This window comes from Triticum urartu, chromosome 7A, assembly GCF_056163025.1.
Source record: "Triticum urartu cultivar PI428250 chromosome 7A, HENAU_Tu73, whole genome shotgun sequence".
Classification (NCBI taxonomy): Eukaryota; Viridiplantae; Streptophyta; class Magnoliopsida; order Poales; family Poaceae; genus Triticum; species Triticum urartu.
The window spans coordinates 638,495,492-638,567,580 of NC_141879.1; the positions used below are offsets into that span (position 1 = coordinate 638,495,492).

General features: G+C 45.0%; 1 protein-coding gene and 4 pseudogenes across 1 annotated transcript in view; 3 read left to right on the top strand and 2 right to left on the bottom strand.

Moving 5' to 3' along the window:
• The window catches only part of LOC125520772 (E3 ubiquitin-protein ligase BOI), a 1,370-nt gene extending 55 nt beyond the window's left edge, over positions 1 to 1,315 (top strand). Inside the window, exons 1-2 of the mRNA XM_048685787.2 lie at positions 1 to 488; positions 564 to 1,315. The exon at positions 1 to 488 is cut by the window's left edge and continues 55 nt beyond it. Coding sequence (XP_048541744.1) covers positions 87 to 488; positions 564 to 1,115 — 954 coding nt within the window. The 5' untranslated portion in view covers positions 1 to 86 and the 3' untranslated portion in view covers positions 1,116 to 1,315. The remainder of the gene's footprint in view (positions 489 to 563) is intronic.
• Positions 1,316 to 25,968: 24,653 nt separating this feature from the next.
• LOC147960936 (uncharacterized) lies at positions 25,969 to 26,992 on the top strand (annotated as a pseudogene).
• Positions 26,993 to 33,750: 6,758 nt separating this feature from the next.
• Positions 33,751 to 57,194, top strand: LOC147960937 (protein FAR1-RELATED SEQUENCE 5-like; annotated as a pseudogene).
• On the bottom strand, positions 38,503 to 38,587 carry LOC125526088 (small nucleolar RNA SNORD36; annotated as a pseudogene).
• Positions 38,687 to 38,771, bottom strand: LOC125526087 (small nucleolar RNA SNORD36; annotated as a pseudogene).
• Positions 57,195 to 72,089: the final 14,895 nt, after the last annotated feature.

Below are 72,089 nucleotides of genomic sequence, written 5' to 3' on the forward strand. Positions count from 1 at the left end.
CATCTGACTAACTCCGGCCGGGGACGCATCGCCTTGGCTTGGCTGTATATATAGGAGCGGACGACGCGCGCGCCCCATCAATCGCCATGGCCTCCGTGGACCTGCAACGCCTGCGCCACATGTTACTCACCACCGGCGCCGGCGGCGGTCACCACCAGCTCGCCTCCGCCGCTTCTATGCCGGCCAGTGGGCCTTGTTATGCCGCTGCGGTGCCGAGCCAGCGGGGGCACCAGCCGTACGCGGACCTCTTCGCGCTGCCGCTGCCGCCGCCGCCCACGACGACGGCGGCCGCGGAGCAGTATTCGGAGTTCTTGGCGATGGCTGCGGCTGATCTGGCGAAGAAGGGCGTCAGCCCCGACTGTGCTCAGGAAATGATCACCAAGAAGCGGAGGCGCGACGAGCAGTCGTCGATGCTTGGCGCGGCCGACGTTCTTGCGGCCCACGCGCAGCAGCAGATCACCGACGTCGACAGCGTCCTGCTCAAACATGTAAGTCCCATGATCAAATCGCCGCCACCGATCGATGCTTTGCGTTTCAGGCTTTAACCGTGGTCGATGATGCAGGCGAGAAAGATGTGGACTACTTTGGCGGAGCAGACGCAGAGCCAGACGAGGCTTATCGTCTCGGCCGTGGAGGCCAGGGCGGCGAAGCGGCTCAAGGCCAAGGACGAGGAGATTGAGCGGATCAGGAGCATGAACTGGGCGCTCGAGGAGCGCCTTCGGAACCTCTTCATGGAGGCTCAGATGTGGCGCGACGTCGCGCAATCCCACGAGGCCACGGCCAACGTGCTCCGCGGCGACCTTCAGCGGGCGCTCGACGTCCAGGCGGTCCATGGCGGTGGAAGCGGCCACGGTCAGGAAGACGACGCCGAGTCCTGCTGCTGGGGGGAGAACCAGGTACCCGTCTGCCCGGAGGAGGAGGTGGGCACGCCGGTAGTGGAGGAGCGTCACGCGACAGGAGCAGGAAGGTGCAAGGGGTGCCGCGAGGGCGCGGCCGTTGTGCTGCTGCTGCCGTGCCGGCACCTCTGCGTGTGCGCGCCGTGCGCGGCCGTGGCGCAGGCGTGCCCGGTGTGCGGAAGCGCCAAGAATGGCAGCGTCTGCGTCAACTTTTCGTGATGCGGGAGGAATAGTTTTAGAGTCGACGTTTTGTTTCCTTCTGAAACTTTACTAGCAGAGTCGACTTTAGTTTTGTTTCCTTCACCTTTTTTGTTGTTGTTGACGGGGCTGATAGGGCAATGGTTGGATGACATAGATATCAGAGGAGGATTTTCCCTTCTTGATGTCAAGAAAAAAGGGGGTTCCCTTCTTTTGTTCAATTTAGCTTTTTGCTCGAGCTGTTGCATCAATTGTTCAACAAGAACAAAAAAAATCGTAGTATTGCAGATATATGCTTCAAATTAAATACATAGGTTAGAAAATTGTGTTAAAAATAAGGTTAAAAAATTGTGTCCAAAGGTTTTGCGGCAACTTAGATGAGCGCGGTGGAAGATGGTGGAGACAGTGTAAACATACACATGAAGACATTAGAGACAATGAGATGACATCAACGACAATGGTGGGGTGGGAGGGAGGGGGCGAGAAATGAGGTCAGGAAGTGTGCCGCCTAGCGATGCATCTAAGAATTGATGGATGGCTAGGCTTAGGCTTTAGAGATCTACATAACAGGAAGCGGGTTGAAGATAGGAACCGATACAGATCCAACGGTCTAAAGATTGACTTGAATTTAAGGAAAACTTTCTTCGCTGACAAAAGGTTGGCCGGCTAAATTCGTAAAAACGATTATATAGAAGGTCATTATTTAATTGATTTAGATCCAACTATCCAAAGATTGATTTAAATTTATAGAAAATATGCTCAACTGGCAAAAGGTTGGTTGTCAAAATTCATTCGAACGGCTATATAGAAGGTCATTATTTAATTGATTCGGATCCAGCCGTCCAAAATTGATTTGAATTTATAGAAAATTTACTCGGCTGGCAAAAGGTTGGTTTCCTAAATTCATACAACCAAATATATAGAAGAACATTATTTAATTTCATTATGTGGTGGTGAAGAAGGTGTTTGCTCCTAGCGGTGCATGTGGCGAAAAACTCGCTAGGTTTAAAATTTATAGATCTAGCGAAAGAAAGATAGGAACCAAATTCAGATGTAATGCTCCAACATATTGATTGTAATTCACATAAATATAACACACAAATTCTAAATCCTCATTGTAAAGAAACAATATGAAATAATAATAATGATATCGTGTTACAGATAGTGATGAGTACATGTACATACACCCTCCGGGGGGTGAATCGCCCAGATGCAATGGTTCTAAGCGACACACATGAAGAGATGTGTCCGTTGCCATAGAGATGGGGAAGGGATGCATCTCTCCGAAGATAATAACACATGGGTAAATTTTCGTTTAATTAACATGCACTTCCTAACACCCCCGTAATACATACTTGTCCATGTATTTTCATCATTTTTAAAAAATGTTGCTCCAAAAACCCTATTGAAAAATATGAGAAGACATACATCTGGAAAACTCTTTCTAATCCTTCTGGAAAATTAAGGAGAAACTGACATATCATAATTCTTGTATTACTATTGCCTCATTAAAAACTTTCCATGAGAAATGAGAAATCATAAAGAAAAATAGTGCAATATTAATGATCCAAAGATCATGAACAAATTATAATTCTAGGATCACTCCCCCAAGACTTTTGCAAGTTCCAAAGTCGTCTCATATCAATTCCATTAATATATTTCTTAAATAAAGAACTTAGTAAGCACTTTGTAAACAAATCTGCGAGATGGTCACATGATTTTGTTTGCAAAAATATTTATCTCCCCATTTTTCTGCAACTCATGGGGCTAAAATAGTTTTGGAGCAATGTGCTTTTATTACTCTTTATATAACATGTTTCTATTTTGTAATACATGTAGCATTACCTTCATGGATAATGGTGGGTGATTCCAGTTAACCAATTTCACTTGAACTTTCAACAAAATTCATCATTCTACAATACCATACATAATCATGCGACTTCATACAAAGCAATGATTTCATAATGATTCGTGGACGTTGCCATCAAAGTTTATTTTGTCGACTTCCAAGATAAGGTTGTACCTCTATTCAAGAAGACTTAACTAGTCTGTGATCTGTCATTATGTGGATCAGATAGATATCTAGCATCACAATATCATACCATGGTATTGCCTTGTTTTTTCTGATATAACAAACCAAGATCTTTGGATCCTTGAAGACATCTGAAAATATTCTCTTGAGGAAAAAAGTTCACAAATTTGCAAAATTATTTAAGTATTTAAGGTTAATGTATTTGATATAAAAAAGTTCACGGTTTTGGACAAAGTTCAGAAAATTTTAAAAAGTCCAAGAAAAATGAGAATGAAATTGAAAGATGAAAAAGGTAATAAGAAAAATAAAATAATAAAACCAAAAAATGAAAAAGAAAAAAGAGTAAAAAGTCGTGAAAAAATGAGGAAAAAACATCTAAAAAGCCTGCACCGGAAAACAGAAAGATTGCCATCATTTTTTTAATACATAGAAAGATTGCCCCCTGAAAAAACCGGCGGAACCTACAAAAACGACAAAAAACTTACATGAGCCGGCCCGTTTTGTACCAAGTGCTGTAGATGGGGCGTGCGCCAGTTAACAAAATGTTCTATAAATGGCGCTTAAGGTCCCAAATAGGAATTGGGCATTTGGCAGTTCGCTAGGGTGGTGTGTCATCTAGAGATTCGTTCGCTCTGGCCTATAGGCTCAGCGAACTTTGTCTTTTGGGAAAAAACATGTCATAAAAAAAGACCCGAATTTCCATGATACGAATTCCATGCTACCTTATAAAACTTTAATTTCTCTAATTTATAAATTTTACAATCAGTATGATATGAAAGAAAAGAAGGGTCATGTGATCTAGAAAATAAAATAAAAGTGCCATGCTAAACATAAAAAATAGCCATCTTCTACATAAAAAAATTATCTAGATAAGCCCCAATTAGATTCTAGTATATTTTTATTTAAAAAACATAAAAAAATCACACCCAACAATTTTCATGGTCAAAAAGGAAAATGTTGACATGCCATATAAAATAAAAATGGCATCATATTAAAAATAAGAATGTCATGTTATTGACTATCAAAATGTCATGCTCGTAATAATAAAACTATCATCCTCTAATTAAAAAATGTCATGTTATTAATTATTAAAATTACATGCTCTTCATTAATAAAACTACCATCCTATAATTAATTAAAATGTCATGTTATTAATTATTAAAATGTCATGCTCTTAGTTAATAAAAATACCGTCCTCTTATTAATAAAATGTCATGTTATTAATTATTAAAATGTCATGCACTAGATAATTAAAATGCCATGTGATAATGTCGTGTTTGGGAGGACCAAAAAGAGTCATGGTTTTAAAATAAAACGAAATTGCCATGCTACCTATTATTAAATGCACATGGCAAGTTTAGAAAAAAAATCCCTTGAAAATTTGGGGATTTTGTTCTTTCAAAAATGAAAAAAATCAAGATTTTTAGAAAAAAATCAAATGAAAAACAAGTTTAAAAGAACCTTCACTGCATTGTTCACAAGACAACTACGGTTATATAATTCAAAAAAAAGGCAGCTTTGGTTGAAGTGTTGAGGACCCTGTCATTGCTTAAGAGGTTGTGGGTTCGGTCCCCACCCTCCGAGCGACGGATCCTATTCCCAGCATAAAGTGGGGGATAGAGATGAAACATCCACCCCTGGTGGGCGACATGCAAGCGCCCTTGTGGTATATGGGCCGGCACATTCAGGTTTTGCCTACACACCAGTTGTGGCTAGAACCTTCCTAGGATTGGTTTTTTCTTTCTTCTTCTATTTTTCCTTTTCCTTTTCTCTTTTTTCCTTTTCCTTCTTTTTATTTTACTGTTTTTATTTGAAAATTCTGAAACTTTTTTGAAGTTCAGGAACAATTTTTGAAATTGGAGAAGGATTTTTGAATTTTGAGAATATTTTAAATTTGTGAACCTTTTTGGAAATCAAGATTATTTGTAAAAAGTTCCTTTATTTAATAAGAAAGCAATTTGAAATTCATGAATTTTTTGGATTGCCGAATACTTTTGAAATTTTGGGAACAATTACTGAAATCCATGAACATTTTTTAATTCAGGAATAATTCTCGATTTATGAATTTTTTTTAAATCAGGACACATTTTTGTCAAATTCATTACTAATTAAAAATGCGATAAATTTTTTAAAATTCGTAGCATTTTCAAATTTGAAATTATTTTTAACATCAGAACAATTTTTTTGAAGTTCATGAAATTTTAAAAATCCATGAATGTTTTGATATTTGTGAAGTTTTATTAACTTTGAAACATTTTTTTAATTCAAAACTTTTTCTGAAATCCCCAACAATTTTAGAAGCAAAAAACAAACAAACAAAATTGAAAAAGAAAAAGAAACAGAAACAATGGAGCATCGCCGCGCATATGCGCCGGCTCAAAACTAGCGTGGGGAAGAAGGACAACGTGTTTCTTCTCTATTCTCCACGTATGTCCTGGAATATGAGGTCCTCGTCCGCGCCTCTCTGGTAGAAAGTTTTGTGGGGAACAATAGAAATAGGGGTGTTCGCCGCGGAGTTGGTCACAACAGAAACTAACTGGGACCTGACGTGGCATCAACCTCGTGCCGTGATTCAGGACGCTAGGGAGTGCCCAATATTTGACGTTCGCCAAATAGCGTTTCGGTATTTTTTTACTCATCTCATGTTGCCAAATTTGAACTAAAGTAGGTCATTCTAGTGCCGAGTAATGTCTGCCCTGCACGGCCTTCTATTACTCTATGTTTAAGCCAATATCACGGTTATGTAAATATTGATCTGCTATCAGTCAGAGTTTGGCTGGAGACATAGCCTAGGAAATACTTGTTAGGATGATCTCTCTCCCGTTCGAACCCAACGAATCGAACGGGTCCCTGACTCACGTCCTGATCGGGGGCGCCCAACCAAACTATGGTTGGTGGGCCCCTGTAACCCGCGCTATATACATAGAGGTGGGCCGGAGCACGCGATGCGAGGTTCATCGCTGCCACAAACCCCTTCAATACTCCCTACCGATCTATGGTTAGCGCGGTGCTCACGGGAAGCACACCACCGCTGCCATTTTCCTGTCATCGTCATTGTGACCATCTCACCATGATGGCCTCTGGCCCGAGTTCATCAACCGCTGGAGAAGGTAGGTTTACCGGATATGATCTAGGCTAGCGATCCACAAGTCTATCAATGGTATCAGACATGCTAGGATCTAGATTATTTTCGGTATAAAGGAAAAACAGAGAAAGAAAAGAACCCAAGAACCCTAAACCCAACTATTGGGGATATTACTACTGGACGTAAACCGGGCAGGAGTAGCCGGATTAGCTTTATAAAGATTAGAAGCCCATGAAGACATAAGAATGATGGCGCTTTATGAAGGCCCAAGGCCCAAAGGCGAGTTAAGGCATGTAGATGTAAAACCGACCTTATTATGTAATTTGCATTGTAAGTTAGGGAGTATAGAAACCGAACCGGACATGTTTACGATCCGGCTTCGAGACTCCGTAAACCGGCGGGCGTCAACCTGTGTATATAAAGGGACGACCCGGCCACGGTTTGAGGACAAGAGACAACAACTCAAGAGCCAGACAAAGCGGATTCGCTCCCTAGTCTTCGAAACCCTAGCAATACCAATCACAACTAGACGTAGGCTTTTACCTTCATCGAAGGGGCCGAACTAGTATAAACTCCCCGTATCCCCTTGTCCGGTTTAACCCCTTTAAGCTAACCCGTTGCGATGGCTCCACGACTAAGTCCTTTCATGAGGACATCTGCCGTGACAAACCCACGACAGTTGGCGCCCACCGTGGGGCTATCGCACGATGGTTTCAAGTTTTTAAAGGGAAGCTTTGATGGACTCAAGGGATATGCTGTGGGCCGGATGACGAAGAGTCATCGCGGCAAGCTCTACATCGACAACGCAGGATGGGGCCCCGAGGTCGATTCAATCGAATACGGGTACCGGGTCCCCTTTGGTGGAATTCACGCCTTCATCGGCAAGATTGGCAAACCGGGCCCTGAGCCGGACACCTGCACCGACATCATCGAGACGGCTCAGCGTGCAAGCCCTTCCCCGGTTCAGCCCGTGGCAAAGCATGTTTTCGTAGGCATCATCCATGGAGCAAAATATGAGGACAGACCGGCATCCGATGGAGAAACCGTTATCTGTTCCGACGACGAGTCTTCCGGAGAGACCGAATCGCTCTATCAGTTGCAGGATGGCTGGATTAGTGGAGGTTCCGAGGGCAACAGTATTCCGGATTCTCCTAATCTGCCAAACCGGGCCGCTATCTTCATGGCCGGTACACAGTCAGCGCCTCACTCATCAGCCGCCATAGCAATACTCCCCGGTTCAACAACGGCCACGCTAGCGGGGACAGGAAGCTCTGCGCCGCCTCCGGCTCAAGTCCTGGCTGACTTGTTCGACACTTTGGCAACATTGATGGCCGCAGAGGTGGATGCAGCAGCCCGGGATCAGCACAACGCGGAGATTGCAAAGGTGAAAGATCAGATAGCTCAGGCTAAAGCGGACCTAGCGGCAGAGAACGCTAGGATGGCTACAGAACGGGCCGAGTTGGAAACTCAGGCCTACCGGATTAGGCTGGATCAGAACGCTTCCGAAGAAGCCACGAGAAGAAGATACCGATCGCATCTCCCGTCGGGTTATGAGCCACGAAATCTCTTCAATACGCCAGGAGCAGGAACTAGTAACCAGCCAATATTAAACCGGACGGAGGCGCCAGGAACAGGAGCGCCGGTTCAGCCGCGCACGATGGACACGCTTCGACAGAACAACATTGTGCCACAGTATGTTCCAACACCTCCCGGGCATTACTCCAACCCGTTGGACAACATTGTGGCCGCCGCTTCACGATTGGCAGCCCTCCCGACCGACGGCGAATCACCAGTTGCAATTGAGGCACGACGGGCCAAAGATCTCCTTCAAACAGCTCTAAACCAGCAACAGGCATATTCGCACAGTCGTGAGAGGATTCATTCCACCCCCCGTCCAAGCCGGAGCTACAGCCGGCACGTTGAGGATGAACCGGCCGTATCAAGTAGCGCACGTCAGCATAATCCACCGCAAGCGCACAACCCGACAGGGGAAGGTGCTAATGCGCAGAATGTGGTAGACCATGGTCGCGCGCGTCGAGAGGCCGAGTTAGCAGCTCTGCACGGAGCCCGTCAACTTACTCCGGTTCACCCTACCGCTTCAGTAGAGCCAGGTGTGGTATTCAGTTCCTTAGGGGTGCCGTGTCTTACCCCCGCTTTGCGTAATGTGAGGCTGCCCAAGGATTTCAGAGGACCTCGTAAGGTACCCAATTATACCGCCGATCTGCAGCTAGAAGCATGGGTTGAAATCTATGAGATGGCAATGGAGATGTTAGATGTGGATGAAGCGGTATGTGCTAAATACTTCACCATGATGTTGGAAGGAACATCTCGCACTTGGTTAAAAAGCTTACCAACTAACTCTGTGGGATCATGGGCCGAATTGAAGCACCGGTTTATCCAAAACTTCAAAGATACTTGTAAGCAACCCATGTCGATTGTGGATCTGGCCGCTTGTGTCCAAAAGGATGGAGAGTCGACGACCCATTGGGTAAAGCGGGTTTCAACTATTTTGCATTCATCAGATCGTATCAATGCAGATACCGCAGTGCTAACGTTGGAGGGAAATTGCCGGTTTTCTTCCGCTCAAACAGAAGTTAGGAAGGCTCAAACGTCACTGCAATGATATGTCAACTCTTATGGCCGCTTTGGTTAAATACGCCGATTCAGATAAAACCAAAGACCCTGACTCAGAGGAGGACAAACCGGGGAAAGGGAAAAAGAACGGCAACGCCAAGGGTCAGCAGCATAATCCGACAGGCCATGGGAACAATGGAAAGCGCAAAGCCGACAACAGCTTGGAATTTGTTGCTAACACCAATGCTCAGGAGAATGGCCAGCGCCGTAAGGGCAAGCAGCCCCAGAGGGGCGGAGGTTCAGGCCCCAATTTGGAGCGCCTATTAAATCAACCCCATCCAAAGCATGGATCAAAGGAGAAGCCAGCATCGCATCTTTGGAAGGATTGTTATATCATGCGAGATTTCAAGAACTCCAATATGTTCCAGTACGATAATGGCCCGCTCGGCGGTTCAGGAGGTGGTTTCCACGGGCCGGGTTACGGAGGTGGCAGTTCCAGTTCAGGATTTCAGGGCAATCAAACCGGACACATCAATCAAGGGCACCAAGGCAACCAGGGAGGGTACAACCATCAGGGGAACCAGCAGCATCAGTAGTAGTCGGGCTATCAGAGCAATCCTAAGCAGTTAAATTGTGACGCCCCCGATTCAATCGTACACTAATCATACACGCAAACGTGTACGATCAAGATCAGGGACTCACGGGAAGATATCACAACACAACTCTACAAATAAATAAGTCATACAAGCATCATATTACAAGCCAGGGGCCTCAAGGGCTCGAATACAAGAGCTCGATCATAGACGAGTCAGCAGAAGCAACAATATCTGAGTACAGACATAAGCTAAACAAGTTTGCCTTAAGAAGGCTAGCACAAACTGGGATACAGATCGAAAGAGGCGCATGCCTCCTGCCTGGGATCCTCCTAAACTACTCCTGGTCGTCGTCAGCGGGCTGCACGTAGTAATAGGCACCTCCCGAGTAGTAGTAGTCGTCGTCGACGGTGGCGTCTGGCTCCTAGGCTCCAACGTCTGGTCGCAGCAATCGAGTATAGAAAGGGGGAAAAGAGGGAGCAAAGCAACCGTGAGTACTCATCCAAAGTACTCGCAAGCAAGGAGCTACGCTACATATGTATGCATTGGTATCAAATGGAAAAGGGTATCATATGTGGACTGAACTGCAGAAAGCCGGAATAAGAGGGGGATAGCTAGTCCTTTCAAATACTACGCTTCTGGTAACCTCCATCTTGCAGCAGGAGAAGAGAGTAGATGGAAAGTTCACCAAGTAGCTTCGTGTAGCATAATCCTAACCGATGATCCTCCCCTCGTCGCCCTGTGAGAGAGCGACCACCGGTTGTATCTGGCACTTGGAAGGGTGTGTTTTATTAAGTATCCGGTTCTAGTTGTCATAAGGTCAAGGTACAACTCCGGGTCGTCCTTTTACCGAAGATCACGGCTATTCGAATAGATTAACTTCCCTGCAGGGGTGCACCACATTTCCCAACATGCTCGATCCCTTTGTCCGGACACACTTTTCTGGGTCATGCCCGGCCTCGGAAGATCAACACATCGCAGCCCTACCTAGGCACAACAGAGAGGTCAGCACGCCGGTCTAAATCCTATGCGCGCAAGGGTCTGGGCCCATCGCCCATTGCACACCTGCATGTTGCATGGGCGGCCGGAGAGCAGACCTAGCAACCTCCATTACAAAGGAAGTTGCGTTACGCGGTCCAACCCGGCGCGCGCCGCTCAGTCGCTAACATCACGAAGGCTTCGGCTGATACCACGACGTCGAGTGCCCATAACTGTCCCCGTGTAGATGGTTAGTGTGTATAGGCCAGTGGCCAGACTCAGATCAAATACCAAGATCTCGTTAAACGTGTTATCTTGAATTAACCGTGAACGCCGACCAGGGCCAGGCCCACCTCTCTCCTAGGTGGTCTCAACCTGCCCTTGTCGCTTCGCCACAAAGATCCACACAGAGGGCCGTTGGGACAAAGGTCCTTTCAGCCCCCAATCCGTGAATCACTCGCGGGTGCTCCACAAGCCGACCCGTCTTTAGTCACCACATGTATCATGTATAAAGTATATAGTATATAGTATATACCCGTGATCACCTCCCGAGTGATCACGGCCCGATAGTATAGCATGGCAGACGGACAAGAATGTATGGCCACTGACGATAAACTAGCATCCAATACTAAGCATTAGGATTGCAGGTAAAGGTAACAACAGTAGTAGCAAGGACAGGCTAAGCATCAGGATAGGACTAACGGAAAGCAGTAACATGCTACACTACTCTCATGCAAGCAGTATATAGGAGAGTAGGTGATATCTGGTGATCAGGGGGGCTTGCCTGGTTGCTCTGGCAAGAGAGAGGGGTCGTCAACACCGTAGTCGTACTGGGTAGCAGCGGCGTCGGTCTCGGTGTCTAGCGAGAGAAGAGGGGGAAGAAACAATAAATATTAAGCAAACAGATGCATAGCGATGCATGACACGACAAGTAGCAGTGCTAGGGGTGCCCTAACGCGGTATTAGGTGGTACGGGTGAAGGGGGAAACATCCGGGAAAAGATCTCCGGTGTTTCGCGTTTTCTGCCAGATGAATCGGAGGGGGAAAATAGCGTGTTCGCTATGCTAGGGATGCGTGGCGGACAAACGGGTTGCGAATCCAGATTCGACTCGTCGTTCTGAGCAACTTTCATGTATAAAACTTTTTCATCCGAGTTACGGATTATTTTCTATGGTTTTACAAAGATTTAAAAGAATTGCTAAATTTCTGGATTTAATTAATAAATTGAACTAAATAGTAAAATGGCTATGGGTACCCAAAAGTATACCCAGCCAGAGTGTGCATGAGGCTGATAGGTGGGGTCCATGGGGTCTAGTCAGTAGTTGACCAGTCAACTGTTGACTGGTCAATAGGGTCAAAGAGTGCCCACATGTCATAGACTGGGTCAATCCAGTCAACAGTTTGACTGGTCAAACTGGACAGGGGGCCCATATGTAAGTGTCAGAGGGGTAAAACATTTAGTCTAAACTAATTTAAACGAGTGGGTCCTCATGTCAATGTAGGAAACTAAATTAAAGGCTTAATTAACAGGAAGATTAGTACTAATTAATTTTGGGCTAATAAATCAGCCGGTCAACACAGGGGTTTCCTCGCGCGCACGTAGAGGCGGGACGGCGGCCACAACACTCCGCCGGCAGTCAGCGGCGACCGAAGCGGGCAGGCCGGGGAGCGGCTGGGCGGCAGCGGGCGAGCAGGGGATGCGGCGGGGTACGTCGCGGGGGGCTGAGCGGGGCACGGGCAAGGCGCGGCGCACAGAGGTACGCGGGCAGCGCGATACAGGGCTTGCCCGAGGCCCTGGCAGGCTTGGGGTGCGACGGGAGAGGCTGGAGGCGGTAGGTGGCGGCAGCCAGGCAGAGCAGTAGCGGCGGGGGGGGGGGGGGAGAGGGCGGGTGCGGCACCGGCGGCTGTTGGTGGGCGCGGCCGCGAGCGAGGCAGGATGGCGCAATGGGAGGGCACGGGCGTGCGGCGCGTAAGGCGGCAGTAGCAGGCAGAGTAGCAAGGGCAGCGGGCAGCAGCCGCAACAGCAAGAAGCAGCGACAGCACGAGGCTGCGCGGGCGCGGTAAGGAGCGGCGGCCAGAGCGGAGTGGTGTGCAGCAACGAAACCACGCGCAGGCATTCTTGATTCCAAGGGCATAGGTGAGGTCCGAAGCGACGCCCTGAGCTCACTGGTGAGCTCAGCAGGTCCAGGGGTGGACCATAGCGTCGACCAAAAGCTCGGCCGCGACGGCAGAGCTCGGCCGGGATACGGTGGTGTCTAGCGATGGCTAGAGACGAGGAGCAAGGACAGGAGGAGAGAGGGGAGTAGAGGAGGCAACGATCTCTTTGAGTAGTCAAGGCGTGGACGAAGCACGGTGAATCAACGGCGACGGCGGTGGTGGCCGAAGTTGAGGAAGATGGACGAAGGCAACGACGTGCGGCCGACCTCGCTCGATCCAGGGACGTAGTAGAAGAAGACGGACACGACGGAGCTTCGGGACATCCTAGTGGGGCTCGGGGAGCATGGTGGCTGCGGGATCGACGATGGCGCTCGGGTGTGTGCGGAAAAGCAAGCAACGGCGCGAGGGAGAAAGAAATGGCGGATAGGGTTTGACCGGGGAAGAGGGGGGCTTGGGGGTGCCCTTGTAGCCATCGGGGAGGCGGGGGATGGGCGCCACGCACGGCATGGCCGGCAGATGGGCGCCACGATCCCCTCTCTCCCTGTAGCAGGTTGAAGAAGAGGGGAGGTGGGCTAGGCTAGTCATTAGGCTAGTTGGCCCAAAGTGCCCAGTAGAATAGGCCCCCTTTTTTTCTTTTTTTTTCTTTTTCTATTCTGCCGAACAATTGTCTCCATTTGCATTTAATTAAAATAGCAAACAATTTTTGTTTGAGTTGAAACTTGGCACATAATTAGTAGGCATTGTTTTCAACCTAATTAGTAGGCATTGTTTGAGTTGAAACTTGGCACATAATTAGTAGGCATTGTTTTCAACTAGCACACCAGGTCTTAAATTATGTTGAATAGTAAAAAACATTTGTTTAAAAGAATTGGCTCAATTAATATTGGCTCAATTAATAGTCGTGGGTTCACCTTTTGTTAGGTTAAGGGCATTTCAAATAACCAATTTGATGGTGAATACTTTAAGACAGCTTGTTAGTGAATATTTGTAACACTAGGAACATTTTTATTTTGTCGTTTGAAAACATATATTTTTTACTTTATTTTAAATTGAGTTTGACTGGAATTTTGATTAAGTGACATTTGGCTTAGCAAAAAGGTGATGACATGGCACCATTAGGGTGAGGTTACTGTAGCTTAATTATCCGGGCGTCACATAAATAGTGGGCAATATCATGTCTTCACCACTAGCTTGTGTAAACGTGATCAGAAGCTTCATAAGAGGGCAGTGAACTATATTGAACCAGCGGTGCCTCAGTATTTGCGCTGGTCTGAGCAACCCATTTTATGGAGTAGAGAGGATCACCCGCCCCGGGTTGACAATCCGGGTCATCTGGCATTGGTGGTAGCCCCTCAAGTTGGGGATATAAGTTCACTAAGGTACTCATGGATGGGGGAAGTAGTATCAACATCCTATATTATGATACCTTCCGTCGTATGGGGTTGACAGATAAGAATCTTAAACCGTCAAACACCGTTTTCCATGGTGTGGTGCCTGGTAAGTCTGCATATCCAGTGGGCAAGATAGCCTTAGAGGTAGCTTTTGGAGATGATCATGATTCAAGATCAGAAACATTGACTTTTGAGGTGGTAAAAATCAAAAGTCCGTATCACGCTTTGTTCGGGCGACCGGCTTATGCTAAGTTCATGGCAAGGCCGTGTTATGTTTATCTGCAGCTTAAAATGCCAGGTCATAAGGGGACTATCACAGTACATGGGAGCAGGAAGATCGCTTTGGAATGTGAGGAAGGTGATGCGGCTTATGCCGAGTCGGTTTGTGCCACGGAGGAGCTGAAGTTTTATAAAGACCAAGTTGATCCGGCAGATATGACTTCTTTAAAAAAGCCAACTACGGAGCACGATCCGGTGTTGAAGTTTAAAACGGCCACAGATACTAAGATGGTTGATTTTGTTCCTGGCGATTCATCCAAATAGTTCAGTATCAGCGCTAACCTGGATCCCAAATAGGAAAGCGCGCTCATCGATTTGAACAAGGCTTGAACAAGGCTTGCCCTGCAGACCCCTTTGCCCTCCCTCATATTGATCAGATTATTGATGCTACGGCGGGTTGTGACCGTTTGTGTTTTCTGGATGCTTATTCTGGTTATCATCAGATCAAAATGGCAGTTAAGGACCAGGAGAAGACAGCTTTCATCACTCCATTTGGAGCCTTCTGCTATGTCTCCATGCCCTTTGGGCTTAAGAGTGCCTAGGCGACTTATCAACAATGTGTTCAGAATTGTCTTCATAAGAAAATTGGGCGCAATGTTCATGCATATGTGGATGATATTGTGATAAAATCCAGGAAGGAGGAAACATTGATAGATGACTTGAGAGAAACCTTTGACAACCTCCGAGTTTACAAGATGATGCTCAATCCGGAAAAGTGTGTCTTTGGTCTTCCGGCAGGAAAACTCTTGGGTTTTCTGGTGTCAAATAGAGCCATTGAGGCTAATCCAGAAAAAATTTCAGCAATTACATTTTTGGCTAAACCGGCGTGTATGAATGACGTTCAACGTTTGGCTGGCCGGATTGCGTCTTTGAGCCGGTTTATCAGTCGTCTTGGGGAGAAGGCTATCCCTTTATATCAGATGCTCAAGAAAACAGATGATTTTGTTTGGAGCGAGGCGGCTGATAAAGCATTTGAGGATCTGAAGAGGCAGTTAGCTGAACCGCCTGTGCTTGCAGCCTCGATCAATAAAGAGCCGTTGTTGCTATATGTGGCTGCTAATGCCCGAGTTGTTAGCGTGGCTATTGTGGTGGAACGCAAGGAAGCTGGCAAGGAATATCCGGTTCAATGGTCGGTTTATTATATCAGTGAAGTGCTCATTGAGTCAAAGCAGAGGTATCCACATTGGCAAAAGCTGGTGTATGGAGTGTTTATGGCAAGCCGGAAGCTTAAACATTATTTTCAGAGTCATCCTATCACAGTGGTCGGTTCAACCCCTCTGGGATATATCATTCAAAATAGAGAAGCAACTGGCCGGATTGCCAAATGGGCTATTGAGCTTAGACCTCACGGGCTCAAATACATACCTCGCACAGCAATTAAATCCCAATCACTCGTGGACTTTATCAATGATTGGACAGAATTGCAGGTAAGGATGGCAATTTTATCCATGGACATGGATATCTATGGATATCCGCCCCGAATGGATAGGGTTTGGATATGCTTTTGTGTCCATGGGCGGCGCCCAAACCCGACCCGATTGTTCGTGGGTAGGGCATGGATATAATCTTGTACCCATGGATATACCCAAACCCGACCTGATAGTATGACTTAATGGGAAAAAATCTGCCATCCCTGCCCCACGTTCACATGTCCCACGACAATTTTACACTTTTTTATTTGAAACATGCATAAGAAATCACACAATCCCCATCGTAACTTTTATAAGTTGACAGTCAATCCCCTCTGTAACATACTCCAACACCCCTTTCCTTATTTTTATCTCCTTTTTAAATGACTCGTCATTCTCATCTGTTAGAAAAATACTAAATGATCTTAGGTTGTTACTGGATGTTGATTTACCATAAGTGAAGCCTAGCCTGCCACGAGGTGAAGAATGGAAGAGTTTATGTTAATATTGTGTTAAGTTTTATTTATGTGTCTCGAGAGGACCCAATGGATATCCAATGGACATGGATATCCATCGGATTTGGACATGGACACAATTTTTCACCCATGGATTTTTTCATGGGCGGGCAAAGACTGTCTTCATGGATATGGATTTGGATTTGATATTGTTCAACCCGATCCAAACCCGACCCATTGCCATCCTTAATTGCAGGCACCAGAGAAAAATCCAGATAACATGTATTGGACTATTCACTTTGATGGATCTAGGCAGTTGGAGGGCTCGGGGACTGGAGTCATACTAACTTCCCCACGAGGTGACAAGTTTTGTTATGCCCTCCGTTTAATGTTTCCTTGTACTAACAATGCAGCTGAATATGAGGCCTTACTCCACGGTCTTCAGATGGCTAAGGAGATGAACTTAAGCCGGGTTAAGTGCTTTGGGGATTCAGATCTGGTGGCCCAACACGTGTCTGGCACTTGGGATTCTAAAGACCCACTCATGGCTGCATATCGACGAGAGGTGGACATAGTGGCTGGTCACTTCAAGGGTTATCAGGCGGACCATATAGACCGGCGAAAGAATGAAGCGGCGGACGCTTTAAGCCGCCTTGGTTCTTAGCGTAAACCGGTCCCACCAAATGTCTTTCTTGACGTACTGCATAATCCGTCGATCAAGGTATCAACAGAGGAGGAGTTGGCTATTCCTGACCCGGAGGCTCAATTGGTGGCAACTTTGCATGTCATGCCGGATTGGACAATCCCATACATGTCTTACATGAACCGGGGTGAGTTACCAAAGGATGAAACCTCGTCCCGACAGATAATACGGCGTTCCAAATTGATGACTATACTCAACAGAGAATTACATCGTTACAGCGTCTCAGGGGCAATTCAGCGTTGTGTTTCTCCTCAAGAGGGCTGTGAGATTTTGCGAGAAATCCATGAAGGGGATTGTGGTCACCACGACGGTTCAAAGTCCTTGGTGGCTAAAGCTTTTCGCCACGGTTTCTATTGGTTAACAGCTCATGCTGATGCTGAGGATTTAGTCAAACGATGTGACAGTTGTCAAAAATTTCCACGCCGTGCTCATATTTCGGCTTAGGAGTTGCGGATGATTCCAATAACATGGCCGTTTGCGACTTGGGGGCTTGATATGGTTGGACCCTTTAAGCGCTCCAAGGACAAAAAGACCCACTTATTAGTGGCAGTGGACAAGTTCACCAAATGGGTGGAAGCAGAGCCAGTCGGTAAGTGTGATGCGGCCACGGCGGTTCAGTTCATCAAAAAGGTGATATTCCGGTTTGGCCTTCCACACAGAATTATAACGGATAATGGTACTAATCTGTCAAAGGGAGAGATGGAGGAATTTTGCCAACATGAGCACATCCGACTTGATATAGCATCGGTGGCTCACCCCCAATCCAATGGACAAGCGGAAAGGGCAAATCAAGAAATTTTGCAAGGTATTAAACCCCGACTTATGGTTCCTTTGAAGTGGACACCGGGTTGTTGGGTGGAGGAATTACCTTCTGTGTTATGGAGCATCAACACCACACCTAACAGATCTACGGGTTACACACCTTTCTTCATGGTTTATGGAGCGGAGGCAGTTCTTCCTAGTGACATCCATCACGACTCGCCCCGTGTGACGGCTTATGTTGAAGCTGATAATGAGAAAGCACGTCAGGATTCTCTGGACCTGTTAGATGAGGAGCGTGATCTTGCAGCAGCACGTTCGGCGATTTACCAACAAGATCTCTGACGTTATCACAGCCGCCGGGTTAAGACCAGAACTTTTCAAGAAGGCGATCTGGTGCTCCGGCTCATCCAGGATCAGACTGATATGCACAAGTTATCCTCACCTTGGGAAGGACCTTTTGTGGTCAGCAAGAATCTGCACAATGGGTCATACTACCTCATTGATGTTCGAGAGCACAAAGACTCACGTAAATCGGAGGAGGAGACCAAGCGGCCATGGAATATAGCTCTTCTACGGCCTTAGTATACTTAAGCCACATGCTTCTTCATATGTACATATTTATGACAATGTATATATTATATAATAAACCGGAGCCTCGAATAAAGCGGGGTCTCTGTTCTTTTTACATCATGTGTGTGCCTACAAGAGTTTCTACTGACAAAGCACAGTTTTGTTAAACCGGTCTCTGCAGCCGCACGGATACAAAGAGATATCACTAGGGGGCTTGGTTGTTGTCACACCATAGCTACACCTCTTGATCGGTTTAAACACCACAAAGGGATTTCACTAGGGGGCTTGTTGTTACTACACCATAGCTACACCTCTTGATGGGCGTTAAGCCACAAAGGAAATTATGTGGGGCCAAAGAGAGTGTTGCACAAAGCACAAACTCAAACATGGGCACCCACTGAGCACAACTCGCAAAGTTACTTGGGGGCTCTTTGTGCAAAGCAACAAAGAGTTTGAAAGGACCTTTGTAATTGGCTATCAAGCCACAGCTTGGAAGCCTGGTGTATTCACCTAAAACCCCGGGTTAACCTGCCTTCATCAAGTAAGCCACCCCTGTCCAGGTAATCCTGGCATGACTCGCCGAACATTTGACAAGTCAATCTTATACAGACCCTGAACTTTTCAAAGTTAAAACGACGATTGGTTAATTGGAGGCCCATCTTAAAAGGCTTTGTTAAATGGTTTAACTCAGAGGCCTGGCAGCCCATGAAAAGCCTCGATTTGGAGCCTGGCAGCTCGTAAAAAAGCCTCGCATATTTCTTTTTCGAGTCCTATTTGCTAAGTTTTTCGCCTTTATTGAGGTTCCTAATGTCTTCTGATAAACCGGTGTCCTTGACCCGGCTTGGCTTTCAACTACAAGTTGTCAGTACATGATCAGTTATAAACCGGCATTCATTACCCCGGTCTGGTTTTGACTAACAAGTCGCCAGTGTTATAAGGAAAACCCGGTGTTTATTATATCCCAATACAGTCTATTATCATAATCCAGCAAATTAAAGGACAGAGTTATCACTGCTCCGGATTGGTGTTTACAACTTTACCATACAAGCAGTTGGTCAGCCAATGAGGTATGTTGCACATGTTATTTTTTATATACAAACTTTGATTATCCATCCAAGTATTGTCTATTCTTGGGCATCATGACCCATCCAGTGGTAAACCACGAGGACACTTTTCAAGTTCTTATATCCAGGAACACAACTCATCGTGGGTTATGCATAAAAAGATCCCAAAAGGTGGAGCAAGTTTTCACATTATCAAAGCATCACAAAACATGCTCGATGGCATGACAGATAAAGGAGTTTTTGCTATCCTATTACATGAAGCTTCCAAACGGCTCCAATTGAATAGTTGTTTTTAAGCATTGGCACACAATAGCTGGTAAACCGGCTGCTGGTTTAAGACGCTTCGTCTGGACGGTTGGATGGTTGAGGGTCAGTTGGTGCGGTCACTTCTTCTTCATCCCTCCCCAGATGCTGGAAATCAACCGTTGACCAATTGATTCAAGTTAAAGCTTGAAACACGGCTTCTTCATGGATAAGGCTAGAGGGGTTAATGTCAGGAGCGTAAGTATGCTTACGGATTGGAGGTACAAGTTCTTCGACTTCATGGATTTCGGCAGGCTGTCTCTTCCCTTCAGCGTCATAAGCCGGTTGGAAATGAGACAAGTCTGTGTCCTCTGCCAGTTTGCTGGCTATTAGCCGCATTTCTTTGGTCAGCCTGCGGAGGTCATCATTGTCGAAGTTTGAACCGTCCTCCTTCACACCTGGATATCCTTTAATGATGTCCTCCACTTCAAGATCTGGAATCCATGCCTTGGCTCGGATTAGTGCGGTTAATGCTCCTGCTCTTGTAGCTGCCTTCTTCAGTTCGGTAATCCGGGCTGGTAACATGGCCAGCTTCTCAAGAGTTTCCTTTATCAGTGATGGCACCGGTTTATTGTAAGCCGCAGTGCAAATAGCACGCTGGGACCCAGAGTACAGCTGTTCAATCAAGGTTTCATGAATTGGACAAACTGCATAAGGAGATACTTACCAAAGACAGCGGAAGTCATGGCGTTGATTTGCCGTTTCAAACCAGTTAGTTCATCTACAACTGGTTTTAGGGCTGCTTCAGCATCCTCAGCTCTTTTGGTTAAACCAGCCTTCTCGGTTTCCCAGTCAGCACGATCTTTGTTAAAAGACTCTTTTAGCTTTTCCATTGCTGTCAGGGCTTTGGTCAGTTCCTCCTTGGCTTTCACAGCCTCTGCTTGTTGGGACTTCACGTTCTCTTGCAAATCAGCGGTTCGGGCATCTCTATTGCTTAGTTTGGCCTGCAACAGTGAAGATATGTCAACAACATGATATATATTTTCTAAGTACAAAGCGTATAACAAGTTATGCACTTCGTACTTGGGGGCTAATGCCTATTTGCTCTGATTCACTACATCTTTTATAAGTCTCCAGAACAATGCAAGCATTATCCTTGACACTTGTGGGCTAATGTACATCTGTTCAAAACGGACGCATGGATTAAAACCTGGATTACCTTGCAAAGCTAAACCGGCCTTTGGGGGCTATGCTGAGGAAAGCTATATAGTTACACTGGTAAAGTATCGGTCTTGGTTTTCACAAAGGACCTGACATTTTGAGGGTAAGTAGGAGAGACTTAAAGTGTTACAAAGACCCGATTTACGATTAACATCATAAAACGGCCCTTGGGGGCTACTTGGGCTAGCACTTCAACTTTGGAATCAAGAAGTAAAGGGAGATGAAAATACCTCATAGCGTCCCTTCATCAAGTTTACCAAACCGGCTTCATAGTGACGGTTTGAGTGCAGACGGTTTAAGAAACCGGAGTGAAGTTCTTCGGCATTGAGATGGGCATAACTTGATAAGTCAGTATTCCATTTGCCCTTTTCCCTAGCAGCACGCTCTTCTTTGGCACTATGTTGGGCCAAGATTACGGGATGTCCATGAGAGCTGTGGCCCATGCCAGTAATGATAACATCATCTCCTAGGCCTTCAGTGGTTTCGCGGGTGATGACGGAGTCTCAGTACCTCTCACCGGACTAGCCCGGTTTGGAGCTGCTGGTTCAGTATCAGGCACGACAGGATCAGCTTCTGGTGGTTCATCAGTATTCCGGTCTTGAAGGGGCGGTTCATCAGAGGTGGCCTCAGGATGAGGACCCTCCGGTTCATGAGTTTGGTCCGGTTCACCTATTTGCTCTTCTTCAAAAACTGCCTGGTCTTCTGACGGATTGTTGACCCGAGCTTTCTTGCTGGGTCTGGCTTTGCCTCTACAAACAAAATTAAAAGAGGTTTTGCATCTTATTCAAGATTTGCAACACATTGGAAGAAAGGGTTTGAAAGCTTACCCAGCCACAGTTTTTAGAGGAGGGAGTTGGGTTGCTGTCGACTCACCAGAGGATGAGGGAGGTGTCACCTGATAATTTGAATCGGACGGATTAAGAGGTTGTCTGAAATAACCTGCCTTGGGATAAGAATTGTCAGAAGTGGGAGAGACCTCAGACCGGCGCTTCCGAACCGGGGTATCAGGTAAACCGGCCGAAGTAACATGTTGGCCACTGTGCCGGGTTGTCCGGCGAGCTTCATGTTGCTGTGTCTTCAAAATAAATGTTGGATCCAAATAAGCAAGAGGATGAGAAAAGCTTACTTTCCGGACTGCTTGACGGGTTTTTTGTGTTGGCATAGAGTCTGAACCGGAGGAAAGGGTAATTACCTCTACATCATTAGCCTGGCTGCCTTCTACGTCCTCCTGATAAAGATCATTGTTAATGAGGTGCATGAAAAGGGAGCCAAGTGAGTCAAGTTCTACCTCAACTTCTGGATCATCTGCATCTTCATCAAGCTCCATGCTGATCCGGTCAGGTGTTTCCGCTTTGAGGTACGCTTGACAGCTTTGGTTTTGGGATGGGATGGCTTTGTCACTTTACCTGAAGATTTCCGTTTCCAGAAGGGACCATCACCCTGTTGGTACACAAACAGAAGAAAGTTTACAAGTTGAACAATTTAAAGATATCAAGATAAAAGGGAAGCATAGTGCTTACAGCAGGCGGTTTATTCTGAGTGTAGAAGGGGCTCAAGCCGGTTTGGCGACAGACTGATTCCGGTTCATTCAAAATTTTCTTGACGCTTTCAGTAACCTCTTCATCGGTTACCTGAATGTTGATGTGGCGTTTGGAGTCTTCTAAATCACCGGTATACTCACACATTAAACCGGGGCGGCGGCTTAGTGGCAGGACGCTCCAAGATATCCAGCAACGCACAAAATCAACGCCTGTTAAACCGCTGGCCATAAAGGCCCGGAGCTTGGCGAGTTGAGGGGCATATTTGGCCTGTTCCACAGAACTCAAACGTTGCGGCATTAGATGAGTGTTGGAAAGCGGGTGGTCATGGTAGCCTGGAAGAGGGTTCTCATCTTCAGGAGAGGTATCTATGTAGTAGAACCAAGTCTGGTTCCATTCCTTAGGGTGGCTATGCAGTTTGGCATGAGGGAATTCAACTTCCTTCCGCTTTTGAACAGAGACACCGCCAAGCTCAGTGTTAGGACTATTTACAAATTCTGTACGCCGGTTCAGATGAAAAAAGTCCCGGAACAGCTCAGCAGTTGGTTCTTCTTGTAAGTACACTTCACAGAAGACCTGGAAGTTGCATAGATTGGATACCGAGTTGGGTCCGATATCTTGAGGATGGAGTTGGAAACTGGCAAGCACATCTCGGTAAAATTTTGACCCTGGCGGTTTGAAACCACGTCCTATGTGGTCGACAAAGACCACAACCTCACCCTGCCTCGGGGTTCGAGGATTTTCTGCTCCTGGAACTCACCATCGAATTTCAGTTTTCGTAGGCAAGGTGACGTTGCTGACCATTCCGTTCAACTGTTCCTCGGTGACCCGGGAACGAGCCCAATTGCAAGTGGCAAACTGTTTGGCCATTGTGAAACAAAAAGCTGGAAAAGAAATGCCGGTTTACAAATCATTCATGATGACATGCAAGATGCAATAGGAATAAAGATATACAGATATGTGAAATTGCGTAAACCGGAGACTAATACAATAATGCATGACAAAGTCATATCAAGGGCATACATGTGTTGTTAAACCGGACTATTACAATCAAGGTAAAGGAGATTTGCCGGTTTACTAGGGGACTAATGGTATGAGATAGATTGTTTTTTATAAGGGTAAACCGCCTACATGGTACAGAGGATACAGATCTAAGGCGAAAAGGGCTAAGTAAAGAAAAAACAAGTTTCACAGGATCACATGGGAATTTTGGATCTACCTAAGACGGAAAAGCAAAAATATTTTGACCTAAAAAGGGTAGGACCCAAAGCAGGTTGTAAAGGTTCATATTAGTTCTTCGCATGCAAAAGGTTTGTGGTAATAGCGGAAGATAAACCATTACGCAGAATATATCAAGATTGAGATTTTCTATCCATAGAATAAGGAGGAACAGGGAAGAGCAGCACCGGAACCCCGACGAACTTCAATGACTGCGAAGAACAAGGAAACCCTAGACAGATCTACAAGGGGGAAAAAAAGGACTTACAGCGACTGTTGAAGAAACGGAGGAACGCCGTAGCTCTCTAGTAACAGTCAGGTTGATGCAGCGGCCTTTGTCGAAGCAGAGGAGAAGCTCGGTGACGGCGGCAACGCTCAGGGGCAGAGGTGTCGCGAGGAGGAAGAAGAAGCGAAGGAGACGAAGGGGAAAAATGATAAGGACCCGTGGCCCTATTTATAAGGCGAAGCGATAAAGCGACAAGTGCGGGAATCGAGGAGCTCAAAAATGGATAGTTAATAATGGTGTCGCTTAGATGACTGGATATGCATTAATGAAGGTAATCCTCAGCTTCAACGGATAGATGACGTTAGGGCGGTTTATCATGATCCTGGAGTATGACGTCACGACGGTTTACAAGATCAAGGTGAAGAGGCAAGGGAGGAATTTTTCTAAGTATTGAAGATTGACATGAACAAGTTCAAACCAATCTGGGGCCTAATGTTGGGGATATTACTACTGGACGTAAACCGGCCAGGAGTAGCCGGATTAGCTTTATGAAGATTAGAAGCCCATGAAGACATAAGAATGATGGCGCTTTATGAAGGTCCAAGGCCCAAAGGCGAGTTAAGGCCTGTAGATGTAAAACCGACCTTACTATGTAATTTGCATTGTAAGTTAGGGAGTATAGAAACCGAACCGAACACGTTCATGATCCGGCTTCGGGACTCTGTAAACCGGCGGGCGTCAACCTGTGTATATAAAGGGATGACCCGGCCATGGTTTGAGGACAAGAGACAACAACTTGAGAGCCAGACAAAGCGGATTCTCTCCCTGGTCTTCGAAACCCTAGCAATACCAATCACAACTAGACGTCGGCTTTTACCTTCATCGATGGGCCGAACTAGTATAAACTCCCCGTGTCCCCTTGTCCGGTTTAAGCCCTTTAAGCTAACCCATTGCGATGGCTCCACGACTAAGTCCTTTCATGAGGACATCTGCCATGAAAAACCCACGACACCAACAGAAAAAATAGGTCAAAGAAAAGTTGTGCCGCCGCACCGGTTGCGCCATTCCTCTCGATCCCGAATCGCATTGGCATGCCGAGGATCCGGGACGAAGAACACTACCCCACAAGGGGCAAAGGGCACCACCATCGAGCCACTTGACAGTGGCGCGGTCTCCTTCGAGAGCTCGCGCGCGCCAGCAAGGGGGACGGGGGCGGCGCCGCCGCATCTGAGATCCACTGCTAGGCGAACATGGGAGCAGAAGAGGGCTCTGCTAAACATCTCTAACTCTCTCTCGCGAAGAGGAAGGTGGAAGGAAAAGGAGGGGAAAGAGAGGGCGGCTCGCGCGACGCCATGGCTCGACGTCGTCGCCGGTGGCCGGTGGCCGGCAGGGATCTAACCCGCAGATCACCCACACCTCTCTCTCTGTGTGTGTTGCTAGAAGAGGGAGGAGAGGGAAGGGGAAAACAACAGAAAAGGAAAGGGCGGCGCAGCGTGCCGCTGTGGCCGTCGGCGCCGTCGCTGGCGACCGGCCCGACGAGAACACTGCGAGAAGCGAGCATCGTGCGAGAGAGGGCGAAACTAGCTAGGGTCACGCTCGATTCGATCGGGGCAGCTATTTTGTTCGTCCGATCCGCGCGCTGGCCCATCGGATGAAATCCGACGGCCAGGCAGCAAACCCTAAGCCGCGCTTGGCCAAGTGGGCCGAAAGTGCAGGCGGGTGCAGCCGCGTGCTGGGCCGTGACCAGCAGCCGCGTAGGCGCTGGGCTGAGGGTGCAGTTGCGGGCGGCCCAGGCCGGGTCGAGGTGGCTCGACTCGCGCGAGCGCGCGGGGGTGAGCAGGTCATGGGCCGCTACGAGTCTCCCGCGCCAGGCCGAGGCCGGCTACTTTTTATTTTATTTTTTATAGTCTTTCTGTTCAAATTAATCCAAAGTAATTTTTGTCCAGAAAAAGAAATGTTCATGAATTTTATACAGAAACTTAAAAAATTTCATGATTTTTTATTCGATCAAAGAAAATTTTCTGTAAAGAGTAAAAAGTTCATGAATTTTTATTCATATTTTTCCTCTGCGTACATAATTAATAGCGCTCTTTTAAAAAGTAAATAAAAGATTAAAAAGAATTAAGGTTTTAAGAGCATGTTAAAGTGATTATTAAAATGAATATGATTTTGTTATTTTTATGACCAACGTTGTTAATAACATGATCATGTTTTATTATTGAATTTAAAGGTGCATTTATTTCTAATATTTTGCCCAGCGGTATATAGATTTATTTGCATAGACAATTATATGTTTAATTTGACCAACGTTAGATTAATGCATATGATTGTTATACTAATCACACTTAAATTGTGATTTCAGGAGGCTTCAACTTGATGAGTTGTCTAAAAGATGTTCTGACACTCAGAGGTGACAACTACACTAAGTGGAGGAAGAAAGTAGACCTGGCATTTGTCTGTGCTGAGGTGGACTGGGTTGTGGACACTCCACATCTGGTCAGATCTACAGAGACAGTCAGAGAGGCCACTGATGATGATGTTGCGTGGGATAAAAAGAGGGGGGGGATCATGCCCCAGTGGAAATGTTATATTCCATTGAAAACCAAAAGTGGGTCAATGCAAACAAAAAGTGCATGGCATTTATAAAGAATACAATTGAGAACACTATTGTGAGCTCAATTACAGAGCGCACTACCGCTGGGGAGTTGCTTACAAAGATAAAGAGCCAGTTCACTGGCTCTTTAAAGATATATGCCACCCAAGTGTTAAAGCAACTGGTAACAGAAAACTACACAGGTGGTAGTCATGGAATAAGAGAGCACATCCACAGGATGAGCAATATGGCAGCAAAGCTCAAGCCCATGGATGAAGATCTGGAGATCAAACCAATGCTCCTGGTCCATCTGGTCATGGCTTCATTGCCAAAGGAGCATGAAACTTTTGTTGTAAACTACAATATGTCACCTGGAACATGGGACATTGAAAAGACAATAGCAATGTGTGTCCAAGAAGAGGACAGACTCAAAGCCTTACATGGTGGTTCACTCAACTATGTGAAGGATCACAAGAAAAAGAATTACAATCAAAACAACAAAAGTTCCCCCTCAAAGCCACATGGTAAAGCTCCCTATCAGCATTAGCAGAAGCCTCTCCTAGTGGACAAAGACACATGTCCCCACTGTAAGAAGATCGGGCATTACAAGAAGGACTGCCCTGATTGGCTAAAGTCAATCATGGCAAAAAGAGGTAACAATATAGTTTCCTTTGTAAATGAATCCTTGTATACACAGTTTTCGAAATCTACTCGGTGGATTGGCTTAGGAGCAATTGTTCATGTTGCAAATTCTTTACAGGGATTCCATTCAACACGGACTACGCAAAGAAGCGAAAGACGCATTGAAGTGGCAAACGGAGCCGAAGCAGAAGTTGCAGCTGTCGACGACATCTCCTTGGAGTTAGTTGATGGATTCAAGCTTCTGCTTAGAGATGTTTTATTTGTTCCATCATGTCATAGAAACTTGATTGGTGTTTCATGTTTGGACAAAGATAATTATGAATGTTATTTTGGACATGGCAAGTGTGCCATATGGTATAATAATGCTTATGTGGGTGATGCTTTACTACACGATGAGTTTTATTTATTATAACTAGGTGAAAAAGTGCACTCTGTGTGTAATGTGAATGAGCATACGCGTCGAATAAAGAACAAAAGAAAAGAAAAAGAACACACAACTCGTCGAAATTATGGCAGTGTCGCTTGGGCCATATTTCCAAGGGGAGAATAGAAAGATTAGTCAAAAGTGAAATTCTTCCTCCGTTAGAATTCTCGGACTTAGAACAATGCATAGATTGCATTAAAGAAAAGTATATAAAACAATTCAAAAAGGGTGCAATCCATAGCACAGGCACACTAGAAATCATTCACACTGATATATGTGGACCATTTCCGGTGAAACGTGTGGATGGATATGACTCATTCATAACATTCACAGATAACTACTCTCGCTATGGATATATTTATCCAATCAAAGAAAGATCTGAAGCGTTGGATAGATTTAAGATATACAAAGCTGAAGTTGAAAATCAGCATGATAAAAGAATAAAGATAGTAAGGTCCGACCGTGAGGGAGAGTACTACGGTCGGCGCACTCCATATGGCCAAGTCCCTGGACCTTTTGCAAAGTTCTTGCAGGAGACTGGCATAGTAGCCCAGTATTCAATGTCAGGCGAGCCTCAGCAAAATGGAGTAGCTGAAAGGCGCAACCGTACACTTATGGATATGGTGCGCAGCATGATGAGTTACTCCACCTTGCCATTGGGATTATGGATGGAGGCGCTTAAAACCGCCATTCACATTCTCAACAGAGTACTAAGCAAGTCGGTGCCCAAAACACCGTACAGTGCCCTCCCTACAACACTTCAGGGTGTGGAGGTGCCCTCCTGGGGCCAAAATGTTTAATCCAAACATTGCAAAGTTAGATCCCAAAATAGTGGGTTGCCATTTCATTGGCTATCCAGACAGATCAAAGGGTTTTCGCTTCTACTGTCCAAACAGATATACAAAGTTTGTCGAAACAAGACATGCAGTCTTGTTAGAGGACAAAATGATGAGGGGGAGCTTGGTAGCTCAAAAAATTGATCTTGAGGAGAAGAGGGTGCATGCACATAATCCGATGATTTAGGAGCCATTTTTTTCACTACCAGTTGCAACTCCACCCATGACAACTATGGGAGTAGACACTGAACCTGTTCGTCAGGAGCTGACTGAACCTGTTGTTGAGCATGAAAGGGAGGTGAAGCAGCAAATTTTAGAAGAAGTGCCAGAAGTTGAGGCACGGAATGTGCCAGAAACTGAGGCCCTTAGAAGGTCTACGAGACACAAAAAGTCAGCTATTTCTACTAATTTTAAAGTTTATAACACGGAAATAGTTCATACAGAAAAAGATCCCACCTCATATGAAGAAAAGCCATGAGAAGCCCTCATTCATCGAAGTGGATGAAGGTAATGGAAGACGAGATGAAATAGATGAGTTCCCAAGATGTTTGGGACTTAGAGGAAATTACTAAAGGAGCCAAGATAGTAGGCTGCAAATGGGTCTACAAAACTAAGTATGACTCCAAAGAGAATGTAGAAAACTATAAATCAAGACTTGTGGCAAAAGGATTTACACAAAGAGAGGGGATAGATTACAATGAGACATTTTCTCCAGTCTCATGTAAGGATTCCTTCAGAATAATAATGGCATTAGTTGCTCATTTTGATTTAGAGTTACATCAAATGGACGTAATGACGGCATTTCTCAACGGGGATTTAAAAGAAAATGTCTACATGAAACAACCCAAGAGTTCTATCATGGAAGGCAAGGAAAATATGGGATGCCGCCTGAAGAAATCCATTTATGGATTAAAGCAAGCCTCTGGACAGTGGTATCTAAAGTTTAATCAAATGATTAAAAGTTTTGGATTTAAAGAAAATATTGAGGATAACTACATTTATGCAAAGTGTAGAAATGGAAAATATATTTCCTAGTCTTGTATGTGGATGATGTTAGTCTACTACAAGAAACAAAGAAGTTCTTATCCTCAAATTTTGACATAACAAATCTTGGTGAAGCATCATATGTTTTGGGAATAGAAATTCACCGAGATAGGAACAATGGAGTCTTAGGACTATCGCAGAAGGCATATTTAGAAAAGGTTCTTAAAAAGTATAATATGCATGCGAGTAAAGCCACACCTGCTCCTATAGTCAAGGGCGATAGTTTTGGGAAATTCCAATGTCCCAAGAACCAGTACGAGATCGATCAAATGAAAGTAGTACCATATGCTTCGGTTGTTGGCAGCTTACAGTATGCACAAGTCTGCACTTGCCCTGACTTAGCTTTTATCACCAGGGTACTCGGTAGATATCAGGAAAATCCAGGCATAGAGCACTAGAAGATGGCAAAGGAAACATTGCGTTCTGCGCATGGCACGAAGGACTACATGCTAATATATAAGAGAAGTGATTCCTTAGAGATAAAAGGGTATTCAGACGCAGATTTTGCGGGGGACAAAGATTATAGAAAATCCACGCCAGGATATGTATTCACCCTCGCTGGGGAGCTATTTCGTGGAAAAGCTCCAAACACTCGATAGTTGCATCATCCATGATGTATGCAGAATTCATAGCATGCTTTGAGGCCATGGGGCGGGCGATATGGCTAAAGAAATTTATACCTGACTTAAAAGTGATAGATTGTATTCACAAACCACTAAAGATGTGCTGTGACAACCAACCCGTAGTATTTTACGCTCACAACAACAAGTCAAATAATGTTGCCAAAACAATAGAGATAAGGTATTATGTTGTGAAAGATAAAATCCAGGATCAAACTATAAGTCTCGAGCATATAAGGACAAATGATATGCTTGCGGGTCCACTAACGAAAGGCTTACCACACAATGTGTTCAAGAAACACTTAGCCGACATGGGTTTAAGGGAAAGCCTTATGATTCCTGGATAGGCCCAAAAGGAACAAAATTTGTTTCTGAACAAAACGTATGTTGTAGCTGTATGATTCTATCGGCAATTAAGCTGTGACGATGAAACATGCTCTATGTACCAATATGTGATGAAACAAATAAACTAGAAAGTATAAGGTTAAAAGTAGAGTTGAGATCAAGGGGGAGAATGTTAGGATGATCTCTCTCCTGGGCCCCCGACTCGCGTCCTGATCGGGGGTGCCCAACCAAACCATGGTTGGTGGGCCCCTGTGACCCGTACTATATAAACAGAGGTGGGGGCCGGGGCACGTGATATGAGGTTCACCGCTGCCACAAACCCCACCAACACTCCCTACCAATCTAGGGTTAGCGCGGTGCTCACGGGAAGCACACCACCGCCGCCATCTTCCTGTCATCGCCATCATGACCATCTCACCACGATGGCCTCTGGCTCGAGTTCATCAACCGCTGGGGAAGGTAGGTTTACCGGATATGATCTAGCCTAGCGATCCACAGGTCTATTAATACTGGCCAGGAACCGAGCTGGATATAAGCATCCATAGCCATAGCACCATTTGAAGTCTAGTACCTTATGTAGATTGATCTATTGACTGCCTTAATGGTAAATTTCTTTGTTGTAATTCACTACATGGCATGCCCGTGTAGGCTTGCAGAGGAACAGAACAAAGCAAAATTTGGAAAGCTAGAATTGACTATATGATTGCAGATCTGTTCAATTATCAAACATCTTAAATCTCTATATTAGTGATATTTTCAAGCCAATAGTATGATGTTATCAATAGGCATTACCGCACACTAGCACCTGTGGCATCTTATTAGAAGAGGTACCAAGCACTGCAGGGAGGCCTGGCCTTGAACCCATGTGTGCTGAGTGCCGAGGCTGCTAGCCAACTGAGCCACGCTCAGCTCTTGACATGTTCATTTATTATCAGCAACAATTTGACTGGTTTGAAGTCGGTCATTCATGCTTAAAAGGCTTTGTTTAATTTTGGGCACAAACCAGATGTTCATGACTAAAATTGGAAGTGTCTAGTCAATGGAGTAAGCTTTCTGATTACTGCCAATTAATAGGTGATCATTGGATTACTAATATTTGTGCTTTTGGTGCAAGTAAATTAGACATGGATGTGACCAAATGTTTCATATCTACTTGAATGAGAAGAGCTAACCTTTCCATGCTAGATTGGAAACTAAAAATAAAGTTTTGAGTATGTCATACTATGCTATCTTGGAAGTTGGAACCATTGATGGCCATTCGCTAGAGTTGTAAACTAATGCTGATTTTGAATTTTAAAGCCAATGTCGTTCACAAGGCACATAAAGGATAAAATGGTTTGTCAACGATGTTCTGAATAGTCAAAACTAATACCTAAAATTTGACAGTATCAACATCTGCCTTGCAAATTATATGGCCTTCAGAGTTCAACATCTGCCAGGCCTAGTAAAACCTCGATCATATCAGTTGGATTCAAGAACAGTTTCAACCTTGGCATTGTCCTTGCATAAGCCTCTGGGTAGCCAAGGCATTCTTGAGTCTCGGCAAAACCCTTTCAAGCAAGAACTTCTCGTGCTTGGCCTTCTCCTCCTCATAAAAGCCCGCAAACTCAGCTTCCGAGACCGGTTCATCATCATCATCGGAACTGTCCTCCTCAGAGTCTGCTACTGCAAATTAACACACAATATAACACACATGCATTGGATAATCAGTGCTAAACTAAACATATATACAAGGTCACAACACAGCTTAATAACAAGATCACAACATCATGAAGATATATAGCGCGGTGAATCCATAACATAGATGAGCGCTGGATTAGTTACATGGATATATAGATATAGATAGATAAATAGACCGATGATAGCACAGAACAGCATTGGTGGACCGATCAGGCCTACTAAATCCTCAATTTAGCTTGGGTGGGCAAGAACTTCTTGTGCTCCTCGTTCAGCTCATCATAAAAGGCGTTAAACTCGGCATCTGAGAGTGGACTATCATCATCACTGGTACCTTCATCAGAGTCTGCTACTGCAACTTTGGTGAACTGCTCTTTGGTCTCACCAATGGTTGAGTCGGCCAGAACAGTGTCTTCCTCGTCGTGCCCGTCAGTCGGCGCCTTCCTTTTGGCGGAGCAGATCTTCAGAGAACACTCCGGCTCGACGGTGGTGCCCTCCATGCTTGGTTGCGACGAGGGATCTCAGCGTCCGATCGGGCGGAATCGCCGGTTGCGTGAAGGCGGAATTGGGGATTCTGGGGTAGATGGTGGTGTCGTCTCGTCGTATATAAAGGTGGAGATGAGGGGGGCCTAGCATGCTTCCCAGGCTCAATTGCCCACTCGGCACGGAGTCCGGTCTGTCTACATCTAGTCTTCCTTTTCTTTTTCCCTCCTTCCCCCTCGCACCTTGGGCCAACAGGCCTCTTCCACTTTCCCACTTTTGTGTCCCAGCCCGACTGCTGCTTCACTCCCACGCGCTCGTTTTGTTTGATTTTGGTAGCCAAGGCCGCTGACCAACCTCTCCGTTTTCAACTCCTTCTGGTGGCAGTCCCAAAAAAACTCCTTTTGATGGTGTCTTACTTTTTTGGCCGCTGCTAGGCGTCATCCGGCTGACGCGAGGCAATTGTAAACCGCCTTATCAGCCATTGGATGAGGCGTCGCGCGGCCGTCCAATTTGCGCCAATGAAGGGACCCTGATCACTGCAGCGCAGCACCCGCTCCATAGCTCTTCGTCAACGGTCATCCTCCCATCTGAAGCAGCCACACCGGCCACAACTAACCAGCCATCTAATTCAGCGCATGCATGGCCATCGGCTTGCAGGACTACAACAGCGTGTGTTTCTCTTCTAGCTTCGCATCCTTCTCCCGTGTCAGATCCATCAGGGCGGTGCTTCGGGACTGAGATCCCGTGCCTCGCTCAAGGCAGGGCACGCTATGCCCTGAGGCCCAAGATCCACCATCCGCTCCCCATCCGACGGACTGCGGCGAGTCAACCTAAAATTGGACCAGTCTGCTCGATCCTCGCACGCGAGACAGCCTAAACCGTGGGAAACGAAGCGCACAACGAACGACTCTCCCGCGGGAACTGCCGTGGAGCTGTGCCGTCGTCGCCGTCGTGGGGAAGGGCACCATGGGATCTCCGACGGCGGCCATTGGATAAACGGCGCCGGCAATCCCCTCCGCCCCACGGCTTCTCATCCCCGCCCCGCTCCGACGAGCCCTCAGCTACGACGACCGCGTCCGCCCTCCCGCCCCGCTTCGACGAGCTCCAACGAGCCCTCAGCTCTGACGACCGCGTCCCCTCAACCGAGGTTCTCCCCTGCGACCCATGCGACCACTCCGGTACAGAGCAAGTTATCCCCTGTCCGTCCTATGTCCATCCCCTGTGCGTCCTCTGTATATGTATATTTCGAAACTGAAAATTGTGCTTGCTTGTTAGTTTAGTACTGAAAATTAGCCATGTCATTGGATTGTTACTTCAATAATAAAAATAGTGCTGGAAAAATTTCTGGTTGTGTGTTTCTTTACCCTATATTGTCTCCATTGTCATGCATTAATCTGAGGTTTGATTGATGTTTTTATTGTCTTATTTTACAGAATTCCTGCTGATTAGTGTGCTGTGCAATTGTGAGTGTTGTGCATTTGCAAGTGTTCTGCAATGGGGGAAATTGACAAGGGGATGCCTCAAATTGGCATGAGGTTTAGAAAACCGGATGAAGCTTGGCTATTTTGGGTTGCATATGGAGGCCGTGTTGGGTTTGATGTGAGGAGGAGAAACAAACATGTAAGCAAGATGGATGGTCAAGTGACTTCATGCAAATTTGTTTGTTCCAATGAGAGTATAAGAAAGAAAGGGATAACAATCGATCATGAGCCAAAGCGTGTTAGAGCTGAAAAAAGAACAAATTGCAAAACTCGCATGATTATATCACTCGATCGAGTAGCAATGAATTACGAAGTTACAGATCTTGTGTTGGAACACAATCATTACCTTCAATTTCCACAAACATGTCACTTGATGGCATCACAAAGGAAGATTTCGGAACTACAAGCTTTTGAAATAGAAGCTGCTGAGGATTCTGGAATCATGCCCAAAGCTGCACATGAGCTTGCTTGTCATCGAGTTGGTGGACCATTTAATCTCGGCTACACTTGTCGTGATCAAAAGAATTATTTGCGAAGCAAGCAGCAAAGAGAGTTGGCTTTCGGTCAAGCCGGTAGTATGTTGAAGTATTTTCATGACAAAATGATTGAGAACCCATCTTTCCAATATTCTTTGCCGTTGGATTGTGAGGAAGATATAGCCAACATATTCTGGGATGATGCTAAAATGGTTCTTGATTATGCACACTTTGGTGATCTTGTCACATTTGATACAACATTTGGCACAAATAAAGAATATAGGCCATTTGGTGTTTTTCTTGGACTCAATCAGTTTAGAGAAACCACCATTTTTGGTGCAGCCTTGCTATTTGATGAAACATGTGACTCATTTACATGGATTTTTTGAGACTTTTCTAGCTTCACATAATGGGAGGCAACCTAGAACTATTTATACGGATCAAGATGCAGCAATGGGGAAATCTATAGAGAAATTCTTCACGGAATCATATCATGGATGGTGCACCTTTCAATAATGCAAAATGTTGTTAAGCATTTATGTCCATTGAAGGGTCAAGAAAAAGATGAAGAGGAGGGTGAAGGCAGCGGTGAAGATGAAGAGGAAGAGTCTCATATTCTCACAGATTTTGGTGAATGCATGTATGGCTATGAGGACAAAGTAGAGTTTCAAGAGGAATTTAACAATATGAGAAGTAAAGTCCACAAGCAAACATGGTTAGATAGTATCTACAAGTTGGAAGAAAAATGGGTTGAATGTTATATGTGTGATGTGTTCAGTTTGGGAGTGAGAAGTACACAACTTAGTGAGAGCTTCAACAATTCATTGAAAAACCATTTGAAATCAGATTTTCATATTGTTCGGTTCTTGATGCATTTTGAGAGGACAGTGGAGGTAAAAAGAACAACGGAATTGCAATCTGAATTTGATCAAAGGAAGAAGTTGCCAAGAATCCTGATGCACACACTTATGTTGGTGCTAGCAAGCAAAGAATACACTCCAATTATCTTTGAATCTTTTAAAAGTGAATATGAGAGATCCATGGCTGCATGCGCTAGAGAGTTGGATGGAAATAACAAATTTGGGGTTGCTATTGGGAGTTTGCATGGTGATTTAGAATTTGAGGAGGAGCACATAGTGATTGGTGATCCTTTGACCAAAACAGTGTCATGTAGTTGTGGAATGTTCAGTAGGACAGGAATATTGTGTGGACATGGTCTCAAAGTTCTTGACTTGATGAATATAAAGACATTACCAACACATTATCTCTTAAAGAGATGGACTAGAGAAGCACGCAACGGAAGCATACAAGATAGACAAGGAAGGAATGTGGTAGAGAATCCAAAGTTTGATGCTCAACTTTGGTACAGGGGGTATCTGTTGGGGAACGTAGTAATTTCAAAAAAATTCCTACGCACACACAAGATCATGGTGATGCATAGCAACAATAGGGGAGAGTGTGTCCACGTACCCTCGTAGACCGAAAGCGGAAGCGTTAGCACAACGCGGTTGATGTAGTCGTACGTCTTCACGATCTGACCGATCAAGCTCCGAATGCACGACACCTCCAAGTTCTCCACACGTTCAACTCGATGACGTCCCTCGAACTTCGATCCAGCCGAGCTTTGAGGGAGGGTTCCCTCGGCACGACGGCGTGGTCACGATAATGATGTTCTACCGACGCAGGGCTTCGCCTAAGCACCGCTACGATATGACCGAGGTGGATTATGGTGGAGGGGGGCACCGCACACGGCTAAAAGATCTAAGAGATCAATTGTTGTGTCTATGGGGTGCCCCCTCCTCCATATATAAAGGAGGGAAGGTGGAGGGGGTCGGCCAAGAGGAGGAGGCGCGCCCAAGGGGGGCAATCCTACTCCAAGTAGGTTTTGCCACCCTTTCCTATTCCAACTAGGAGAAGGGGGAGGAGGAGGTGGAGAGAAGGAAGGAGAAGGGGGGCCGCCACCCCTTCCCTTTCCCAATTCAGATTTGGGCAAGGGGGGCCGCACGCCACCTCCTGCTGCCTCTCCTCTTCCACCACTTTGGGCCCATGAGGCCCAATAACCCCCCCCCCCCCCCGGGGGGGGGTCCGGTAACCCCCCGGTACTCTGGTATCTATCCGATAACCCCCGGAACCATTCCGGTGTCCGAATATAGTCGTCCAATATATCAATCTTCATGTCTCGACCATTTCGAGACTCCTCGTCATGTCCGTGATCACATCCAGGACTCCGAACTACCTTCGGTACATCAAAACACATAAACTCATAATATAACCGTCATCGAACTTCAAGCGTGCGGACCCTACGGGTTCGAGAACTATGTAGACATGACCGAGACATGTCTCCGGTCAATAACCAATAGCGGAACCTGGATGCTCATATTGGCTCCTACATATTCTATGAAGATCTTTATCGGTCAAACCGCATAACAACATACGTTGTTCCCTTTGTCATCGGTATGTTACTTGCCCGAGATTCGATCGTCTGTATCTCACTACAAGAAATATGTCAACTTGTGACCACCACTATTAGTCACTGAATGGTCACAAATTTCCATTTGTGACCTTTTTGTGACCAAAAACATAAGGTCAAAAGCTGGCCGTCGTAAACTGACTATAGCGACCTTTCTTCTGGAATGGTCGTAGACGTTTATGACCAAAATACGTCTACTGTGGCGTTTTGGTCACTAGCAACCTCCCCAGGCCACGTAGGCATCCAGCGTGGCAATCTGACGTGGCACAAGATTCAGCCCGGTCCAATTCGATTTTCTACATGGGCCTAGCCCAACAATTCGGCCTATTTGTGTTTTTTTCTCATATTAATTTTGGCTAGGTAGATGGGCCAAGCCCAACAATGAAGCCTTCTCATTTTTGGGCCTAGGCCTTTTTATTTTCTTGGCCTTCAGCTTTTCACAATTGATTTTTAAGCGATTTTGTTCATTTTCCTGAATTGTTTGATTTGTGCCTTTTTAGGGCCCAAATAGTATTTGTTTCATTTTGATGTATCAGCAATTAATGATCTGATCCTCAAAAAACAATAAATAATCAACATTTCCAATATTTCAATCACACAAATTTTCATAAATGGCGACCAATATGAGTATATTATATATATTACAATCATGTGCTAGTTCACATCATCCAGGAATTTAGAACACCCAGGAAGTGTAAACACCCAGGAACATCCAGAAACATCTCTGAAGTAAACACCCAGGAACACCCAGGAACATCTATGAAGTAAACACCCAGGAACATAAAACACCCAGGAAGATAAAACTAGCTACAAAGATGAAGTGTTCCCTTCTTCGAACTTCTTCAGCCTAGAGCTCCTGTAGAAGAGAGGAAATTATGTTATCATGGCTGCCAATGAAAGCAATATCTTCTAGCATAAACAAGTAGGAAAAGAATAATGAACAGAATAATAAACAGATACATAAGCAGCTAGGAGTATGGATAACAAAATAATGAAGTATGGATAACCATAGCAACACTAGTATACTGTTGCTGAGGCATTAGTATAATGAACAGAACTTCCTGAAGTATACTACTGCTACTGCTAAGTTTGCATCGGTTTAGAGATCTTATAGAATAATTTGTTTATGCCTGGAATGCATCAGCTTGCATCAGTTTGTACAATACTAGAAAGGGCATATAAAACAACAGAATTGCATAGGGCAAATAAAACGCGTTAACCTGCTCTTGCTCTACACTTCAACATGGATAATAAATCTAACATCGATGGTTGGCATCATCCTTGCGTTGGCTAGTTAAAACTAAGAGCAGCAGAGCAGATATGTGTATTACGCAGACAAATAGGGGTGCTCCTGTTGGGTTGCAACATGAAAGAGCCATGTTTATTACTGCTAAAAAATACTTAGCGACCTCAACAAATTATTATCAAAGGAATGGTAACGAATCTAAGGGTTTATTTTTGGCAAACTATCCAAGGTTGAGAAATGAAAAAATGCAAAAAAACGTCGATCTGCTGTAGTTGTTTAACCATCACCACACTAACGAACATGTGTTCAAGAGAGTCGTTTGATCCAAAGAATTGAAGACAAATAAACGAAAGAGAAAATTTTCAATTCTATTCCGAAGTATAGTCCAAGTTATATCTAACTTCTGATGAAATGCATAGGTCCAGCCGATGACTACACATCAGCAGCTACTTCAGACATTGGCTGGAGAAATGCTTATCTTTTTTATTCTTCAATGACGTAAAAAGAAATGACAACATAGCACCAACAACAGTAGACCCTCACAGCCAACTAATATACTAGAACTAGATCAACCAAGCATTAGTTTTAAAAAAAGCTCGGTTTAAGATACTTCAACGACGTAAATCTCAGTAGCATCTCCTTGTAACATCATATGCTCAGCTGACAAACGATTCACATGCAACTCCTCTACATTATATCAAACCAACACAGAGAGCTGCATCTCTAGATGAGGAACAAAAAAACATTGATAGCATGCTAGGCATCAGTTTTAAAAAGCTCAATTTTAGATCATCAAAGACCGGAAAGGCCATAGCGGTCTAAATGTTTCACATCCTCTGCCCAGCACAACATCATCATCGTCACGGAAATTCCCTAAACAGTCTGACTTCTCAAATGGCAGATTCACCTTCCGAACCATGTAGGAGAAAAACATCAAGACCATGGAATCAACAGGTAATCGTACCTTGAGCAGCAGAGCATGCGCCTCAGACGATCACGGGAGCACGATCCCGCCGCATTGCCTTGCTGCTGGCCTCATCGGCGCTTCACCATTGGCCAGAGGAGGAGCAGCCAGAGAGTCCAAGACTGTAAATGCCAAAGAGAGCAGCGAGTAAAATGAACTGGATTTTTCTGCCGCTAAATGAATGCTATATACCTATGCTGCTACTAAATGGTGCTTGTGCATAACTGAATTTTGCAGCTGGCACTGAAAGTTGACAGACAACTATTGCACTAAACTTTGCTGCTACTAGTATGTGATTTTCAAATGAGCTTATGTAAAAACATAGCTTGCGCATGTCCAACTAGAAAGGACATGGCAGATACAGCTATGTGAGCTAGCCTGATAGGTAGGTCAAGCAAATTGATTCAGTGAACTGGGAATGATCTAAGACGGACAATAAGAATGGAAAGCAAACATTGAACCCCACGTTGATCTAAAACTTTGGGATTCAAGCAAGAAGTCGCAAATGTGCATCCAAAATGCTCCTGTCAACATTATTATTCAAGGTAACATGCCATCAGCATCAGGAACACTGCTCAATGATTTGTATGTGGCATAGACATGATCCAGTTATCATGATACAATGACCATCTTGTAAAATGAAAGGCATGTGCTGCTCATTACAATTATTTTAAGCTAAGTTTTTCTTTCTTCTCTTTTATTTATGCAAGCGGAGATGTAGCAGACAGGGAGGCAGGGAGCCATCACATATGCATGTATGTATGAAGCAGAACATGAAAAGAGCGACATATAATTAACTTGATTGACATGACATGGCAGGGTGTTTTTGTAGCCGATGCCAAACAGCACCATCGCCACCACCGTTGCATGGAAGCATCAAAAAAGAGGAGCCTGGCACGATGAACCCCTTGTACAGAATCAAATCCTGCTGCACAAGGACAAGAGAAATAAGAAGATAATACGAAAGCTGTTGAACAAAATCATAGGATGCCATCACGTAGTCCAGACAAATTGAACACACACACACACACATATATATGTATGCATGCATGCTTCTCAAAGTTTAATTCCATAGAATTAAAGTGCTTCCGATAGTAACCAAATTATTTTAATACTCAGCCATCCAGTACCACATAGGAAGCAAATCCTAAAATAAAAATGCACTTCTGAACAGAGCGACACACTACAAGAACTTACCAACAGGTTTGAACAATGGATGACATACAGTACAAGAAAAAGAGCAGGAGAATGGATTCTGATAGACTACACAAGATGATTGCAATGACTAGGCTACAAGTTAATACAATTAACACAAGTTAATGCAAGCCTGATGTACTACTCAGGCTAAGAAGAAGCAGGTACAGTAGTAGTTTTAGCACACTAGTACATGTGTTAAAATGGAAGCATCGTTGCTGGGTTATATTAATAAATAATCCAAGTGTTGCAATAGCCAACAAAATAAAAAATCTATACACATGCATAGACCACAACACATTTACCGACATTGATGGACTGGACAAACCTAACACATACTTATCATACTAATACAATACAAGATAATGCATTAGAGTGTCTGGATTTGCATGAACAAGATGACCAGTTTCACATCGGATTTGCTTGAACATGTAAAGTATGTATTAGTGTAAAGCCTATCAAGTATTCGAACTGTGCTGCAGTTTAGTTGAGTTGCAAGTAGAACTATAGTGAATATGCTATTCTAACTTCTGTGACTGAAGAAAAATACACACCGTATGTACATCATTTGTGCTAAACATTAGCACACAATGTTGATGCTACTATGCAACCACAAATTAAATCACTGGACACCGAGGCCGGAATGGAGCCAGAGTGGACCAAGCAGCCAAACTGGGACAGGTTGGATGATTTTACCCTTGAGTAATCTAAGCAGCACCTCGGATAGGGGGATGAACCGACATCCTCCCCCTCTGCACACTATCCTCTCTTCACTATCACACCCGAACCATCGTCTTCCTCGACACCCGCAGCACCTCGGCTTACCATGGTGATAGACTGCACAAACCCCCTTCATGAATCAGATCATATCTAATCAAAAGAAGCAGAGGAGGGGAGGGGAGGGGAGGGACACCTCCATGGCGTCAGTCGTCAGTAGGGTGGGTCGGAGGGACACCTCCATGCTCCTCCTCTCCCTCTTGGATTCCATGATGGCATCTCGTACGACGGAGGGAGGCACTCCTCCTCGTCTTCCATGGCTCCGGCGCATGGTGGTGGCATCCCGGCGAGGGCGGCGTCGCAGTCGCGTGCTCCGTTGTGCTGCCCCGTCGAGACGCAGGTGGGTGCAGATCCAGCGCCGGCGCCGTCCTGGCCCCGTCCACATCCATCCATGGGTGGTTGAGGGGCGAGGAACTCCTCATCCATCCCCACGGCAGGAGGGAGAGCTGCGGATGGATGGATGTCGTCGGTGGTGTTGGGATTGGGGGGAATCGGGGGGGAGAAGGTCTTGACCGGAGGAGAATCAGGATCAGTTTGGTGGGTGGGCTGGAGCGGCGGGGAGAGGACTGGATCGGGATTGGGAGGAGAGGGGAGAGGGATTGATTCAATCAGGGCACGTCGTAGAAGGAGCTCAGGGACGGGGAGGAGGTGACGACGGCGGCGATGAGACGAGGACGAGGAAGGAGGAGACAGGCGGCGGCGCGGGAGAGAGATCTGGATGGAGCGAGGAGAGGGGGCTGCTAGGGTTTGGGTTAGGGAGAGAGAGACCTGAGAGGTGAGTGAGAGCCATTGGATCCGTCGGATGTGGACGGTTCAGATCGGCTACATTGGGGTGATCCGTGGGAAGTGCTCTCATTGGTTCAGAAAATTTATGATTTGAAATAGTTTCTAAGTACTAAAACTAGGAGGTTTTGTGAAGCAACTATCAAAAATATTTTCCAAAATGGCTCAACTAGATTTATCACTAAAGTTAGACCACATTTTATGGATGATCACAAATTTTCATGCATTTTTTATCTTTCTAGCTATTTTTAATCATTTTTTGAGTGCTCAACTTGAGTTCTTTTTGTGAAGGACCTACCATATATTTGTTGCAAATTGGACCAAATCATTTTTCTAAAATACTAGGCCATATTTGATTCACAACTAACCCAATGGTTGGGTGTGAGAAGCCTTGATCCACCTCTGGTGAAAAAGACAAATTTCCACTGATTCAGTAGGAAGCGGGTCAAATTTGAACTACAGCTGCCTCATAGTTTGCTCTTTATTTTTTCAAAAAATAATTTCTAGGTACATAAGTGTCTATTTAATCAGAGAAACATCAAAATTATTCCAAGATTCAACCACTAGCTAGGAACGGTCAAACCCACCGTTTTGCTCGCATTTCGAAACAGGCATAAAAAATTCAAAAAAATCAAAAAATTGGAAAATCTTCGCATTGTGTCATTATATGTGACCAAGTTTCCAGGAAAAATAATAAACTTGTTATACGACAATTATTTTTAAAAAGTGTTCCCAAAAATGAGCTATCATGCGTGAAGATTCAGGGTTTTCAAGCCAAATGATCAATCTTATGGCCACATTCATGGCATAGTTTGTTCAAATGATCTCATATTGTGCACAAGGGTGCATCTTGGAATTCCAAACAATGTTGACTAAGGGATTTTTCATTTTCTTTGCACAGAAAATTCATTTTCCATTTTCCGAGTGCCCGAATTGAGTTCTTTTTGTGAAGGACCTACCATATATTTGTTGCAAAATTGGACAAAATCATTTTTATAAAATACTAGGCCATATTTGATTCATAATTGACCAAATGGTTGAGTGTAAAAAGTTTTGATCCACCTCTCATGAAAAAGACAAATTTCCGCTGATTCAACTGGAAGCGGGTCAAATTTGAACTGTAGCTACCTTCTAGTTTGCTCTTTATTTTTTCCAAAAATCATTTCTAGGTACATAAGTATCTATTTAATCATAGAAACACCAAAAAAAATCCAAGATTCAACCACTAGCTAAGAACGGTCATTCCCGCCGTTTTGACCGCATTTTGAAACGGGCATAAAAAATTCAAAAAAAATCAAAAAATTGGGAAACCTTCGCATTGTGTCATTATATGTGGCCAAGTTCCTAGGAAAAATAACAAACTTGTAATACGACAATTATTTTAAAAAAGTGTTCTCAAAAACGAGCTATCACGTGTGGAGATCAATGGCTTTCAAGCCAAATGATCAATCTTATGGCCACATTCATGGCATAATTTGTTCAAATGATCCCATATTGTGCACAAGGGTGTATATTGGAATGGCAAACAATGTTGCCTAAGGAAGTTTTCATTTTCTTTGGACGAAAAAACCATTTTCCATTTTTCGAGTGTCCAAAAGGAGGTTTTTTTGTGAAGGACCTCCCAAATAATTGTTGCAAAAATGGACCAAATCATTTTTATAAAATAGTAGGACATATTTAATGCACAATTGACAAAAATGTTGGGCGTCAAAAGTTTTGATCCACCTCTGGTGAAAAAGACAAATTCCCGCCGATTCAGTAGGAAACGGGTCAAATTTGAACTGCAGCTGCCTCATAGTTTACTATTTATTTTTTCCAAAAATCATTTATAGTTACATAAGTACCTGTTTAATCATAAATACATGGTTTGATGGCGATACGTCGAGGTTTGGGCGGTCGCCAAGGCCCCCCAACTCTAGAGCGCGTAAACTCGCATGCCCGACGCGTGGTCACCGCGTGACTGTAGCGTTGCCATGTGTTCTGGGCAGCCTAGGCATGTCTAGTGGGTTGGGCACTCCCCAGGTAGGTTCTAAGAAGAAAATTACAACATAAGATTCTCACGAGGAGACCGATCGATGCTCAAACATGAATTAGCAGCCAAGTGTTTGATTAGCGGTACGGGAAATGCACATGGCCAATGGGCATGAGTTTTTGCTGAGGATGCTCATCTACTAAGAAGAATGTCTTTGCAAATTTTCATATCAAAAGGAGGATCCTAGGTGGTACTTGCTTTGCAAAGTACCACACTGGAAAGAAATATGAATGTTGAAGCTGGGCTCAAAATAATGAATGGATTGAGCTGAAATTTGGTGGAGGATGGTTATTTGGGCATTGGAAAGAACCGTAGAAAATTGATACCATTTGGACATGCCAAAGTGGTACTTCCTTCACAATGCTCTTCTATGGACAGAAACTTGGGAAAACTAGTGAGAGAAATTGGATGAATGAAATGAGCTCAAATTTGGTGTAGGTAAGTTACCTAGGTATGGTTATGCCTTGGTAGATTTTCAGATCATTTGGGTAAGCCTAGCTAGTACTTACTTCACAAAGCTTCTCTCGAGGTAGAAACTTTGAAAATTTCCTGAGAAAGATTGACTAGGAAAATGGAGCTGAATATTATCATGTGGAAATGATTTAGATATGGAAGAGTGCCCAAAGAGTTTGAGGTTAATAGGAGGGGTCTAGATAACACTTGCTTTGCAACGTGCCAATTTGGCCATAAAATATAAATTGAACCTGGGCTCACATAGATAATTTTCCTGAGCTGCAATTTGGAGGAGGGTGATAATTTGGGCATATGAAGAAACTGTATAAATTTCATGTCATTTGGATATATAAAAAAGGTACTTCCTTCACAATGCTTCTAGGTGGACAAAAACTTTGGAAATTTGCCGAGGAAGATTTGCTAGGCAAGTGGAGCTGAATTTTGTCATGCGGTAATGATTTGGATAGGAAAGAGTGCCCAAAAATTCCGAGGGCAATCAAGAATATATAAATAGCACTTCCTTCATAAAGCGCTGTCGTGAACAGAATAGGAAAATGAATATTGTTGAATTAGTTTTGAACTAGGCAAGGAAGGATTTTTACATATTTGATGAAGATATGACCCAAAGAATTTATGAGATTTTTTTGGGAATTTTGGGAATGACAGAAATATAGGTTGCTTCACAACCTAGGGCAAAAACTGCCACATGGACATGACACATAGGCAAAACTGATGAGGTGGTGCCTAGTCATAGCAACCCACCACAATTTACAAGGTTATGACCATCTATATTGGTCATGATCAGCTAGAAATAAGGCAGCAGACCAGTGCTATCTGCTTTATGACCATTTCGTGTAAGGAAATTACGACCTTTCTGACCAAAATGGTTGTTATAGTTTAGGTTTTGGAGCCCCCCGAACAACTTTTGACCAATTGGTCTGAAATGGTCATAGATCTATGACCAATTCTTCCAGGGTCACTAACAGAAGGTCACAAGTTGACATATTTCTTGTAGTGTCTCAATACCTAGTTCAATCTCGCTACCGGCAAGTCTCTTTACTCGTTCTGTAATACATTATCCCACAACTAACTCATTAGTTACAATGCTTGCAAGGCTTGAGTGATGTGTATTACCGAGTGGGCCTAGAGATACCTCTCCGACAATCGGAGTGACAAATCCTAATCTTGAAATACGCCAACCCAACAAGTACCTTTGGAGACACATGTAGAGCACCTTTATAATCACCCAGTTACGTTGTGACGTTTGGTAGCACACAAAGTGTTCCTCCGGTAAACGGGAGTTGCATAATCTCATAGTCATAGGAACATGTATAAGTCATGAAGAAAGCAATAGCAACAAACTAAACGATCAAGTGCTAAGCTAACGGAATGGGTCAAGTCAATCACATCATTCTCCTAATGATGTGATCCCGTTAATCAAATGACAACTTTTTGTCTATGGTTAGGAAACATAACCATCTTTGATTCAACGAGCTAGTCAAGTAGAGGCATACTAGTGACACTCAGTTTTGTCTATGTATTCACACATGTATCATGTTTCCGGTTAATACAATTCTAGCATGAATAATAAACATTTATCATGATATAAGGAAATAAATAATAACTTTATTATTGCCTCTAGGGCATATTTCCTTCAGTCTCCCACTTGCACTAGAGTCAATAATCTAGATTACATAGTAATGATTCTAACACCCATGGAGCCTTGGTGCTGATCATGTTTTGCTCGTGGAAGAGGCTTAGTCAACGGGTCTGCAACATTCAGATCCGTATGTATATTGCAAATCTCTATGTCTCCCACCTGGACTTGATCCCGGATGGAGTTGAAGTGTCTCTTGATGTGCTTGGTTCTCTTGTGAAATCTGGATTCCTTTGCTAAAGCAATTGCACCAGTATTGTCACAAAAGATTTTCATTGGACTCGATGCACTAGGTATGACACCAAGATCGGATATGAACTCCTTCATCCAGACTCCTTCATTTGCTGCTTCCGAAGTAGCTATGTACTCTGCTTCACATGTAGATCCCGCTACGACACTTTGTTTAGAACTGCACCAACTGACAGCTCCATCATTTAATAAAAACATGCATCCGGTTTGCGATTTAGAATCGTCCGGATCAGTGTCAAAGCTTGCATCAACGTAGCCATTTACGACGAGCTCTTTGTCACCTCCATAAACGAGAAACATATCCTTCGTCCTTTTCAGGTATTTCAGGATGTTCTTGACCATTGTCCAATGATCCACTCCTGGATTACATTGGTACCTCCCTGCTAAACTAATAGCAAGGCACACATCAGGTCTGGTACACAGCATTGCATACATGATAGATCCTATGGCTGAAGCATAGGGAACATCTTTCATTTTCTCTCTATCTTCTGCAGTGTCCGGGCATTGAGTCTTACTCAATTTCACACCTTGTAACACAGGTAAGAACCCTTTCTTCGCTTGATCCATTTTGAACTTCTTCAAAACTTTGTCAAGGTATGTGCTTTGTGAAAGTCCAATTAAGCATCTCGATCTATCTCTATAGATCTTGATGCCCAATATATAAGCAGCTTCACCGAGGTCTTTCATTGAAAAACTCTTATTCAAATATCCTTTTATGCTATCCAGAAATTCTATATCATTTCCAATCAACAATATGTTATCCACATATAATATCAGAAATGCTACAGAGCTCCCACTCACTTTCTTGTAAATACAGGCTTCTCCAAAAGTCTGTATAAAACCATATGCTTTGATCACACTATCAAAACATTTATTCCAACTCCGACAGGCTTGCACCATTCCATAAATGGATCGCTGGAGCTTGCACACTTTGTTAGCTCCCTTTGGATCGACAAAATCCTCCGGTTGCATCATATACAACTCTTCTTCCAGAAATCCATTCAGGAATGCAGTTTTGACATCCATTTGCCAATTTCATAATCATAAAATGCAGCAATTGCTAAGATGATTCATACAGACTTAAGCATCACTACGGGTGAGGAAGTCTCATCGTAGTCAATCCCTTGAACTTGTCGAAAACCTTTTGAAACAAGTCGAGCTTTATAGATAGTAACATTACCGTCAGCGTCAGTCTTCTTCTTGAAGAGCCATTTATTTTCAATGGCTTCCCGATCATCGGGCAAGTCAACCAAAGTCCACACTTTGTTCTCATACATGGATCCCATCTCAGATTTCATGGCCTCAAGCCATTTTGCGGAATCCGAGCTCACCATCGCTTCTTCATAGTTCGTAGGTTCATCATGGTCTAGCAACATAACTTCCAGAACAGGATTGCCGTACCACTCTGGTGCGGATCTTACTCTGTTTGACCTACGAGGTTCAGTAACAACTTGTTCTGAAGTTTTATGATCATCATCATTAACTTCTTCACTAATTGGTGTAGGTGTCACAGGAACCGGTTTCTGTGATGAACTACTTTCCAATAAGGGAGCAGGTACAGTTACCTCATCAAGTTCTACTTTTCTCCCACTAACTTCTTTCGAGAGAAACTCCTTCTCTAGAAAGGATCCAAATTTAGCAACAAACGTTTTGCCTTCAGATCTTTGATAGAAGGTGTACCTAACAGTTTCCTTTGGGTATCCTATGAAGACACATTTCTCCGATTTGGGTTCGAGCTTATCAGGTTGATGTTTTTTCACATAAGCATCACAGCCCCAAAATTTAAGAAACGACAACTTGGGTTTCTTGCCAAACCACAGTTCATAAGGCGTCGTCTCAACGAATTTTGATGGTGCCCTATTTAACATGAATGCAGCCGTCTCTAAAGCATAACCCCAAAATGATAGCGGTAAATCAGTAAGAGACATCATAGTTTGCACCATATCTAGTAAAGTACGATTACGACGTTCAGACACACCATTATGCTGTGGTGTTCCGGGTGGCGTGAGTTGCGAAACTATTCCGCATTGTTTCAAATGAAGACCAAACTCGTAACTCAAATATTCTCCTCCACGATCAGATCGTAGAAACTTTATTTTCTTGTTACGATGATTCTCAACTTCACTCTAAAATTCTTTAACTTTTCAAATGTTTCAGATTTATGTTTCATTAAGTAGATATACCCATATCTGCTTAAATCATCTGTGAAGGTGAGAAAATAACGATACCTGCCGCGAGCCTCAACATTCATCGAACCACATACATTTGTATGTATGGTTTCCAATAAATCTGTTGCTCGCTCCATACTTTCGGAGAACGACGTTTTAGTCATCTTGCCCATGAGGCACGGTTCGCAAGTACCAAGTGATTCATAATCAAGTGGTTCCAAAAGTCCATCAGTACGGAGTTTCTTCATGCGCCTTGCACCAATATGACCTAAATGGCAGTGCTAAAAATAAGTTGCACTATCATTATCAACTCTGCATCTTTTGGCTTCAATATTATGAATATGTGTATCACTACTATCGAGATTCAATAAGAATAGACCACTCTTCAAGGGTGCATGACCATAAAAAATATTACTCATATAAATAGAACAACCATTATTCTCTGATTTAAATGAATAACCGTCTCGCATCAAACAAGATCCAGATATAATGTTCACACTCAACGCTGGCACCAAATAACAATTATTCAGGTCTAAAACTAATCCCTAAGGTATATGTAGAGGTAGCGTGCCGACTGCGATCACATCGACTTTGGAACCATTTCCCACGCGCATCGTCACCTCGTCCTTAGCCAATCTTCGCTTAATCCGTAGTCCTTGTTTCGAGTTGCAAATATTGGCAATAGAACCAGTATCAAATACCCAGGTGCTACTGCGAGCATTAGTAAGGTACACATCAATAACATGTATATCACATATACCTTTGTTCACCTTGCCATCCTTCTTATCCGCCAAATACTTGGGGCAGTTCCGCTTCCAGTGACCAGTCTGTTTGCAGTAGAAGCACTCAGTTTCAGGCTTAAGACTAGACTTGGGTTTCTTCTTTTGAGCAGCAACTTGTTTGCCATTCTTCTTGAAGTTCCCCTTCTTCTTCCCTTTACCCTTTTTCTTGAAACTAGTGGTCTTGTTGACCATCAACCCTTGATGCTCCTTTTTGATTTCTACCTCCGTAGCCATTAGCATTGCGAAAAGCTCGGGAATTGTCTTATCCATCCCTTGCATATTATAGTTCATCACGAAGCTTTTGTAGCTTGGTGGCACTGATTGAAGAGCTCTGTCAATGACACTATCAATAGGAAGATTAACTCCCAGTTGAGTCAAGTGATTATGATACCCAGACATTTTGACTATATGTTCACTGACAGAACTATTCTCCTCCATCTTGCAGCTATAGAACTTATTGGAGACTTCATATCTCTCAATCCGGTCATTTGCTTGAAATATTAACTTCAACTCCTGGGACATCTCATATGCTCCATGACGTTCAAAACATCATTGAAGTCCCGGTTCTAAGCCGTAAAGCATGGCACACTGAACTATCAAGTAGTCATCAGCTTTACACTGCCAAACGTTCTTAACGTTGTCAGCAGCATCTGCAGCAGGCCTGGCACCCAGCGGTGCTTCCAGGACGTAATTCTTTTGTGCAGCAATGAGGATAATCCTCAAGTTACGGACCCAGTCCGTGTAATTGCTACCATCATCTTTCAACTTTGCTTTCTCAAGGAACGCATTAAAATTCAACGGAACAACAGCACGAGCCATCTATCTACAATCAACATAGACAAGAAAAAACTATCAGGTACTAAGTTCATGATAAATTTAAGTTCAATTAATCATATTACTTAAGAACTCCCACTTAGATAGACATCCCTCTAATCCTCTAAGTGATCACGTGATCCAAATCAACTAAACCATGTCCGATCATCACGTGAGATGGAGTAGTTTCAATGGCGAACATCACTATGTTGATCATATCTACTATATGATTCACGCTCGACCTTTCGGTCTCAGTGTTCCGAGGCCATATTTGCATATGCTAGGCTCGTCAAGTTTAACCTGAGTATTCTGCGTGTGCAACTATTTTGCACTCGTTGTATTTAAACATAGAGCCTATCACACCCGATCATCACATGGTGTCTCAGCACGAAGAACTTTCGCAACGGTGCATACTCAGGGAGAACACTTATACCTTGATAATTTAGTGAGAGATCATCTTATAATGCTACCGTCAATCAAAGCAAGATAAGATGCATAAAAGATAAACATCACATGCAATCAATATAAGTGATATGATATGGCCATCATCTCGTGCTTGTGATCTTCATCTCCGAAGCACCGTCATGATCACCATTTTCACCGGCGCGACACTTTGATCTCCATCGTAGCATAGTTGTCGTCTCGCCAACTTATGCTTCTACGACTATCGCTACCGCTTAGTGATAAAGTAAATCATTACAGGGCGATTGCATTGCATACAATAAAGAGACAAGTATATGGCTCCTGCCAGTTGCCGATAACTCGGTTACAAAAACATGACCATCTCATACAATAAAATATAGCATCATGCCTTGACCATATCACATCACAACATGCCCTGCAAAAACAAGTTAGACGTCCTCTACTTTGTTGTTGCAAGTTTTACATGGCTGCTACGGGCTGAGAAAGAACCATTCTTACCTACGCATCAAAACCACAACGATAGTTCGTCAAGTTGGTGCTGTTTTAACCTTCTCAAGGACCGAGCGTAGCCACACTCGGTTCAACTAAAGTTGGAGAAACTGACACCCGCCAGCCACCTGTGTGCAAAGCACGTCGGTAGAACCAGTCTCGCGTAAGCGTACGCATAATGTCGGTCCGGGCCGCTTCATCCAACAATACTGTCGAACCAAAGTATGACATGCTGGTAAGCAGTATGACTTGTATCGCCCACAACTCACTTGTGTTCTACTCGTGCATATAACATCTACGCATAAACCTGGCTCGGATGCCACTGTTGGGGAACGTAGTAATTTCAAAAAAAAATCCTACGCACACACAAGATCATGGTGATGCATAGCAACGAGAGGGGAGAGTGTGTCCACGTACCCTCATAGACCGAAAGCGGAAGCGTTAGCACAACACGATTGATGTAGTCGTACGTCTTCACGATCCGACCGATCAAGCACCAAACGCACGGCACCTTCAAGTTCTGCACACGTTCAACTCGATGACGTCCCTCGAACTCTGATCCATCCGAGCTTTGAGGGAGAGTTCCGTCAGCACGACGGCGTGGTGACGATGATGATGTTCTACCGACGTGGGGCTTCGCCTAAGCACTGCTACGATATGACTGAGGTGGATTATGGTGGAGGAGGGCACCACACACGGCAAAAAGATCTAAGAGATCAATTGTTGTTTCTATGGGGTGCCCCCCTCCTCCGTATATAAAGGGGGAAGGAGGAGGCGGCCGGCCAAGAGGAGGAGGCGCGCCCAAGGGGGGGGGCAATCCTACTCCAAGTAGGTTTTGCCCCCCTTTCCTATTCCAACTAGTAGAAGGGGGAAGGAGGAGGTGGAGAGAAGGAAGGAGAAGGGGGGCCGCCGCCCCCTTCCCTTTCCCAATTCGGATTGGGGCAAGGGGGCCGCGCGCCACCTCCTGCTGCCTCTCCTCTTCCACCACTTTGGGCCCATGAGGCCCAATAACCCCCGGGGGGTTCCGGTAACCCCCCGGTACTCCGGTATATATCCGATAACCCCCGGAACCATTCCAGTGTCCGAATATAGTCGTCCAATATATCAATCTTCATGTCTTGACCATTTCGAGACTCCTCGTTGATAACCCACAAGTATAGGGGATCGCAGCAGTTTTCGAGGGTAGAGTATTCAACCCAAATTTATTGATTCGACACAAGGGGAGCCAAAGAATATTCTCAAGTATTAGCAGCTGAGTTGTCAATTCAACCACACCTGGAAACTTAATATCTGCAGCAAAGTGTTTAGTAGCAAAGTAATATGATAGTAGTGATAACGGTAGCAAAAGGTAACAGTAGTAAAAGCAATGTTTTTGGTATTTTATAGTGATGATAGCAATAGCAACGGAAAAGTAAATAAGAGGAGAACAATATATGGAAAGCTCGTAGGCAATGGATCGGTGATGGAGAATTATGCCGGATGTGGTTCATCATGTAACAGTCATAACCTAGGGTGACACAGAACTAGCTCCAATTCATTGATATAATGTAGGCATGTATTCCATACATAGTGATACGTGCTTATGGAAAAGAACTTGCATGACATCTTTTGTCCTACCCTCCCGTGGCAACAGGGTCCTTACGGAAACTAAGGGATATTAAGGTCTCCTTTTAATAGAGAACCGGAACAAAGCATTAACACATAGTGAATACATGAACTCCTCAAACTACGGTCATCACCGGTAAGTATCCCGATTATTGTCACTTCGGGGCTTAACGGATTATAACACATAATAGGTGACTATAGACTTGCAAGATAGGATCAAGAACACTCATATATTGATGAAAACATAATACATTCAGATCTGAAATCATGGCACTCGGGCCCTAGTGACAAGCATTAAGCATAGCAAAGTCATAGCAACATAAATTTCAGAACATAGTGGACACTAGGGATCAAACCCTAACAAAACTAACTCGAGTACATGATAGATCCCATCCAACCCATCACTGTCTAGCAAGCCTACGATGGAATTACTCACGCACGGTGGTGAGCATCATGAAATTGGTGATGGAGGATGGTTGATGATGACGATGGCGACGGATTCCCCTCTCCGGAGCCCCGAACGGACTCCAGATCAGCCCTCCTGAGAGGTTTTAGGGCTTGGCGGCGGCTCCATATCGTAAAACGCGATGATTTCTTCTCTCTGATTTTTTTCTCATCGAAACTCAATATATGGAGGTGGAGTTGGAGTCGGAGAGGCAACAGGGGGCCCACGAGGTAGGGGGGCATGCCTCCACCCTCGTGGCAAGGTGGTGGGCCCCCTGGCCTTCATCTTTGGCAGGTATTTTTCTTATTTTCTGAAAAGTGTCTCCGTGAAGTTTCAGGCCATTCCGGGAACGTTTGCTCCTGCATATAAATAACACCATGGTAGTTCTGCTGAAAACAGCGTCAGTCCGGGTTAGTTCCATTCAAATCATGCAAGTTAGAGTCCAAAACAAGGGCAAAAGTGTTTGGAAAAGTAGATACATTGGAGACGTATCACTCGTCATGTCCGTAATCACATCCGGGACTCCGAACTACCTTGGGTACATCAAAACACATAAACTCATAATATAACCGTCATCGAACTTTAAGCGTGCGGACCCTACATATTCTACACGTCTCCGGTCAATAACCAATAGCAGAACCTAGATGCTCATATTGGCTCCTACATATTCTACGAAGATCTTCATCGGTTAAACTGCATAACAACATATGTTGTTCCCTTTGTCATCGGTATGTTACTTGCCCGAGATTCGATCGTCGGTATCTCAATACCAAGTTCAATCTCGTTACCGGCAAGTCTCTTTACTCGTTCCGTAATACATCATCCCGCAACTAACTCATTAGTTACAATGCTTGCAAGGCTTGAGTGATGTGTATTACCGAATGGGCCCAGAGATACGTCTCCAACAATCGGAGTGACAAATCCTCCTAATCTTGAAATATGCCAACCCAACAAGTACCTTTGGAGAAACCTATAGAGCACCTTTATAATCACCCAGTTACATTGTGACGTTTGGTAGCACACAAAGTGTTCCTCCGGTAAACGGGAGTTGCATAATCTCATAGTAATAGGAACATGTATAAGTCATGAAGAAAGCAATAGCAACAAACTAAACGATCAAGTGCTAAGCTAACGGAATGGGTCAAGTCAATCACATCATTCTCCTAATGATGTGATCCCGTTAATCAAATGACAACTTTTTGTCTATGGTTAGGAAACATAACCATCTTTGATTCAATGAGCTAGTCAAGTAGAGGCATACTAGTGACACTCTGTTTTGTCTATGTATTCACACATGTATCATGTTTCCGGTTAATACAATTCTAGCATGAATAATAAACATTTATCATGATATAAGGAAATAAATAATAACTTTATTATTGCCTCTAGGGCATATTTCCTTCAGTGTCTCCCAAGTTTCACACTATGGCAGCTAAAGTAGCCAACTCTCTTGAGTCTCATTTGATATTAGAAGATGCACTTGATTGCGTTGGTCCACAACTAGATGAGGAACTCAATGCAACTATGGATGCTACGAACAAGCCATGTGATGACCAAGAAAATGTTGACCCAAATGTGCAACTAACTAGTGAGTTTCTTAGTGCCGCAATGCTCAAGAAAAACGAGGTTCAATCAAAAAACTTGAGGAGAAAGAGAGGTTGGCTTGATAAGTTACTCAAGGGGAAGCGCAAACTAACTAAAGGTGCCTCATCCAAAAAAAGCAGCAAAGGTATGTTCCCATCTATACATGATATATTTTTACCACTCATTCATAGACTAAATACTGGAATTTTCATGGTAGCAACAAAAGAAAAATGTTTGTGCACAGCCTCAAGTAAGAGTGGAGAAGGATGATGGTGTACAGCCTCAAGCAAATATCAGTTACACACAACTATTGATGGCTCCCCTGGTGGTGTTTATGATGAAGATCTGTTCTAACATGTACAAGCTTGTTAGATAGTATTTTGGACATTTTGACTAGTATTTTGGACAAAGATGACTATAGGTTTTGGATTTTGGGGGCTGACTATAGTCTTTCGTGGCCTAAGTGTGCAAGTAGATTGTCCTAATTTATGTACTTCAAGGATTATGTAAGAACAGATTGTTGTTGCCAAATTTGAGTTACTAATGCTCAAAGTTTGTACATTGTTCAATTCATTTTGATTTTATTTTCTAATTGATTGTATAATGAATGCCTAAGTTCTGAAGGAAATATGCCCTAGAGGAAATAATAAAGTTGTTATTTATATTTCCTTATATCATCATAAATGTTTATTATTCATTCTAGAATTGTATTAACCGGAAACTTTGTACATGTGTGAATACATAGACAAATAGAGTGTCACTAGTTTGCCTCTACTTGACTAGCTCGTGGAACCAATGATGGTTTTGTTTCCTAACCATAGACATGAGTTGTCATTTGATTAACGAGATCACATCATTAGAGAATGATGTGATTGACTTGACCCATCTGTTAGCTTAGCACGATGGTCGTTTAGTTTGTTGCTATTGCTTTCTCCATCACTATACATGTTCCTATGACTATGAGATCATGCAACTCCTGAATACCGGAGGAACACTTTGTGTGCTACCAAACGTCACAACGTAACTGGGTGATTATAAAGGTGCTCTACAGGTGTCTCCGATGGTGTTTGTTCAGTTGGCATGGATCAAGATTAGGATTTGTCACTCTGATAGTCGAGAGGTATCTCTGGGCCCTCTCGGTAATGTACATCACAATAAGCCTTGCAAGCAATGTAGCTAATGAGTTAGTTACATGATATAGTATTACGGAACGAGTAAAGAGACTTTCCGGTAACAAGATTGAACTAGGTATTGAGATACCGACGATCGAATCTCGGGCAAGTAACATAGCGATGACAAAGGGAACAACGTATACCGTTATGCGGTTTACCGATAAAGATCTTCGTAGAATATGTAGGAGCCAATATGAGCATCCAGGTTCCGCTATTGGTTATTAACCAGAGACATGTCTCGGTCATGTCTACATAGTTCTCGAACCCGTAGGGTCCGCACGCTTAACGTTCGGTGACGATTGGTATTATAAGTTCATGTGATTTGATGTACCGAAGGTTGTTCGGAGTCCCGGATGAGATCACGGACATGGCACGGAGTCTCTAAATGATCCAGCCGTAAAGATCGATATATTGGAAGGCTATATTCGGACATCGTAAAGGTTCCGAGTGATTCGGGTATTTTTCGGAGTACCGGGGAGTTACGGGAATACGGGAGTACATATGGGCCTTAGTCGGCTTTAAGGGAAAAAGAGGAGAAGCCACGAGGGCTGGCCACGCGCCCCCCATGGGCCTAGTCCGAATTGGTCTAGGGGAGGGGCTGCGCCCCTCTTTCCTTCTCCTCCCCTTCTCCTTCCTTCCCCCTCCTAGTAGGACTAGGAAAGGAGGAATCCTACTCCTACTAGGACGAGGATTCCTCCCCCCCTTGGCGCGCTTAGAGAGGCCGGACGGCCTCCCCTCCCTCCTTTATATATGTGGGGAGGGGGCACCCTAGGACACACAAGTAGATCAGTTGATCTTTTAGCCGCGTGCGGTGCCCCCCTTCACCATAATCCACCTTGGTCATATCGTAGAGGTGCTTAGGCGAAGCCCTGTGTCGGTAGCATCATCTTCATCGTCATCACGCCATCGTGCTGACGGAACTCTCCCTCGAAGCTCTGCTGGATCGTGAGTTCATGGAACGTCAGCGAGCTGAACGTGTGCTGAACTCGGAGGTGCCGTGCGTTCGATACTTGGATCGGTCGGATCGTGAAGACGTACGACTACATCAACCGCGTTCTCATAACGCTTCTGCTTACGGTCTACGAGGGTACGTGGAAGACACTCTCCCCTCTCGTTGCTATGCATCACCATGATCTTGCATGTGCGTAGGATTTTTTTTCAAATTACTATGTTCCCCAACAAGTCAACTCTTCCTAAGTTCATTTTCGGTACTAAATTCTGAAGATTAAACACTTTATTGATGATGTCTCTATTTTCATATTACTGAATTTTGTATCCTGGGGTTGTCCAGTGCTAACTGCCAACTGATTTTGCTGTTCGTGTGTAGTACAGACATGTCCTCGCTGCTTCTGTCCAGGGCGCCTGTGGCAGCCTGACCGGGCGGGCGGACGTGCCGTCGAAACATGTGGCGGCAGCCGCCAGAGGGCAGGCGGACGGAGCAGCCAGAGGTGGGCGGCCGTCGAGGTCGTTTCTTCATGTCCTGGAGGAGCAACCGGAGCAGCTCGTCTGCCTTCCCCTCAGGGACGGGACCAGCAGCTCGCCTCGCGTCGTCGCGCATGGAACAGACGAAGGGGACGCCAGCGAACCATGGACGGCGGTGGCGGACATCCATCTCTTTCGTCGGCAGTGGCGGCGGGTGCCTCCGCCGCGGACGAACCTCGGGACGCGCGGGTGATTCGGGAGCTCCTCCGCTCGATGGGGCTCGGCGAGGGCGAATACGAGCCGCGCGTCGTGCATCACATGCGTGAGAAAGAGGAAGGATTGAGCGGACTGGTCCAATTTTAGGTTGACTCGCTGCAGTCCATTGGATGGGGAGCGGATGGTGGATCGTGGGCCTCAGGGCACAGCGTGCCCTGCCTTGAGCGGGGCACGGGATCTCAATCCGGTGCTTCAATGCATCACCGGAGGCCCGATGATGCTTCGTCGCAGCTGTCGATGCTACATCACAGCAGCAAGCCGCCGACAACTACCGCATCAAAGCACCGGCGGCATCTCTGCAGCGTCGCGAGCGATGCATTGCAGCTTCGACAGCCGCCCGGCAAGCGTTGCACACTGCACCGTATCTCCGGCAGCGACACGACCACTACATCACAGCGCTTCGGCATCATCGCACCCGCTGCATTGCAGCTCCGGTGATGTCGAGGTCTATGGTAGTCGGCGCTTCATTACAACCACGCTGGAGCTCCAACGACCGTCGCGGCACTTCACTGCAGCTTCGACGCGCTTCATTGCAACCTCGCCGGAGCCCCGACAACCGGCGCGGTGCTTTCACTGTAGCTTTGACGGCGCTTCATTGCAACCTCGCCGGAGCTCTGAGGACCGCTGTGACGCTTCACTGCGGCTTCGACGGCACTTCATTGCAACCTCGCCGGAGCTCCAACGACCACCATGGCACTTCATTGCAGCCCGGCCGCACCCGATGGGAGCCGGCGAAGCTTCACTGCAGCACAACGTGACGGCGGGGAGGTGCTCCGACGAATCGCGCGGTGGCGACAAAGTTGTTGCGATGCAGCACGCGGTGGCGACGGAGCTCTGGCTGCCCGATGTTGCGCTGCTCCTCTCCTCAGCTTCCCGGTTGTAGCATGTGCGACGAGTGGCGACCCGTCTTCGATGCCGTCGTCGTCTGCAGCTCCGGTGGCCACTGCCACACAGCCCCACGGGATTCCGCGCCGCCGCCCACACCATGCGCACCATCGCTCCCCTCGCAACTACGGCTCCCCATCAAGTGGCAGCCATCGCAGCGCAACGGCGCCCCCTGTAGCAGCAACAGCAGCTCGCCGACTGGTGGTGGGAGAGGTAAGGAATAGAGGCAGAGGCGCTCAGGAAGAGATGAGAGCAAGCTCCGGCTACAGCGGGGATGGGGAGAGACCGAGAGAGTGGATCCGTTGTGGTGATTGAGAGGAAGAGAACGACTTGGTCTAGGAAAGGATAAGGTTGCGGGGCGGGGCGGTGCGTCGTTCCCACCAGACACGTGTTGATTATCGACGCGACTTAGAGAAACGAGAAATCAGGCGGCTTAAGTAGAACGTTTTCCTTTAAAAAATTACTATCCCGCAAAAAATAATTACTCCTTCCAATGGTGCCTTAGATAAAAAACCAATATATATATATATATATATCTTTTTTTTCTACTAATAAAGGAGATGATATACTTGATCCATCCTAAATTTTATGGCAAATTCCATGTCTTTTCTAAGAAGAGTCAACCCGGAGTCCACTAAAAATGTTAGCATGTCGTCCATTGTGTCGAACCCCTGAACTACCCTCCAATCGTGAACGCTCGCTATAACTAAGCTAGTTCATGGGTCTTGTTTGAAGAGGATTTACACAACCATTAAATAGTACCACCTTGCTCCCTTAGACCTAAACCCATCAATTTAAATATGGCTGCGAGTTAAAATTAATAGGACCATGATAGGCGCTGTTGCGCCGGCCCAAATTTGGGCCGGTCGCACGCGGGCCGTACGATTCTGTCTCTATCAGCCATCGGATCGGTCAACCTCGCTTCGTCCTCCTTCCACATAGGAGAAACAGAAGGCTGGAATGAGCAACGCTGCACCCCCGTCAAAACCCGCATGAGCAGCGGAGAGCTTGAAGTACTGCCGTCGCTCGCTGCTGAAGCTTTTTTCTCGCCGGTCTATAGTTGAAGCTTTTCAAACATATGGTTGAAACTTTTGTGTCAATGATTGCAGCTTTTTGCGTTTTGCTATCGCCGGTTGAACCTTTTTATATCGACGGTTGAACGTTTTTTATAGCCAGTTGAAAGTTTTTTCATCACCGGTTGCAGCTTCCGCGGTTGCATGGTGGGCGGCCCTCAATTCCCGTCGTCTCCGGTTGAAGCTTTCGACAATGCCGGTTGTAGCATTATCGATTGTCGGTTGCAGCTTTTAATGTTGCGTAGCGACCGACCCACTTTCTCATCGTCGGTCGTAGCTTTTCTCGTCGCCGTTTGCAACACCGTCGTCTCTGGTCGTAGCTTTTCTCGTCGCCGATCGTAGCTTTTCTCGTCACCGGTTGCAACATCGCCGTCCCTGGTCATAGCTTTTCGTCTCAAACACCGGTGGCATCGGATGCGGCGGAGTGGAGGATTTGTTGAGGATGTGGCATGGGAGGCATTGGCCTGCTCGCTGAAGGAGAAACAAGTGAGGAAAACGGGAAAATGGATCGTCCCCATGCTGACAGGAAGGGGAGCCGACGACTCCATGACGGCCGGCGGACGAGAGCCGACCATAGGAGCTCAACGAGGCGGTGGGCGAGGACGCTATGAATGAGCTGCGATGCTTTTTTTCTGAAATAAAGTAGATAGATGAATACCCGCACGTGTGAGAAGACGACCGACTGAAGCGTTCGGCCGGCACACCGAACGCAAGTGTTTTCCAAATTAATAAGCCGCATAGAGGACCAATAAACACTCGTAGGGTGGGTGATCCAGTTTAGCCTTATTAGGGAATGAATGAATTGTTATATGGTTACATACGAAAAATATAAAAACAAAAGTCTCATGTTGGTGTTAAAAGAAGAAATGAATGGAAGTGCTCGCACTCAAGGGTAGTACGGAGATTAAATCCCCTCAATCTATGAAAATATAGATGCAGCTACCAGGATCGCTAACCTATAATTATAAGGTAAACGTTTGGGCGCGGTGCACCGGTCGGCTCGCATGCCACGCTGGCTCAACGCGCAATACACAGTGACCCCGTGCGACCCGCCTCCTTCCCTATGTGTCTTCATCCCCTACCTTCAGCCTTCACGCGCGCATCCCCTCCCTCCTCCCTTCAGGCTACGACTGAGCCACCACGAGCTCCATCGCGGCGGCCAGGCGCTCCCCCTCCCCCCCCCCCCCCGCGGATGCGACTGGGCCACCACGAGCTCCAACGCCGGCAGCCAGACGCTTCCCCGCTGGCCACCATGGCTGCCTGCCGCCATGGCCGGATCCACCCGCGTATACAAGTGTTGCAACCATCACCTAGAACAGCTTCAACAGTTGTTGAAAAAAGCTTCAACCATAGACATAGAAAGCTTCAATGGCACTGCACAACAAGGGGAAGCTGCGGTCATAGTTGGATTTTGCTACTACCGGCAAAGTTTTTTCTACATCCATCAGGCGGAGCTTCGACCTCGCGACGACGACAATGACAATTTGCTGCAAACCGTAGTAGGGTTTTGCTACTACCGTTGAAGGTTTTTGCTACATCCATGTAAGGCGGAGCTGCAACCTCGCGAAGGCGGCTATTGCATTTTTGCTGCACCCATAGTTTGATTTTGCTACTACCAGTGAAGTTTTTTGCTACATCCATTCAAATGGCGTTGATTGACTGGCGGTCGTCATCGACGTAATTCCCTGCAGCGAGCATCAATGGTGAGGAGCGGCGGCGGGAGCTACAACCGGGAGCAACAACTGTCACTGTCAAGAGTTGCAACCGCAGGTGGAGCTGTTGCATGGGACGAGGCGACAACGAGGCCGGGAGTGTGGGGCCGGCGACGAGGACGACCGGCGAGGGCGGTGTCCGGCGGGCGATGAGGAAGACCGGCGAGGGTGGGGACCGATGACGAGGACGACCACTAGAGGGCACAGGAGGCGCGGCGCGACGCTCCATGAGCAGGACATGCGGATCCAGCCCGACTGCCCGTGGAAGAAGAAGCTAGGGGCGATTTGTTTTTTCCTTGCCTGGATCCAACAGCTGCACGGCTCACATCCAACGGACTGGGCTCGACCGGCCAAAACTTTCGGCTGGCGCAGCGGTGCCTATAAGTGCCCTAACCAGACATAGGCTAATTATGTTGAAACCAGAAGTAAGGAGCATACATAAATGTCGACGACCCAGCCAAGCCTAAATACAGAAATAGATGGTATCATAAGAGGTGATGACCCACGCGAAAAAACTAGAGCGGGTAAGTGGACCTATACCATCTTGACCTCGGCAGCGACATCAAGTTGTACAAATTGGTGCATGCATAAAGTTCTCAATTGGAACAGCAAAGTCTTCAAGGGTGGTTGATACCCTTTGAGATTCGGTTTGGATAGCGTAGTTTCCCTGCCCTTTCCCTAAGGGGTGACCTAGAGGATGCTTACTACGCAGAGGCTCTACCAAGTCTTTGCGAGAGAATTCAATTCTAGTTTTCGTAACCAGACCTTAACAACCTAAGAGTGTGAGAGCAGCCACTGAGAGTGCTCAAGTAGATGTCGAAGCTGCGAGGACCGCCCTAGCCGAGATCACGAAGATGTTTGGAGGTGAGAAGGATTCATGATGGAGTTGAACTTTTGCTTGTGAACTACTTGTGCACTGCCTTTACGTGATCTACATGATCGATGCTTGTGAACTTAATGTCTATGTTGCTATGACGGAGCTGAACTTTCGCTTTTGAACTACTTGTGCACCACCTTTATGTGATATGTACGATCGATGCTTATGAACGTAATATTTATGTTGCTATGAAGATTGCTATAGTTTATTTATCTTCGTAGATGAAGTGGTATGTGGTGTACTTAGAAAAAATTCCAGTAATCTATGATCCATGGGGAAATGCAAGGAACAAGTGTTCGGTTCCGAGAACAAACAGAGGATCATTACTCCAACTTCGTCCTCACAGAGAAGAGCAACCATGAATTATGCAAGAACGTTTGGACGAGTGGACGACTAAAGAATTTGATATTTATCCATTTCATTGTCATCATGATGTTGTTGTTATCATGAGGTGGTATATATGTATGTAACATGCAACGCAAGCATCAAGTTCAACTACCGTCGACCGCGAAGGGTTTGGAGTCATCAAGTACCTCTCCGAAATGAACGTGAATGACTACCGTCGCAAGAACGGGACTGGAAAGTCCGAAGACCCCAAGTACCACGACATCGATGACATGAACATCTACGGAAAATCATGCAACTAAGAACGTGAACGACTACCGCCGCCAAGATCACGAGTACCTCTACCGTCGTCATGTACCCCTACTTCGTCTATGAACGTCCCGAGAACGTCTACTTCCTCTACTTGGCACCGATCGAGAACCGTCCTGTTTGCACACTTTGAAGGTATAACCGCCGAGACGACCTCCCGAGAATGAATGCATGTTGTATGAGATGCTCATGTTCGAACCGTGTCCGAGTTGTCATTGCACGTTCCTCCTCGGTTGCCATGCCGTCGACCCATGGGAAACCCGGTATCCGGGATCACCCCACCATCCTCGCATGATCCGTTCAACCACATTTTCTCTTGCACCGACATCTCAATGAGTTGTCGGATCACCCGGAATGTTGCTGTGGCACCATTTCCGTTGTAGTTGCCGTGGCACCCCTTTTGTTCCGCCATGGCGACCAAATGCTTCATAATGCTCTTGTCAAACTTTTAATAAAAATTGCATAAACTTGTTCTTGTCATCCGCATCATGATAATAACATTTAAATGTTAAAATTTGTTGTTGCACCAAATTGATAAATGCATATGGGGATTACCGGGTTTGTTGTTTATTATATCCGGCCCCATTTAAATTGTTTAGGTGGTTTAGTCTTGTTATGTTTCCCATCTTGCCATGTTTAACAACATTTAATATTGTTGGGTACATAAACGAGATCGAACTAAATAATTGATGTGGTGTTCCGTCAATATGCAACTCGTTGCATATTGAGCTCCACTTAATTTGTAGGCTTGTTTGTGCACTTTGTCATGCCATGCTTCATTAAACCGGACATGCATCATACTTGATTGTGCATCATGCCATGTTTATGTGGTGGTTGTTTTACTATGATTGTTTGCTTCTTTCCGGTGTTGCTTCATCGGTTTGGTTCCGATAACGTCGCGTTGTGAGGAACCGTTCGTCTACGTCCGTTTGTCTTCTTCATGGACTCGTTCTTCTTCCTTGCGGGATTTCAGGCAAGATGATCATACCCTCGAAATCACTTCTATCTTTGCTTGCTAGATGCTCGCTCTTTTGCTATGCCTATGCTGCGGTACCTACCACTTGCTTATCATGCCTCCCATATTGTTGAACCAAGCCTCTAACCCACCTTGTCCTAGCAAACCGTTCTTTGGCTATGTTACCGCTTTGCTCAGCCCCTCTTATAGCGTTGTTAGTTGCTGGTGAAGATTGAAGTTTGTTCCTTGTTGGAACATGGAGATGTTGTTCCTTGTTGGAACATGTTTACTTGTTGGGATATCACAATATATCTTATTTAATTAATGCATCTATATACTTGGTAAAGGGTGGAAGGCTCGGCCTTATGCCTGGTGTTTTGTTCCACTCTTGCCGCCCTAGTTTCCGTCATATCGGTGTTATGTTCCCGGATTTTGCATTCCTTACGCGGTTGGGCTATTATGGGAACCCCTTGACAGTTCGCCTTGAGTAAAACTCCTCCAGCAATGCCCAACATTGGTTTTACCATTTGCCACCTAGCCTTTTCTTTTCCCTTGGGAGTCGCGCTCCTGAGGGTCATCATTATTTTACCCCCCCGGGCCAGTGCTCCTCTGAGTGTTGGTCCAACCTGTCAGCTGCCGGTGGCCACCAGGAGCAACTCTGGGCTGGCCTACCCGTACCTAGGACAATTTGAGTGTGCCCTGAGAAAGAGATATGTGCAGCTCCTATCGGGATTTGTCGGCACATTCGGGCGGTGTTGCTGGTTTAGTTTTACCCTGTCGAAATGTCTTGTAGAACCGAGATACTGAGTCTGATCAGAATGTCTCGGGAGGAGGTCTATTCCTTCGTTGACCGTGAGAGCTTGTGATGGGCTAAGTTGGGACACCCCTGCAAGGATTTGAACTTTCGAAAGCCGTGCCCACGGTTATGGGCAGATGTGAATTTGTTAATGTCCGGTTGCAGAAAACCTGAAGTTGACCTTAATTAAAATACATCAACCGCGTGTGTAACCGTGATGGTCTCTTTCCGGTGGAGTCCGGGAAGTGAACACGGTGTTGGAGTTATGCTTGACGTAGGTTGTTTTAGGATCACTTCTTGATCATAGTTTCTCGATCGTGCTTTGCCTTCTCTTCTCGCTCTCTTTCGCGAATAGGTTAGCCACCATATATGCTAGTCGCTTGCTGCAGCTCCACCTCATACCTTTTACCTTACCCATAAGCTTAAATAGTCTTGATCGCGAGGGTGCGAGATTGCTAAGTCCCCGTGGCTCACAGATACTTCCAAAACCATCTTGCAGGTGCCGATGAGTCCGTGCAGATGATGCAACCAAGCTCAGGAGGAGCTCGATGAAGATCTTGTCCTTTGTGTTGTTTCGTTCTAGATGATCAGTAGTGGAGCCCAGTTGGGGTCGATCGGGGACCTTGTCGCATTTGGGGTTCTTCTTTTATTTTGGTTCCGTAGTCGGACCTTGATTGTTTCTGGATGATGTAATGCTTTATTCATGTAATTGTGTGAAGTGGCGATTGTAAGCCAACTATGTATCTCTTTTCCCTTATTGTATTAAATGGGTTGTGTGAAGATTACCTCACTTGCGACATTGCTTTCAATGCGGTTATGCCTCTAAGTCGTGCTTCGACATGTGGGAGATATAGCCGCATCGAGGGCGTTACAGAAAGACCCCTCCTTTCCGGCCATCAGCGATCTCTGGAGCGTCCGCGACGAGGCCGCGAGGGATTCCGGCGCCGGGTTGGGCGGACTCGCTAGGGATTTGTTGGTCTGGGTTGCGTGGAAGCGGAATTGGGGATCCGGTGGAGATGGCGGTGTCGTCTCGTCCTATATAAAGGTAGGGCGGAGGGCAGCCCTAGCGCGGTTCGGTCTTCGTTACCGACTCGGTCCGTCATGGGCCAACAGGACGCTTCCGCTTTCCCCCTTTTGTGTTCCAACTAGTAAGCTTGCACATGCAATGCACGTCTCAAACATTGTTCAATCGAAATTCAAACCAATATACATACAAATGGTTCAAAATATATATATTAAATGCATTTAATAATAAATGTTTGAAAAATATAAATTAAATGCATAAAAAATTTTCAAAATATATAAATTAAATGGATACATAGTGTTGTGATGTTGCCCAAGTTGTATTTTGAAAAGTGGGAGTATTGTGGTCATACAAACAATATATACATTATTTCATTCGTTCACTCTTTTCATAGGTTGTAAAAAGAACAGATTAAATCTAGTTATAATTGAAAAGCATCATTGAATTGTGTCAGTCCATGGACATGCAATCCTAAAATTGTTCTTAATATCATGATGTAAACAGGTGATAACTAAAGATGGAAAAAAATAATCAATGGATACAGTCAATATCATGGTATGATCAATCGACAACTCAAGGCTGAGAAAAATTAAATCAAGGAATAGTTAAATCAATGGATGATTCACAGATGAGGTCGCTAACCAAAGGCTTGCGTAAAGATGCTAATGGCGTTGATAAGGTATTATGGAATTTCTAAGACTTGATTATGTACTGCAGATACTCACCCTAATGACTACTAAAATGGAATAAATAACACCCAAATATCAATGCCATTTAACCAACATTCAAAAGTGAAATCTTAACATCAAAATGTTTTTCTTAAAGCAGAGAGTGTATATTACAACCGTTATTGCCAATAAAAATAAATGCTGACAAAAAATATCATAAATCCAAGACATCCATCTGATTGCCTAGCTCAAGGGTTATATGCACCCAAGACGCTACAACAACATCATCATCGGTCATGTACACAAATATATGCTTAAATTTCTTCCATCAGTGCCACCCATTAGTAGTGTCGTTAGCTTAAATTTCTTCCTCAATGGACAATCAAGATTATGCTCCGCGGAATTTTGCATGGAATTCCTTATTATTTAAGAAGTGAATATCACAGCTCATAAAATAATCCAATGAACACACAAGCAAAAATGAAAGAAAAAATGCATAGTATATATAAGCTATAAAAGACAATCATCTTGGTTAGTCAACATAATTGACATGACAGCCATTGTATGCTTTGAAGAAAATAGGTACATGCATAATAGGAGTCTTCTATCAACATCCCTTCTTAAAACGTATACATGTATCAGAAATACATGCTTCCACCCATCCACATCAAGAACAGAAGGACAATATATAAACAAAAACACTGACAAAGGGGGGCTAACCTTGCTGATTGCTGCTGTAGGTTAGCATAGATATGGAAGGCAGTAGGTGCAGGGGCATGCAGAATATGCAGTGGAGAAACCTGGACAAGTGGAGATGCTCAGATTTCTCGTCCGCTTAACACACTACAGCCTAGGGTCTAAACATCGTGCAGGGGCGGTGGTCAATGCCGGACTATGTCTCGTTAATGGAGTCATCTCGATGGTCGTGAATGTGAAGGAACGGATCAAGAACGATCAGACAGTATAACTTCCTCTAGTCTGAACGGCAGATCATGATCGTTGAATCAGAACAAGATCAACACATCCTTGTATGTGTTAGGCTCCACCAGTGGCTTGCTACTGTCATTATCACCGCAACATGATGAAGATGAATATCTTGGTGAGGTCACAAATTCTGAGTATGGTTCTTTAGATATATCACTTCCAGGCTTCCAGCATCAGATCTTGTTATCCTTCTTCTCTTGTTAGGTCCAGAGCAAGGTGGTGGCTGGTGGGGTGTATGATGAGCTTGTGAAACTTGACGACACCCTAACACAATATCCAGAATCATCACCATCACTCTTTACACTCTCAGTGTCCCGTCCACGGTAGATGGGCTGTTTTGGAATGAACTATGTATTCAGATGTCCAGGAGTATCATAATAAAATAAATAATATCAGTTCTCGGGGTTTTTCTTTCCCTAGAGAGGTATTTCATTTCCGAAACACGATTGAATGAACACAAGCGTCAACCATAATTATAAAATGCAAGTACTTACAGGATGATCTTGATTACTGTACTTCCGAGCTCCTTCACAAGAGGAAGTATGTTGCGTGCCATTTAAGGCAGGATAGGCGTCAGAGAAGAACTTTTATGTGATTGTAAATGCTGTAGCATGTAGTCACAATTAACACATAGCACTCATGGAGGCATAATGTGAGGTACACTACATAATTTTAAAATTTCCTTGGCCAGACACACCAAACAAGACGGTTTGAAGAAGTTTGAACTCTTAACAAAAAAACACAGATGTTCTCATCATTCAGATTTTCGACTAATTGTCTGTCTGATTTGCAAATACTACCTCTGCATACAAGCCAAAAGAAAAATTACCTTAGATTATTGACTCTAGTGCAAGTGGGAGACTGTTGGAAATATGCCCTAGAGGCAATAATAAATAAGTTATTATTATATTTCCTTGTTCATGATAATCGTTTATTATCCATGCTAGAATTGTATTGATAGGAAACTCAGATACATGTGTGGATACATAGACAACACCATGTCCCTAGTAAGCCTCTAGTTGACTAGCTCGTTGATCAATAGATGGTTACGGTTTCCTGACCATGGACATTGGATGTCGTTGATAACGGGATCACATCATTGGGAGAATGATGTGATGGACAAGACCCAATCCTAAGCCTAGCACAAGATCATGTAGTTCGTATGCTAAAGATTTTCTAATGTCAAGTATCATTTCCTTAGACCATGAGATTGTGCAACTCCCGGATACCGTAGGAGTGCTTTGGGTGTGCCAAACGTCACAACGTAACTGGGTGGCTATAAAGGTACACTACAGGTATCTCCGAAAGTGTCTGTTGGGTTGGCACGAATCGAGACTGGGATTTGTCACTCTGTGTAAACGGAGAGGTATCTCTAGGCCCACTCGGTAGGACATCATCATAATGTGCACAATGTGATCAAGGAGTTGATCACGGGATGATGTGTTACGGAACGAGTAAAGAGACTTGCCGGTAACGAGATTGAACAAGGTATCGGGATACCGATGATCGAATCTCGGGCAAGTATCGTACCGATAGACAAAGGGAATTGTATACGGGATTGATTAAGTCCTTGACATCGTGGTTCATCCGATGAGATCATCGTGGAGCATGTGGGAACCAACATGGGTATCCAGATCCCGCTGTTGGTTATTGACCGGAGAGTCATCTCGGTCATGTCTGCATGTCTCCCGAACCCGTAGGGTCTACACACTTAAGGTTCGGTGACGCTAGGGTTATAGAGATATTAGTATGCGGTAACCCGAAAGTTGTTCGAAGTCCCGGTTGAGATCCCGAACGTCACGAGGAGTTCCGGAATGGTCCGGAGGTAAAGAATTATATATAGGAAGTGCTATTTCGGCCATCGGGACAAGTTTCGGGGTCACCGGTATTGTACCGGGACCAACGGAAGGGTCCCGGGGTCCACCGGGTGGGGCCACCTGCCCCGGGGGCCACATGGGATGTAGGGGGTGCGCCTTGGCCTATATGGGCCAAGGGCACCAGCCCCAAGAGGCCCATGCGCCAAGAATCAAGGGAGAGGAAGAGTCCTAAAGGGGGAAGGCACCTCCGAGGTGCCTTGGGGAGGAGGGACTCCTCCCTGGCCGCACCCTTCCTTGGAGGAAGGGCCAAGGCTGCGCCTCCCCCCTCTCCCTTGGCCCTATATATAGTGGGGGAAAGGGAGGGCAATCTAACCTAAGCCCTGGCGCCTCCCTCTCCCTCCCATGACACATCTCCCTCCTCCCGCAGCGCTTAGCGAAGCCCTGTTGGAATCCCGCTACTTCCACCACCACGCTGTCGTGCTGCTGGATCTCCATCAACCTCTCCTCCCCCCTTGCTGGATCAAGAAGGAGGAGACGTCGCTGCTCCGTACGTGTGTTGAATGCGGAGGTGCCGTCCGTTCGGCGCTAGGATCATCGGTGATTTGGATCACGACGAGTACGACTCCATCAACCCCGTTCTCTTGAACGCTTCCGCGCGCGATCTACAAGGGTATGTAGATCCACTCCTCCCTCGTTGCTAGATGACTCCATAGATAGATCTTGGTGACACGTAGGAAAATTTTGAATTTATGCTACGTTCCCCAACAGTGGCATCATGAGCTAGGTCTATGCGTAGTTACTATGCACGAGTAGAACACAAAGTAGTTGTGGGCGTTGATTTTGTTCAATATGCTTACCGTTAGTAGTCCAATCTTGATTTGGTGGCATTGTGGGATGAAGCGGCCCGGACCGACCTTACACGTACTCTTACGTGAGACTGGTTCCACCGACTGACATGCACTAGTTGCATAAGGTGGCTAGCGGGTGTCTGTCTCTCCCACTTTAGTCGGATCGGATTCGATGAAAAGGGTCCTTATGAAGGGTAAATAGCAATTGGCATATCACGTTGTGGTTTTGCGTAGGTAAGAAACGTTCTTGCTAGAAACCCATAGCAGCCACGTAAAACATGCAAACAACAATTAGAGGACGTCTAACTTGTTTTTGCAGGGTATGCTATGTGATGTGATATGGCCAAAGGATGTGATGAATGATATATGTGATGTATGAGATGATCATGTTCTTGTAATAGGAATCACGACTTGCATGTCGATGAATATGACAACCGGCAGGAGCCATAGGAGTTGTCTTAATTTATTTATGACCTGCATGTCAACATAAACGTCATGTAATTACTTTACTTTATTGCTAACCGTTAGCTGTAGTAGTAGAAGTAATAGTTGGCGAGGCAACTTCATGGAGACACGATGATGGAGATCAAGGTGTCATGCCGGTGACAAGATGATCATGGAGCCCCAAGATGGAGATCAAAGGAGCTATATGATATTGGCCATATCATGTCACTATTATTTGATTGCATGTGATGTTTATCATGTTTATGCATCTTATTTGCTTAGAATGACGGTAGTAAATAAGATGATCCCTCATAATAATTTCAAGAAAGTGTTCCCCCTAACTGTGCACCGTTGCGACAGTTCGTTCGTTTCTAAGCACCACGTGACGATCGGGTGTGATAGATTCCAACGTTCACATACAACGGGTGTAAGACAGATTTACACATGCAAACACTTAGGTTGACTTGACGAGCCTAGCATGTACAGACATGGCCTCGGAACACAGAAGAATAAAAGGTCGAGCATGAGTCGTATAGAAAATACGATCAACATGAAGATGTTCACCGATGTTGACTAGTCCGTCTCACGTGATGATCGGACACGGCCTAGTTGACTCGGATCATGTAATCACTTAGATGACTAGAGGGATGTCTATCTGAGTGGGAGTTCATAAGATGAACTTAATTATCCTGAACGTAGTCAAAAGGTCTTCGCAAATTATGTCGTAGCTCGCGCTTCAGTTCTACTGTTTAGTTATGTTCCTAGAGAAAATTTAGTTGAAAGTTGACAGTAGCAATTATGCGGACTAGGTCCGTAAACTGAGGATTGTCCTCATTGCTTCATAGAAGGCTTATGTCCTTAATGCACCGCTCAGTGTGCTGAACCTCGAACGTCGTCTGTGGATGTTGCGAACATCTGACATACACATTTTGATAACTACGTGATAGTTCAGTTAACGGTTTAGAGTTGAGGCACCGAAGACGTTTTGAAACGTCGCGAAACATATGAGATGTTTCGAGGGCTGAAATTGGGATTTCAGGCTTGTGCCCACGTCAAGAGGTATAAGACCTCCGACGATTTTCTTAGCCTGCAAACTAAGGGCGAAAAGCTCAATTGTTGAACTTGTGCTCAGATTGTCTGAGTACAACAATCATTTAAATCAAGTGGGAGTTGATCTTCCAGATGAGACAGTGATGTTTCTCCGAAGTCATTACCACCAAGCTGCTAGAGCTTCGTGATGAACTATAATATATCGGGGACATATATGATGATCCTTGAGATATTCGCGATGTTTGACACCACAAAAGTAGAAATCAAGAAGGAGCATCAATTGTTGATGGTTGGTGAAACCACTAGTTTCAAGAAGGGCAAGGGCAAGAAGGGGTACTTCATGAAACGGCAATTCAGCTGCTTCTCCAGTGAAGAAACCCAAGGTTGAACCCAAACCCGAGACTAGGTGCTTCTGTAATAAGGGGAACAGCCACTGAAGCAGAATTACCCTAGATACTTGGTAGATGAGGAGGCTGGCAAGGTAGATAGAAGTATATTGGTTATACATTGTGTTAATGTGTACTTTACTAGTACTCCTAGTAGCACCAGGGTATTAGATACCGATTCGGTTGCTAAGTGTTAGTAACTCGAAATAAAAGCTACGGAATAAACAGAGACTAGCTAAAGGTGAGATGACGAGGTGTGTTGGAAGTGTTTCCAAGCTTGATGTGATCAAGCATTGCATACTCCCTCTACCATCGAGATTGGTATTAAAACCTAAATAATTGTTATTTGGTGTTTGCGTTGAGCATAGACATGATTGGATTACGTCTATCGCAATACGGTTATTCATTTAAGGAGAATAATGGTTACTCTGCTTATTTGAATAATATCTTCAATGGTCTTGCACCCAAAATAAATGGTTTATTGAATCTCAATCGTAGTGATACACATGTTCATGCCAAAAGATATAAGATAGTAATGATAGTACCACCTACTCGTGGCACTGCCACGTAAGTCATATCGGTATAAAACGCATGAAGAAGCTCCATGTTGATGGATCTTTGGGCTCACTCGTTTTTGAAAAGTTTGAGACATGCGAACCATGTCTATTGGTGTAAATGCATGAAGAAACTCCATGCAAA